The sequence below is a fragment of the Hyla sarda genome, chromosome 2, assembly GCF_029499605.1.
Source record: "Hyla sarda isolate aHylSar1 chromosome 2, aHylSar1.hap1, whole genome shotgun sequence".
Lineage (NCBI taxonomy): Eukaryota > Metazoa > Chordata > Amphibia > Anura > Hylidae > Hyla > Hyla sarda.
Genome location: NC_079190.1, coordinates 117,023,095 through 117,095,183, shown reverse-complemented (window position 1 = coordinate 117,095,183; position 72,089 = coordinate 117,023,095). Strand labels below are relative to the sequence as shown.

Sequence of the window (72,089 nt, the reverse complement as noted above, 5' to 3'; positions counted from 1 at the left end):
AAGGAAGTTAAGTACGGTAATGAGCTTGTGTAATGCTGACATCCATATCATAAATTTCCATAGAGTAAATCCATTATAGCAAACATTTTTTTTTAAACATTTTGTAGACAAATGCGACAAGTAAATTTTTACTCATAGTTCAGATGTTGTCCTCATTCACTTTTTTATTTCATTTTCATAGTAAAATGGAAGAATTCAGGAATAACAATGCTGTGGCTGAAGTTGTAACAGACCCGTCCACTATACAGTCTGGATTAGATGCTTCGTGGGGGGTCCACCTGTTTTAAAGGAGTTCTGTGGTATAGGACAAATTATCCCCTAACCAAAGTATAAGGTAGAAGTGTCTGATCACTGGGGGTCTGATCGTGGGGAGTCCGACCATTAGAACCCCATCCGATCTCCTGCCTGGGGCCCTGGCTTTCCCCATGAACAGAGTTGTGTCAACCACAGCACAAAGGGGTGGCCATCAAGCCCCCTCAATGCATCTCTATAGGACTGCCGGAGATACAGCGTTCGTGTATCTACAGCTCTCCCATAGTAATACATGGAGGGGGCATGTTGACCATCGCTTTGTACTGGGGTTGACAGTCTCCTTGCATGGATATGAGGATGGGATATGAGATCGAGATATGAGGACGGAATAGGAGGACGGAATATGAGGACAGGATAGGAGGTTGGGATAGGAGGTCTGGATAGGAGGTCTAAATATGAGGATGGGATACGAGGACAGGAAATTAGGTTTAGATAGGAGGACGGGATAGGAGGTCGGCATATGAGGACGGGATATGAGGTCGGATATAAGGTCGGGATATGAGGACGGGATACGAGGACAGGATATGAGGTCTTTCCCCACGAACAGAGTTGTGTCAACCACAGCACAAAGGGGTGGCCATCAAGCCCCCTCAATGCATCTCTATAGGACTGCCGGAGATACAGCGTTCGTGTATCTCCAGCTCTCCCATAGTGATACATGGAGGGGGCATGTTGAACATCGCTTTGTACTGGGGGTCGACAGTCTCCTTGCATGGAACACTGTGCACGAGGAGAGCTGATCGCTGGCAAAAGATTGCATGGGTCCCAGTGGTTGGACCCCTGCGATAGAACACAACTTCTATCTTTTGGATAGGGCATAAATTGTCCTACACCATAGTACTCCTTTAAAGCCATCATACACTTTAGACAAAAGTCGGCAGCAGCTTATCCATCCTCTCTCCATAGAGAAAACATGTTTATATATATATGAATTCTGGAGTGATAGCTCAGTCAAGCAAATGTTTGGCCAACATAAGAGTGTATGAGAACTTTTAGACAAAGGCTTTCGCATAAGTGCCAGCATAATACCCTAGCCATATACTCTAAATTATACTAGTCTCCTTTTTATGTACAGATTGTATATTACCATATATTTTTGACAGATGTGTTATTCTGTTCTTTACAGATTTTTCTAAACATTCTGTAATCCTGTATTCAACTAATGCAATTTATAATCTGTGTTTATCTGAAAGCATATTCTCACTTGTAAGTATCTATAAAGTTTCATTACCCTTTTGGCAAAATTACTTCCCATGTCTTCCAAGTGGAACCTTAGTAGCATACACTGTATTCATTGTAAGGTCATTGCTTAATAGCCATAAAACAGAATGTGCTAAAAAATAAATGAAGTCATTTATAAACATACCCATTAATCTCTCCTTCTCACACCGTTAACCTTCCATGTAGCCTCTTGCTCGGTGTGCTATAGAATAAATATTAAGTTTGTCTCCTCCTCTGTAAATAAGAGGGTTGTAAAGTTTGCTCCCCTCTGTTACCGCCAATAGCAACTTTTGATGTGCACTATAAACAATCATTAAAAAGTAACTGTACTTGTTAAATGGTTGAAATGGTTGATTCTTGCCATTGTGGCCTTCAGTGTCAACTGGGACAATGTCATCTATTTAATAATTTTTTTTTGAAATGGAACAATGTCATCTAAAATGTTGTTTTTTATGTTTGTATAATTAGGCAGCAGTTCCCCACATTAGGTGTAGGCAGCAGAGTTCCCACAAAATCAGGTATAGGCAGCAGTTCCCCCTCATTAGGTATAGGCAGCATCCCCCCTTGTTAGGTAGGCAGCAGTTCCCCCAAATTAAGTATAGGCAGCCAGGTATAAGCAGCAGTTTCCCCACATTAGCTATAAGCAGCAGTTTTCCCACATTAGGTAGGCAGCAGACATTAGGTAGGCATCCAATTTCTCATCCCCCAGAACCCTCTCCCCCTCCTGGGTTCACCACTGCCTCCATACACTGCCACCACTGCCTGCTGCAGAATAAAAGTTTGGAGCCAATCAGATGCCTTATGTGTATAGGGGCTACTGTATATATTTAAGAACATGCCTATAAGGAAGGATGGACCATTTAATGTTATAATAAAAAAGGAACAACCAAATTGTACATTTTTAACCCACTAGTTCCCAAAGTTGGCAGGCCCTCTTACCTAAACCTTTGTGTGAGAGGAAAAGCATGTCCTCATATCCTGACCTCATATCCCATCCCCATATCTTTCATATGCTCAAATCTTGTCCTCAAATCTCCACCTCATATCCCTACCTTATATTCCGTCCATATGTGGTCCTCATATCCCATCCTCATATCCCATTTTCATATTTCTATCCTCATATTCTTACCTCATATCCTGTCCTTATATCTCGATCTCATATTCTGTCCTTATATCCCAACCTCATGTTCCAACTGCTTATCCTGTCCTCATATCTCAACTTTATATCCTGTGCTTATATCTCATCCTCATATCTTGTCCTCATATACCATCCTCATATGTCAACCTCATATCTCCACTTCATATCCTGGCCTCATATTTCGTTCTCATATCTCATCTCCTGCACCAACTATTCTCTGCAGCTGCCTGCTGGACAGACAGCAGGATGTTAATAAGTCCCAGGCAATCTCTGCAGCCCAAGAGTAATGTGATCAGGAGCTTTATCGGAAGTCACACAGACTTGCATAAAAAAAAATGTGTAACATTTGTACCATATTTAAATTAAATATCTCCAGCCATTTGGAAGTTATGCTGGAACATACATACATACATGCATTAAGTATAAATATATATATATATATATATATATATATATATATATATATATTACCAAGGATATTCTATGCATGTCTAACAACTAGGGGTCCCATCATTGGGACTCCCATGTATAGGGGGACCCAGATGTGCCAGGTTAGAGAATGCATGGAGAAGTGGTCATATCAAGTCTGTGCTCTCCATTGAAGTCTGTAGAAAGCAACCTGTGGATGCACTGTGGATATGCATGGATGTCTTTTTTGATAAAGTCCGTTTAATTCAGATTGGGCTATTTTGCCTCTGGGTCCCATGGAGGTTGCATAGGCATTGACAGCTATAGTAATGGCATTGTGGCTGATGTAGTAATGTCTTTGTGTATAAGCGATCCACATTTTATAGAGTAATATTTCTGGCCATTTAGGTGTCATGTCGATATAATAATAGCATTTATTTACAATGCTTGATTATTTCAGTTTTATATCAGCGATTTATGTCACTTTCTACTGATATGGCTATAAAAATATCTGGATACAGCAACAAGCACTGGTACTGTGGAATTTGATGGTATATTATATAGTAATGGCATGCTTTATTGCTTTGATTTTATTTAAATAGAGAAACATGAATCAATGGGAGTTATTGCGCCCTGTTGGCTTTCACATTGTACTCTAATATATGGGGTTGGAAGAGGAAAGTTGCTTGGAAAGATTTATGTAAAATGCATTAAGTTTAGCATTTTCTCACTGAATGTGTATTGTTTGTGGGGGAGAGAAAGATCATTTTAAGGGTTATTCCAGCCACCATTTTTATTCCATAAGAAGCATTAGCACAGTGAGGCTAAACAGCCACTCTGCTCCCCCTCTTACCGCATATAATATTTCCCCTGCCTGACACTCCGCTCTGGTCCCAGTGTCTCATTGAGTAACATAGTGAGAAAGTTACTTCTGCTTCACACACAAACCCATGTGTAAAACGACTAGTCACAAGGCAGCACGCCGAGACCAGAGCGAGTGTTTAGCAGGGTAGAGATATGTGCGGTAAGCAGGGTGCTGTTTGACCTCATCGTGCTAATGCTTCTTATGGAATAAAATGGTGGCTGGAGTGTTGCTTGAAGGAAGTTCATGTCTTCCAATGGGTTACAGTTTGATTATTTTTAATTGATTATTATTATTTTCCTAAGACCTAGACTAGGACTCCAGTAGTCACTGTATTCAATGCTATTATGTCTAATATCTATAAAAAACAAAAACATGTGTTCTAATGCTAGTACCCCCATTATCAGCTGTAATCTGTGGGGACATCAACTGTAAAACATTCCTGCATTGCTGCCATAAGGCAAATGAGGACTTACGCAGTTCCTGCTAAAGGCAAGGGTAGACCATGTTATACTTCTATATGCTCTGGCTTGTCAACGTGGGTCCTGAATAGTGGGGACAAGCTCCAAACCCCACACCTGGCGAAAAAAACAGGTGGGGGTGCAGGACCCCTATAATAGTGCACCCTCCCTATAAAAACTTTTTTTTATATACTTTTATTAGTATTGTACCATAAAACTAATGGGGAACAAAAAATAAAAGTTAAAAACACTAGTAAAGTCACCCTATTATGAACGTGCACCTGCTCCCATTTGAGAGTATGTAATCACCCTGTGCCTGCAGTGCTACAGGGATTGGGGTGTGTATATTGCTGCAGTTAAAACTTGAATGCACAGCCTCCCCTACATGTTTCGTGACATCGGTCACGTCATCAGGGGTGAATGAGGCTTATGGCTAAGTTAAGCTAAGTTTTAATAGGGAGGGTGCACTATTATAGGGGTCTTGCACCCCGACCTGTTTTTTTCCCCAGGTGTGGGGTTTGGGGCATTTGTTTCTATATACTGAATAGTGGGGGTCATCTCTATTGTCTAATAGTTTACATTATCATGGGACTTGTAAAACAGCCAACCCCTTTAGAGCGAAATGATCAATGCATTAATCACTGAACTGTTTGTACCATTTTTGTTCATTTGAGTGGTTTTTGAATGTTATTGCCTTACAGCTTTGGATATAAAATAATAAAATATACTATACTCACCTTGCTGAATCCGGCATCAGCCCTCTGATCCGCCTCAGTGCCTTTGTATACTTCCCTTGAAGTTATGCTCTCCTTGTTGTGCTGATGACATTCCAAACACACACTGAGGAGTAATTGGCTGCAGTATGTTCAGAACGTCATCAGCAAAGCAGGGAGAGTGCGTCATCAGCAGAGCAGAGAGAGTGCATCATTAGCAGAGCAGGGAGAGCGCATCATCAGCAGAGCAGGGAGAGCATGTCATCAGCAGAGCAGGGAGAGCGTGTCATCAGCAGAGCAGGGAGAGCACATCATCACTAGAGCAGAGAGAGCAGGTCATCACCAGAACAGGGAGAGTGCATCATCAGCAAAGCAGGAAGACCGCATCATCAGCAGAGCAGGGAGAGCACATCATCACCAGAGCAGGAAGAGCAGGTCATCACCAGAGTAGGGTGAGCACGTCATCACTAGAGCAGAGAGAGCAGGTCATCACCAGAGTAGGGAGAACACATTATCAGCAGAGCAGGGAAAGCAGGTGATCACCAGAGCACGTAGAGTGCGTCATCAGCAGAACAGAGAGAGCAGGTCATCACTAGAGCAGGGAAGGGGCATCATCAGGGAAAGTATAAGGAGTCAGCAAGGCTAAAATAAGGTAAGCATAGTGCTTTGAGTTATATTATACTCATAGCAGACTCTATTTTGGAATGACATGTATTTGCGCTGCTCTTATTGCAATAAAAATCCGTAGTCACGCCATAGCCCTGCACTAATGGAGCTTAGATAAAAAGCAGCCAAGCAGGTAGAGAAAACAATTGTACATAATAACATAGACATAATTTTTGAGCTTGTGACTGGACTGTCAGTTAGTTAGAGTTCCCCGTTGACCTGTTCACACTGCTGAAAAATTCTGGATTCTGGAATGAACATGCTCAATCTTTAGACAGAACACTATGTGGACTTCTTTTCTGCTAGTGATGATGGCTCAGATCCTAACGCCAATGGATTTTGGTAGCGGCCGCTGCTGCCCACATCTCTGCCCAGTCGGAGATTATTTCTCAATTCTATATACTTTATCACATTGCTTTATATAATATCTGTAGACTTCAGTAAGCAGCCATGTTACTTTTTCTTCAGGACAGCTACGATTTTGGGTAGAATCAATAAAAGTTTAAATGAACACAAAATTCCCATTTACATGCTTTAGGCCGCTGGTTCTTTTTGTACAACAGTTCAGATATGACCTACTTTATTTGACAACACAACATTACAGCTTGTGAAACATAATACCAAACTAATAAGAGAATATTTACATATTATGATATTTTCCAAGTTAGTTCCATTTATTTTTCACATCAGTTTAGACACCGCCAACGTATTGAACGTATGGGGCCACATATTGTAATGAAAAGTCAGTGGAAAATAGAGCAATCTGTTGCCAAAAACTGTATAAATCCAACAAAGTCCCCCAGATACAGCAACATTTGTATATACAAACAAAAAGTTTGCGCTATTTCTTATATTCTCTGGTACTGCACTTAAAAAAGTTTACATGTATTTATACTGTATCTTTAACTCCTTATTGCCCAGCTTTCTTTATTTTTTCCTTATTGCATTCTAAGAGTTTTTATAGCCACATGAGGGCTTGTTTTTTTGTGAAACACATGAGGGCTTGTTTTTTTGTGAAACAAGTTGTACTTTTTAATAGCACCATTTTGGAGTTCATGTAATTTTGATAACATTTAATAACAAAAATTATTGGGGACATATTTAAAAAAAAAATAGATTTTGTGTTCATTTTTTACAATTTAAATTTATACCATTAACTGTCTGGTAAAAATCCCTCTATAATTTTATTCTCTGGGTCACTGCAACACTTTTTATTGAGAAACTCTTTTATTGAGAAGAAATGTCCAGAGCAGGAGTATATCCCAATAGTAAACCTCTCCTGCTCTGGACAGTTCCTGACATGGACAGAGGTGTCAGCAGAGAGCACTGTATCAGACAGAAAAGAAATTCAAAAAGAAAAGAACTTCCTGTGGATCATACAGTAGCTGATAAGTACTGGAAGGATTAAGATTATTTAATAGAAGTAATTTACAAATCTATTTAACTTTCTGGCACCAGTTGATTTAAAAAAAAAAATTTCCACCGGAGATAAAAGTTTAGGTACCATAAGAAATTGATCATCACTGAATATTAATGATACAAGTGACATTGTATAACATTCAATTTAAGCTAAATATGCCTAGTAGTTTTGTTCAGTGACAACGCCTCTGCAAGCTTTAATACCTCCAATTACCTGTTGTAATAGTAAGAAACTGTAAAGGAAGAAATAGGTATCAGCAACTTTCCGTAAAGGTGTAATGCAGAGCACTAAATTTACCAGAGTTATAAATTATATGTGTGACTGCTGATATTACTATATATATATATATATATATATATATATATATATATATATATATATCTATCTATCATTATATTGGGGTACAAATGATTCAAATATTTAATATATTGATATAATGGAATAAATGAATGAATGAATGAATAAATATATAATAAACCAGGCATAATAAACATAAAAGTCCGGTGCTTAAAATATAGCACTTAAAGGGAACCAATCAGCAGATTTTAGCATATATAACGCTTGACAATGCGTTATATATATATGCTAAAATCAGTATCCTCACCATCCCTGAGGGATGTTTTTGCCTCCAGGGATGGTGAAGATATTAAGTTATAAAGTCCCCCCCCTACCACCCCGCAAGTAGTCCCCTGGGCGGGGACTTCTACTTACCAGCTCCCGTTGCTCCCCATTGCTCCTGCGGCTCCACCCGGTCGGCTTGATTAATGGCTTGCGTCATCGCTTTGCTCCCTAAGCAGATGGAGCAGAACGGTGATGCGAGCCGTCAATCAAGATGAGGGGACAGGACCACAGCCGGAGCGACGGGTGCTGGTAAGTAGAAGTCTCTGCCCAGGGGACTACTTGCAGGGCGGCCGGGGGGACTTTATAACTTAATATCTTCACCATCCCTGGAGGCAAAAACATCCCTCAGGGATGGTGAGGATAACGCTTTTAGCATATATAACGCGTTGTTAAGCGTTATATATGCTAACATCTACTGATTGGTTCCCTTTAAAAGGAAAGTGTTACTTTTACGAATAAGACACAACTTTATGTTACAATATAGTACCTTCAGATATTTGGCTGCTCAGTTTAGTAGGTTTCCTATTATAAATGGATAAGTCAATCCAATCAGATCCAATCCAATTTGAAAAGAATTCCAATATTTTCATATCAATTAAATTATCTCTTGTGAACATTTTTCTGTTGTAAATGTAACTTTTTTTTGCTGATTGTCAGTTTCCAGTCTTAGAATCTTTTGTCGATAATCGGTGCCGCCTCACTGTCATTTTGACAATTTGGAATTATAAAATGGCATGTCCATTTGGAATTACTGGTGGATGACAGGATGAGATAAGGTGATCACCCAATGTCACATTTTCTTGAATGAGCTTATTTGAAACTTCTTTATAATCTTCCTCCCAATACATTTCACTTGGTCTCCATTGTGCTGAAATTAGAATAGCTCTTACAGTGTAACATCCCAGCTGAGAGCCATGATGACTTGCAGCAGAATGATTGTGATAGCAATGTGCGGCTCCTGGCACATATATTTTAGATTTGAATTAATCTCCTCAATTCTACTGTGGAAGATAGAATAAAATATTTTTGTTTTTTTATCACTCTGGACAACTTTACTGTTACATCTCTCAAAACCATCTATATCATCCCATATTTTTATATACATGTCTAATAAACAGATCAGTGGGATTGAAAGCTAAAAATCCTAGAGCTTAATGCAAAATTTCTATCAGAGGCCTATGAATACCACATGTCATTTACAGTATTAGGGTAGGGTCACAAGTGCCATATTTTGTGTGTATTTGCTTGAAGTTGAAGTCAATTGCTAGCAAAATCAGCTGCAGAAAATATGTAGCAAAATACGGCACGTGTGACCCTACCCTAAATCTTTTCATATTGGAAAAAAGGATCTTTAGCGCCCTCCTTGGCCCCTGTGGTAACTGCTAGCTCTATACCCTCTATAGTTATGTCTCGTTTTAATGTTGACACATAATTAATAATTAATGGTTTATACTAGAAAATGTTGAGTTTCCCTAAATGTAGATCAGGGCATCAACTTACAAAATGTTAACTAAAAGTAAACAACTCTTTGAAAAGTCTTGGCTTGGTTGTCACTAGGTGGAAAAAGTTAGAGAGGTTAGAAAGGGCTAACTGCATAACTGAATTTAAAATAATTTTTATTATTGAAGTTAAAAGGAATTTGTCACCAGTATTTTTTTTTACTGGTTAAAGCCAAATACAAAAACTTTTTTTTAATTATGTTATACGGGGGCTGCTTTTTTGGCTGAGCTGCATTTAACATTAATAGAGATATGCTTTACAAGACCTATGGTCATAAGAAAAATAGACTGGAGGAAACCTTATTGGCTTTAATGGGTGAGTTTTCTAGACACACATTGTGACCTTTGCGGAGGTCATTGTGCAGGCAAGGATGGATGTAAACTGTGTCCATTACCTATTGTGAATGGTAGACCCTTTTGTATCTATCTACTGGTGCCATCTTTTACTGTAATACTGAAATATGTCTACTGAAATATTATCTTTACAGAACACAAATCTTCATGTATCTTTCATTTTTTTTCCATTTCCATATTTCTAGTGTGCTTTCCCTCATATTCTTGAACACCATTTTTTTATGTCAGGAACTTTTGGGGTTTTGGACAAGGACCAAGATGTGCTCAAGTGACTTCTCTCATAGAAATGATAGACCACAGGGCAAAAAGTTGCTAAATACAGGGCAGAAAAATGTATAAATGACTCAGAATGTGTAATGAATCTGGTTCCACAGATCAGGGGCATATCTACAATCAATAACCTGCTACTATTGTAGACTATTTGAGGAACACAATCTGATATCTTCTACACAAAGCTGATTGTCGCGATTATTACAGCAAGGGACCTCCATTAACGTTCCCCAGTTATTGTGCCGCTAAGGGACCTCCAAATATGTGGAGCTTAATAATTGTGCTGCTAATAGCACGAGGGCATGACGCCAATATGACCGATGACCTATGGTCACCGAAATTCAAAATATGTTACCTGATGAATTGCCAAAAATATAAATCATGCAATTCATGTCTTTGGACGTGACTATCTACCCAGAATTGTTTAGTTAATTGGATTAGCGCTTGGCAGTACCTTGGCAATGTCACAAAACAATACACAAGTATTCTAAAATATGCAGATTTATTGGTTATGATTAATAAACACACATGATTAAATTTATATATGATTCACCAATCAATATGATCATATATAATATTAGTAAGCATTATAAGCGAATGCTAGTAACTTACTTCTACATGAAATTCTTGAAGAGATAGGATTATATATGTAGAACATTAATGAAGCATACTAAGCTTTATCTTAGTAGGTACCTCTACACTTTGCAGAAAATAGTTTCATTTTTACAACAATGGTTAGTTTAATGTATCATATGTTATTAGACCAAATGATATAAAGAATGGGCCAATATCTAATCTCTGGATACATTAAATAGAGGGGACTTGTATGAACCCTCCAGCCCTTAACTAACCATACATATCTGGTAGGACATTAATATGCACAGAACACGCCCCGTTCTCTGCAGTAGAAGGGAGAATTTTGCCTATTCTAGAACCTACCATCTCAAACTGGAGATTAGGAAAGATCTTTCGCCATACATACTAATTGATATCATTTCATCCACATTGTAAAAGGATCACAATCAAATAAGAACTAGTACGCTACCAGATATATGTGAGACCTCTAACATTAAGTAATAGGAAAGAGAAGAAGAAGGTGTAATCATAGGACCCTTGTATAGTTACCATATAGTAATATTGCTGCATCTGACAAGACCTCTCTGGCTACTCATGGCCTCTCAGGTAACTTCCAGGAAAATACTTATTGTCCCATGATACCTTTTATGCCTCATGGTGCTTCCATGCAGGCCCCCTTCTCTTGGAACATTATATTATTACATGATAACTATTGCTGTTTCTGACGTATGAACCCTGGGTATGAAACTCTTGTCCAATAGGATCTACAAGGCAAGTTGCAAAGTTGTAAGAAGCAGAAGAAACCGACGAGGATGGGATCCTATCCTCGTCAGTTTCTTCTGCTTCTTACGAATTTGCAACTTGCCTTATAGATTCTTGACCAATTGGGACATATTGGGATTCTTGACCCGGGACAGTGACAATATAATTCATCCTAGGTGTCGCTATAACACCACATATCATGCCCAAGATCATATATGACTAATTAAGTACTTACATTTGTTTTATAACAAAAAAAAATAAAAAAAATAATATATATATATATATATATATATATATATATATATATATATATATATATATATACTGGAAAAGTACACTGTTTTGATGTATGTTTGATACATGGAAACTTATGGCTATGTATGGATACTTTTTGGCTATCCAATTTATCCTTTTCACCTAGCCTATGGAGCTTAACCACAGGCAGTTTCAGGTCCCCATGTTCATGAAAACAGCTCTAAAGCTGGAGCTCCAGTTTTTATGTAGACTTCTGAACTTTCATTCTTGAACTTATTTTTCTCAAAATTAAATAATAAAGCCATTAATGGAAGAAAAACAATTGTACCTCCTGTCTTAACCTTTTATCATAGGGCTTCTATACACTACACAATATGTTAGTGTGCAAAAACAGAACTATGCATTTCCAATGAAAACAAACTTAACCCCTTAAGGACGCAGAACGTACTCAAACGGCCCCTTTTCCGAGTCCTTAAGGACTCAGGACGTTTGAGTACGTCCTGTCAAATCCCGGCCCCCCACCGCTAGCTGGAGGGGAGCCGGTGCCCGATGCCTGCTGAAATCGTTCAGCAGGCATCGGGGCATATCGCCCAGGGGGGTCATTATGCCCCCCCATGTCGGCGATGGCCGCAGATCGGTGGACAATTCAGTCCAGCGATCTGCGGCAGATTCCGGGTCAATCGGGTCTCCAGTGACCCGGTGACCCGGAATTACAGGCTGTTCGGGGCCGTCTCCGACGGCCCCGAACAGCCAGAGCCTGCAGGAGTGAGGTGGCACTGGTGCCACCTCACGATCGCCCTGATTCGTCGGCCAGTTTCCCGGCCGACCAATCAGGGAGCCTGCTGCGGGTGTCACTCCCGCAACCCGCTCCGCCCCTCTTCCGGAGGACGTGAGCAGGTGCGGGACGTGCACCCCAGGTGCTGGGGACCCCGATCCCCGGCGTCAATGTTGGGATCGGGGCCCCAGGAGCGACGGCCGCGGTGGCGATGACGAGGGACTAACCTCATGCGGCTGGATCGTTGTAGGTGAGTGACAGCCTCCTGCTGTTGCTTAGCAACAGCTCCCAGCATACAAAAAGGGCATGCTGGGAGCTGTAGTTATGCAACAGCAGGAGGCAGACAACCACAACTCCCAGCATGCCCTTATGGGCATGCTGGGACTTGTAGTTTGGCAACAGCTGGAGGCACATTTTTTCTATGGAAAAGTGTACCTTCAGCTGTTGTGTAACTACAACTCCCAGCTTGCTCAAACAGCTAAAGTGCATGCTGGGAGTTGTAGTAGTGCATCTGCTGGTTGCATAACTACAACTCCCAGCATGCCCGTTGGCTGTCGGTGACTGCTGGGAGTTGTAGTTTTGCAACAGCTGAAGGCACACTGAGTTATGCAGCAAACCAGTGTGTCTCCAGCTGTTGCATAACTACAGTCCCCAGCATCCCCAGCCAAAGTAGTATGCCTCCAGCTGTTGCATAACTACAAGACCCAGCATGCCCTTCCGCTGTCCGTACATGCTGGGGGTTGTAGCTTTTGCAACAGCTGAAGGCACACTGGTTGCAAAACACTGAGTTTGTTACCAAACTCGGTGTTTCACAACCAGTGTGCCTCCAGCTGTTGCAAAACTACAACTCCCAGCATGTACGGACAGCGGAAGGGCATGCTGGGTCTTGTAGTTATGCAACAGCTGGATGTTTCTCCCCCCCCCCCCCAATGTGAACGTACAGGGTACACTCACATGGGCGGAGGATTACAGTAAGTATCCGGCTGCAAGTTTGAGCTGCAGCAAATTTTCTGCCGCAGCTCAAACTGCCAGCGAGAAACTACTGTGAACCCCCCGCCCATGCGACTGTACCCTAAAAACACTACACTAACACACAATAAAAAGTAAAAAACACTATGTATACACATACCCCTATACAACCCCCCTCCCCTCCCCAATAAAAATGAAAAACGTCTGGTACGCCACTGTTTCCAAAACGGAGCCTCCAGCGGTTGCAAAACTACAACTCCCAGCATGCACTGATAGACTGTACATGCTGGGAGTTGTAGTTTTCCAACAGCTGGATGTTCCACCCCCCCCAATGGGAACGTACAGGGTACACTCACATGGGCGGAGGATTACAGTAAGTATCCGGCTGCAAGTTTGAGCTGCAGCAAATTTTCTGCCGCAGCTCAAACTGCCAGCGAGAAACTACTGTGAACCCCCGCCCGTGCGACTGTACCCTAAAAACACTACACTACACTAACACAATAAAATAAAAAGTAAAAAACACTACATATACACATACCCCTACACAGCCCCCCCCCTCCCCAATAAAAATGAAAAACGTCTGGTACGCCACTTTTTCCAAAACGGAGCCTCCAGCTGTTGCAAAACAACTACTCCCAGTATTGCCAGATGGCCACGGACTGTCTAGGCATGCTGGGAGTTTTACAACAGCTGGAGGCACCCTGTTTGGGAATCACTGGCGTAGAATACCCCTATGTCCACCCCTATGCAAGTCCCTAATTCAGGCCTCAAATGCGCATGGCGCTCTCACTTTGGAGCCCTGTCGTATTTCAAGGCAACAGTTTAGGGCCACATATGGGGTATCGCCGTACTCGGGAGAAATTGTGTTACAAATTTTGGGGGGTATTTTCTGCTTTTACCCTTTTTAAAAATGTAAAATTTTTGGGAAAAGAGGCATTTTAGGTAAAAATTTTTTTTTTTTTTACATATGCAAAAGTCGTGAAACACCTGTGGGGTATTAAGGTTCACTTAACCCCTTGTTACGTTCCCCGAGGGGTCTAGTTTCCAAAATGGTATGCCATGTGTTTTTTTTGCTGTTCTGGCACCATAGGGGCTTCCTAAATGCGGCATGCCCCCAGAGCAAAATTTGTTTTCAAAAAGCAAATGTGACTCCTTCTCTTCTGAGACCTGTAGTGTGCCAGCAGAGCACTTTTCACCCCCATATGGGGTGTTTTCTGAATCGGGAGAAATTGGGCTTCAAATTTTGGGGGGTATTTTCTGCTTTAACCCTTTGTAAAAATGTAAATTTTTTGGGAAACCAAGCATTTTAGGTAAATTTTTTTTTTTTTACATATGCAAAAGTTGTGAAACCCCTGTGGGGTATTAAGGTTCACTTTACCCCTTGTTACGTTCCCCAAGGGGTCTAGTTTCCAAAATGGTATGCCATGTGTTTTTTTTTTTGCTATCCTGGCACCATAGGGGCTTCCTAAATGCAGCATGCCCCCAGAGCAAAATTTCCTTCAAAAAAGCCAAATGTGACTCCTTCTCTTCTGAGACCTGTAGTGCACCAGCAGAGCACTTTTCATCCCCATATGGGGTGTTTTCCGAATCGGGAGAAATTGGGCTTCAAATTTTGTGGGGTATTTTCTGCTTTAACCCTTTGTAAAAATGTAAATTTTTTGGGAAACCAAGCATTTTAGGTAAATTTTTTTTTTTTTACATATGCAAAAGTTGTGAAACCCCTGTGGGGTATTAAGGTTCATATTACCCCTTGTTACGTTCCCTGAGGGGTCTAGTTTCCAAAATGGTATGCCATGTGGTTTTTTTTTTGCTGTCCTGGCACCATAGGGGCTTCCTAAATGCGGCATGCCCACAGAGCAAAATTTCCTTCAAAAAAGCCAAATGTGACTCCTTCTCTTCTGAGACCTGTAGTGCGCCAGAAGAGCACTTTTCAACCCCATATGGGGTGTTTTCTGAATCGGGAGAAATTTGGCTTCAAATTTTGGGGGGTATTTTCTGCTATTACCCTTTTTAAAAATGTAAAACTTTTGGGAAACCAAGCATTTTAGGGAATATTTTTTTTTTTTTACATATGCAAAAGTCGTGAATCACCTGTGGGGTATTAAGTTTCACTTTACCCCTTGTTATGTTCCCCGAGGGGTCTAGTTTCCAAAATGGTATGCCATGTGGTTTTTTTTGCTGTTCTGGCACCATAGGGGCTTCCTAAATGTGACATGCCCCCCAAAAACCATTTGTCGCTCCTTCCCTTCTGAGCCCTCTACTGCGCCCGCCGAACAATTAACATAGACATATGAGGTATATCCTTACTCGAGAGAAATTGGGTTTCAAATACAAGTAAAAATTTTCTCCTTTTTACCCCTTGCAAAAATTCAAAAATTGGGTCTACAAAAACATGCGAGTGTAAAAAATGAAGATTGTGAATTTTCTCCTTCACTTTGCTGCTATTCCTGTGAAACACCTAAAGGGTTAAAACACTGACTGAATGTCATTTTGAATACTTTGGGGGGTGCAGTTTTTATAATGGGGTCTTTTATGGGGTATTTCTAATATGAAGATCCTTCAAATCCACTTCAAACCTCAACTGGTCCCTGAAAAAAAGCGAGTTTCAAAATGTTGTGAAAAATTGGAAAATTGCTGCTGAACTTTGAAGCCCTCTGGTGTCTTCCAAAAGTAAAAACTCATCAATTTTATGATGCAAACATAAAGTAGACATATTGTATATGTGAATAAAAAAAAAAAAATATTTGGAATATCCATTTTCCTTACAAGCAGAGAGCTTCAAAGTTAGAAAAATGCAAAATTTTCAAATTTTTCATCAAATTTGGGGATTTTTCACCAAGAAAGGATGCAAGTTACCACAAAATTTTACCACTATGTTAAAGTAGAATATGTCACGAAAAAACTATCTCGGAATCAGATTGATAACTAAAAGCATTCCAGAGTTATTAATGTTTAAAGTCACAGTGGTCAGAATTGCAAAAAATGGCTGAGTCCTTAAGGTGAAAAAGGGCTCAGTCCTTAAGGGGTTAAACAACAAATATATCGAAAATACCTATGTGTTTAAGAGTTAGATGAAATTCATAAAATACATTAAAAAAAAATTGAAAATAAAATGGCAGGCGCTCCACATAGATGCAGGCACTACTGGGGGTAAGTGAACTGTATATATATACTTACAACTCTGACCCCAATGCCATTTTCCTACAAGAGCGTCATCAGTCCTGATATCGCTCATGTAGTGAAACGGCGTTGGCCGTCCCTGACAAAGCTCTTGTAGCAAATCGGCATTGGGTCAAGCACTAATGAGTTGCATGTTTATATGCATTTTTCTGGTGCACATTTTGATTATCTATGCTATTTGGGCACATGATGGCCCTCATTTACTATTGCAAACCCGACATGTTTTGTCGAATTTTGTGCCAGAATTGAAAAAACCCTGACTAACTCTACATTTTGCTAAGAAAACCCAAAAAATGGCCATCGGGGAAAGGGGCATGTTCCCGAAATTTTCACAAAAAAACAACATATTTACTAAGGTTTCCACAGAAAATGTAGTGGATTTCAGCTGAGAAAACCCTACAGGTCAGAGCATGTGTAAAAAAAGCAAAGTGCAGGAAAAGTGGAAAATGTAGGGAAACCTTAGTAAATACCGTGGGGAAAAAAATTGCAGGGAATTAAAATCCACAAAGAAACCTACACTCCACTCTTAGTAAATAAGGGCCGATGTATTTGTTTCCATTCATGCATTATGTCTTATCTTGTTGCCCCATTTTGAACTGTATGCACAGCTGTTTATGTTTTTGGCTTTATGTACTTACCCTCAGTAGTGCCTGCATCAAGATGGAGCTCCTGCCATTTTTTAAGCTCTTTTCTTTCTTGTATGCATTTTATGAACTTGATTCAATAAATATACATGTATTTTTGGCATATTTGTTGTTTGTGTGCTTTCCTTTGAAATGCATTGTTGGATTCTATGCATAAACTCAAGACTGTTTACTGAGGAATCGGATCTTGTAGAAAAGACTGCTTTGTACAGTCACATAAAACATTTGTTCCCACAGATGAAATGGAAATGTCACAGATAAAACACCTTCTGCCTTAGATGTCTTTAAATACACTGATGAAAAAACATTCCTTCAAAAGTCGGTTCTTTAAATTATTTGCTTAATGGAATGGTTGTCACAGAAGAGCTTAAGAAATGTATTTTATTGAGTGAATGGCTGATGTAAACGCATTATAAATTGTGCTGGAGGCCATTGCATTTACTTTCTGGGGTAGTCAATTTCCTGTGTATAAGAGCAGCTTAAATAATTCTTTGACATATTGTAGGTACCCACACAATAGATGAGTATGAAAAAAAAATGTATAAATATATTTATTTATAAAAAAACACATGTGTGGTGTTCCAGCACCAATAGCTGTCCTGTGGCTTCGGACTACTTTGGGCAGCTTTGCAGCACAAGGTGTTGGGCCCATCAAAAAACGTATTGTATTATTAATTATGTTTGCACTTTATTGAGAAGTAATATATTTTTCTAATTATTTATATGGTTGTTATCTGTATATATATGTTATTCCTATGTTACTACCCTTAAGAGAGGAGCTGTATACACCCCATGTGACCCTGCCTGCCAATGGGAACCCCTAAATTCTCACCCAATTAGTGTAGTGGGGGAGGAGTTGCCCCAGTTCTCAGTGGAGTTTAGTCTGAGCCACAGTCTGGTTAAGGTGTGTTGTGTTGTGTGCTCTAAGGGAAGGCCTAGCTCAAATCTACTTCATCTGGTCATTCTGCAAGGAACAACCATACTGTCGGAGAAGGTTTCAATACCTTGACAGAACCCTACCTACCAGGATTCATCTACCCGTCTTACAAGTCAGTATTAATCCATTTGGTGAAAGCATCACAAGTCCCAGAAAGGCAACAGGGCTCCCAAGGGGTTACGCTGCATCCTCTCACCCAAAACCAACTGTCGGTGTAATACCATCTGTAGCTTGTTCAGTAAAGACAGTTATCCTTAACATGATGTCGGTGTTCATTTACTCCCCATGTCTGGCCCAGTAGAAGCTGTCTCCAACCTTAGACCGTGTATCGGATAATGGTGCCCTGGTGTCACAAAGTGATAAGGTATTTTTCCTAACATCCAGTGGTACCACACATGTGTACACAGTGTGAGACAGTAACAGGAATGGTGTGAGATCACTTTATTAACCCAAGGTACCTGCCACATGTAGCTACCAGGGTTTAGGAAGTGCACAGCTAATCCATGGAAAGATAGGTGAGATATGAGAAATTCAAAAATCAATGTAGATGCCCTTCAACCTTATTATTGTCTCAAAGACCCTGTCATACAAGTGCAGCATGATTTATTTGTACAGGTTCCCAGGCAGCTCATGAAAAAACTTGCTCAGAACCTAAATAAACAACTGTAGAGTAGATTTTACCTTAATTTTGACCCCCCCCCCCACAATCCATAGTAACTTGTATATTTATAACTTTTTTGTACATACTTTTATTCCTCACATCCTCAAAAGGAAAAGCTCAATAAGCTTACATTTGTAAGTTGCACAATGTACAGAGGATTAGGCTCTAAAAGAAGACACAAACCTAAGAATTATTTGTCATAAACCAATGAACACAAATGAGATTATAGCGTTAGGGGCAAAATAATGTGAAAATGCAACTTTATCGAAAATTATTCTTACTGCTCGAGAAACTGTAAGGTCTCCAGGGGTTGACAAGATGCTTCTTTGTACCTTAATGTAATCCTTACTACAATTATCTGTCCTGAAATACATTAGTCCTGACACACAATGCCTCTTGGGGCAAAATATATTAAGTATCTAAAGGTATAACACTTTCCAATGTACAAATGTCCCAGTAAACTGCAACATACAAACAAGAAACACATTGTGCTGCAAAAAATTTTGTTATGTTTCCTCTTTGTTTCTTCAGTTTAGTTTTGTTTATTTTGTTGAAATAAGACGGCCTAATTCAACAACATGGGATGTGACACTGATTTTTCATTTAGGGCCCGTATAGTAAAACAAACAACATAGTGAAATGTGTCAGCGGAACTGTTAAAGAATTCTTGCAGTTCAGTTTATAACACTTGTGCTAGAACAAGAAAACTTTCTGAAATCTGTCAGAGATTTGGTGTCCAACCATAGAACCTGTCCATTTGTAACATTACTTGAACTATTGGGGAAAGCAGAATGGTGCATGCTGCTGACTAGAGTATACCCACACTTCCAGCAAGGTTACACCACAACAACCACTGGATTACTTATTCCTAAAATGTAAACATGCAAATGAGGTGGTTTGGCACGCCCTGGGGTGCACTGCTATGGTCTGCCCGCTTGTTACTGTGGAACATCTAATAAATATCCATTTGCCTTCCCCTAAGAACTAAGATCCTCCATGCTTGGAGATTTTGAGAATGTATAGTAAAATCTCCAGCACTGCCGACCCAGAGCATCATGGCACAAGCGAGCAGAGCAGCAAGCAGAGAGGCTTCACAATGGTGGCCATCTTTGCAGCAACTGCTGTATTCTGAAACTACATTTCAGGTGTTATTTTTTATTCTCTCATAATCTGAAAACTTTTGGGCTAGTTAGTATGAGATAATAAACAATAACATGTGTGGGTGAGGCTCATCTATACTTTGATGTGAGGCGTCCTATATCAGACATTCTTTAGCATACCCAGGGGACCCCTGATTTTTGTTTACTATTTTCCTAGTCATTACCTATTGAGCCTGTGCTATATATAAGAAATTAAACTAACTGCAACCTAAGAAACCTATTTTCTGTATAAATATCTTTTCTTGATAGGAAAAACTGAGATAGATGATTAGTGAATGGCAGTCATCTGGAATTGAGTTATTTTTAGATTTCGGAACACACGGAGGCTACATAATAAAGGGGGATCCCACCCTTACTAAGCAAACAATCTTTATCTTATTTCCTTTTTGACAAATCACCTGATGGCCATTTGGTTGCATTGACCAATTGATATACCATCCTACATGTGCTTGATTAACCATCCTACATCCGAACCCCTTACTCCCATTTTTGAAGACTTTCCTTGTGCTGCACCAGCTCTGTGGAATGCAATACTTCGATCCCTCAGACGTATACCCAATATCCACAGTTTTAAAAATGCCCTTAAGCAGGCCTATGGCATCCTGTAATTTGATCTCCCCTACATTCACTTTGCCCCATTTTAAAAATGTGGGTTTTGCAAGCATCAAAAGTGCCAGACTTGGCAGCCCCCCCTACTCTCTATGCACTTTAGACATCTGTAGATTAGCTAGTGACTGGTTCACCAGCCGTTATGTAACCTCTCCTATTTATAAAACACGGCTGGACCATCAATAAAGCAACTTCTGCCTTTTGTCTTAAAGGGGTACTCCACTGCTCAGCATTTGGAACAAACTGTTCCAAACGCTGGAGCCAGCGATGGGAGCTCGTCACATCACAGCCCCACCCCCTCATGATGTCACGCCCCACCCCCTCAATGCAAGTCTATGGGAGGGGGCGTGATGGCTGTCATGCCCTCTCCCATAGACTTGCATTGAGGGGGCGGGGCGTGATATCATGAGGGGGTGAGGCTATGACGTCGTGAGCTCCCAGTGCCAGCACGAGCATTCGGAACAGTTTGTTCCAAACGTTGAGCAGCGGAGTACCCCTTTAACCCCATTCCTCATAGTTTGTGAACTCTTGCGAGCAGGGCCCTCTCTCCTGTATGAATATTTAGTGTGTAAATATTTCTATCCCCAGAATTGTAAAGTGCTTCAGAATCTGTTTGTGCAATATAAATAAATCAATTTATCATTTTAGCTATTGGAAGATTTGAGAAGACATGCCGTTCTTCGATTCAGAGTTACAAATGGATAGAAATGCAAACAGTTAAATAAAATTCTTTATTTACATATACAGTATAATCTTTACATATGTGAATACAATTCAACAGAAATAGTGGTTATTCAACCATTACCTATATGACCAAAAGCCTATGTACACCTGAACATTACTTTCATTGAGATGGTTCCTCCATCACAACCATGACACAGGGGACTACAACAATTCTACAAAGGCATCATGTGACACTTCTCCATTCAATAGGGCCCATTCAAACATTTATTATAGATTTTGCATGGGCGTTCAGCGTTAGTGTGGCTGAAAAATCGGAAACCACTAGCTAGAACAGGTGTCTAAAGTCTTTTGGCCAGCAGAGTAGTTCAGTGCTTTCTATATTAGAGACCTGTTATATTTTCTGCAGGATTATTTATATTTCAAAAGTCAGAAACGGAATAAAAGTTATAAATAGTATAACCTTCTTAGATCCACCATTATTTTAAGTGTAGGATCACCTTTAAACACCATTTTACCATATGTATATAGATGTGGAGTATTAAAATATTTGAGTAATTTGTTTATTTATCTTGTTCTTATCTTGTTATAAAGTCAGTACTTTAAGCCTAAAGTTTAATTGATTAACAATGGAAGTAGTTATTGACCTGTCGACAGACAATCCTACAACAACTTAGTTCCTATAATTTAGTGACCTCTGCTGCCCGGTATTGTAAGATAATTGGGTTTGTACCATGCCTTGTGAAAATACTACATCTCCCAGAATACAAATTAGAGAATGTGAGTTCAGTCGTATTAGAATTTATTTACAAAATTTACTGTAACATCAAATAAAAACTGGAACAGGATGTTCAAAGGTGACCTCACTATTTAATGGTTATAAATCACAATACTCAATGGTTATAAATCACAAGGTTGTTAGAATTTGACTATGGGTATTCTAAATATCCTAATATATACACTATAATACACAAGACCACCTGACTGTTACCTTATATTTCTTTATAAACAAATATGTGCACTGAAAATGCTACTGTCACATTAACTGGGAGTCATCTTTAAGAATACATCTATGTTCCGAAAATTGCTATATGATTATGATACCAATGTGACACGTGTTGGCATGTAAAAAATAATAATAATAAAAAAAAAAAACTATGTAATTGTAATTGGCCATATTGTTACTAGTTATGAGGCTTGATGTTATCTCTTGAGCATTGCTTAGATACATTTTTGTCAGTATACGAGTAAGAACTTTCAGTCACCTTAATGCCTGCTAAAATATCAGAAAAAACTTACCAAATATGTAACAGCAAATACGCAGCAAAATACAGCACATGTAAAGGTAGGATCACACAAGCCATATTTTTCTGCGCATTTGCTACAGTTGATTTTGCTACACATTGACATCAATGGGTAGGAAGACATGCAGCAGCAAATACGCAGCGAAGTATGGCAGGAGTAACCCTACCTATATGGTTAGTTTGTTCAATATTAGAAAAACATGGCTGCTTTCTATCAGAAAAAAAATATTTTTTGCGGTTAGTCTGTTGTGATACTGCTGCTTTGCCTGATTTAGTTGAATGGCGCTGATCTGCAATACCACACATGGCCAAATGACAAGTGTGGCGCTGTTTCTAGCAAAAAAAAAAATTATACAAATCTTTAATAGTGTCACAAAATCAATACAAAAATATACATTATGTGAAAATTCTTCTTCTATTAAAATGTTATCAACATCAAACTTTTTAGGACATCATACACATGTACATACATACATTGTGCTTCGTATAGAATGAGACTTAGCCTAATAGTAGTTAGCTTAACCCTTCTTCATAAAAAAACAACTGTCATGGTCTGATGTATGTATGAGTTTGATAGCAGTACAATGATCAGGTTCGAAAACCCATAGAACCAGTAACCAATCTATTTGACCATTCATAACATCTCTGTACAATATTCATTGCAACACAAAAAAAATAAAATATTGAATTTCACATTTTTTCTTTGTTATTTGTTTGACTGTAAACGGAATTGAGGCCTACAGATTGTTTTCGCCTCTCTTCTTTTTCATTCTCCTGCAAAATGTTGCCACGAAGGATTTCAAGTCTCTCGCTTGGGCTTATGAATTGAGGTGCAAAGATATAGTCATAAATCAAGCATGCCAAGATTGCTCCGGTTATTGGCGCCACCCAGAAAATCTGTTTGGAGGATAAAAGACCAGATTAGTTTTCATGGGAACAAACCAGTCATACTGGGGTTTAAAAGAAACTGAGTAAAGAGGGCAAGGTTCCTGTAAGGGTTGGATGTAAGTTGCCCTTTTCAAGACATCACCCCCATTTTTATTGTCAAGGCCGGCTGTAGTAACTGATAAAGTATCCCAAAGCTACTCAGGTCCTACTATTCTTGGCCCTACTATCCTAGTTGGTGTAAATATAATTATTATTTTTAATTAAAAACATTTTTATAAAAAAAATAAAATAATCTATTCCCCCCATGGCTGTATTAGCTATTAATGTATGTTTAACAAATTATGTCACCAGTTTCTTCTTGTGAAATAAAGTAAAATTCTACTTTTATGGAATCTCTGCAGTGCTGAAATGTCTTGCCATTCTACTACATTTGTCACTGAACTGCTTATCCTCACTGCACAGAGCCCTGCTTGTCCTCAGTGCACTGATAGTACTCCTCTGTGCTCTCTCCTGTCCGAAAGCACTCCTCTGTGCTCTCTCCTGTCTGATAGTACTCCTCTGTGCTCTCTCCTGTCTGATAGTACTCCTCTGTGCTCTCTCCTGTCTGATAGTACTCCTCTGTTCTCTCTCCTGTCTGATAGTTCTCCTCTGTGCTCCCTCCTGTCTGATAGCACTCCTCTGTGTTCTCTTGTGTCTGACAATACTCCTCTGTGCTCTCTCCTGTCTTATAGTACTCCTCTGTGCTCTCCCTTTTCTGATAGCACTCCTCTGTGCTCTCTCCTGTCTGATAGTACTCCTCTGTGCTCCCTCCTGTCTGATAGCACTCCTCTGTGTTCTCTTGTGTCTGACAATACTCCTCTGTGCTCTCTCCGGTCTGATAGGACTCCTCTGTGCTCTCTCCTGTCTGATATCACTCCTCTGTGCTCTCTCCTGTCTTATAGGACTCCTCTGTGCTCTTTCCTGTCTGATAGAACTTCTCTGTGCTCTCTTCTGTCTGATAGTACTCCTCTGTGCTATCTCCTGTCTTATAGGACTCCTCTGTGCTCTTTCCTGTCTGATAGTACTCATCTGTGCTCTCTCCTGTCTGATAGTACTCCTCTGTGCTCTCCCCTGTCTGATAGTACTCCTCTGTGCTCTCTCCTGTCTGACATTACTCCTCTGTACTCTCTCCTGTCTGATAGTACTCCTCTGTGCTCTCTCCTGTCTGATAGTACTCCTCTGTGCTCTCTCCTGTCTGATAGTACTCCTCTGTGCTCTCCCCTGTCTGATAGTACTCCTCTGTGCTCTCTCCTGTCTGATAGTACTCCTCTGTGCTCTCTCCTGTCTGATAGTACTCCTCTGTGCTCTCTCCTGTCTGATAATACTCCTCTGTGCTCTCTCCTGTCTGATAGCACCCCTCTGTGCTCTCTCCTGTCTGATAGTACTCCTCTGTGCTCTCTCCTCTCTGATAGTACTCCTCTGTGCTCTTTCCTGTCTGATAGTACTTCTCTGTGCTCTCTCCTTTCCTATCAGACAGCACAGATGAGTGCTATCAGACAGGAGAGAGCACAGAGGAGTGTTAGCCCACCCTCACTTACTGGACTTTGTCCATGCCTTTGCTTCAGCTTGGACAAAGCATGATTTTATAAGCCATGATTTCTATAAAAAAAAAATAACTTTTTCGCACTAGTTTTTAATTCCTGAATTAACTCATAGTAGCATTCTTGAGACCATTATATCTATTCTATACTACCTGTTCATGCCAATAGTATTTTGGGACAAACCACATTGAGGATCATACATCAAAAGTGTCATTCATTTTACTATTGATACCCTGGATCTGCAACATGTCTATTATCCTGTCAGAAGACATATTTCCAATTCACTGCAGCATGACATGTCTTGCTTGTCCTGCACTACGATTTAGCTTTGCCATGTTGGGGACTTTAGAAATTCATATAAAATACTGACAATTATGACTTACTTTCTGCAATATTCTAAATTTTTGTGTTGTATGTGAAATGGTACATTGATTTGGATACAGGTAGTGGAAGATACTCACCCAGTGGTATTCGAAATTTCCTGTTATCAAAGCTGGACCAAAGGACCGTGCAGGATTCATTGAACATCCAGTGTAGTAAATCTAGAAATTGAACAAAGTGTTATGGATTAGAAATGAATTGGTAAAATAATGTCATAACTGAATGGTAGTAGTCTAAATCTCTTCACCCTATCTCAGCTATGAAACCAATATCAATACAGTGTCACTATGGGTTAATTATACAGTAAATGGATTTCCTCCATTATGAGAACGTGTTCATTCATTCCTCCAAGCCAGTGTTTTCCAACCAGGTTGCCCCCAGCTGTTGCAAATCTAAAACTTCCATCATGCCCGGACAGCCAGTGGCTGTCCGGGCATGGTGGAAGTTGTAGTTTTGCCACAGCTAGAATCAACCTGTTTGGGAAACCTTTCTCTAAGCTATCCACTAAGATAGTCCACTCTACTGTAGACTTCACTGTACCCATAGTTAGTATGAATTTTGGATTGGTTTTACACAGGTAAGGGTAAGATAACATTTGGATATTCATTTTAAGGGTGCGTTCCCACAGGGCGTATACGCAACGTATTTGACGCTGCGCAAATTTTACGGCAGCAGCGGGAAATACGCTGCGTATCCCTTGCTCACTATACACACAGGGCTTTCCGGCGGCAGCCCTATGTGTGTAGTGAGTTTTCGAGGCGGGGCCATGTGCCGGCGTGTCTGTGACACACGGCTCCGCCTCCAAAACTCACTACACACATAGGGCTGCCGCCGGAAAGCCCTGTGTGTATAGTGAGCAAGGGATACACAGCGTATTTCCCGCTGCTGCCGTAAAATTTGCGCAGCGTCAAATACGCTGCGTATACGCCCTGTGGGAACGCACCCTAAATACTATATAATCTATTGGCATCATGTTACAGAGCAGCAAGAGCTGAGCAGATTGATACAGTATATATCTTTGTGGGAAAATATTTAATATAATTTGCAAATTACTGATTTATATCCCAGTTTTTTCTATTCTTAGGAGCCCAGTGGGCAGTGCTACTTAATGATAAAACCACCCCCTGGACTCCTAAGTGTGGAAACATCAGAGATTTCAAACAATAAATAAGTTCTACTGAATTTTTGCCTACAAAGATTAAAAACTCAATCTGCTCAGTTCTTCCTACTCTATCACATGATGTGGATAGATTAGATGGCATGTACATGGTCATCAAGAATATGCTTGTGAAACTGCACACACAGTGCACTTGGGCTTCACAAGAATATTCTCGGCATACCTTTATCCATTAATTAGGGTGTTTACATATTTATTATGTCTCACAGTTAGTTGACTGACAGCTGGCATGCGTGCAGTGACACACAGGGCTGCCGCATGCAGACGAGCCCTGTGTGTCAATCAATTGCGTGACGTTGCCAGAGAGAGGCGGTGCAGCCCCGCAGCGGACATGGGGCTCCGCCTCTCCGACAGTTTACCTGACTCCCAAAGAGATTATGATGTTTTTTGGTAAGTATTAAACAGCTTAATTTATTTATAAAGATATGCCAAGAATATGCTTGTGAAGACCTAGAGCACTGTGTGCAGCTTTACTAACATATTCTTGGTGACAGTTGTGCATTAAATTACTGTGTGTAATACATGTTAATACTGTATAAGTGCATGATTTGGAATTATGTTTATATCAACAGTACCTACCCCAAGTAAGTGGCCCAATACCACTGACAGTCCTATAGATATGGCTGGAGACCCGATGTTGTCTGTCCTCCGGCTGTCCGTTGTAGCAAAGATGCAGAGGACCAGTTGCATTGTAAGAATAATTTCTACCGCAACTGCTTGTCCAGGACTTGTGTTGTTGCTCGGCTAGTTCATGTTACATACAACAGAGTATTAATTACGAGGAAAACATAATTATGATTTAATAACAGGCAATAGCAGAGAAGAAAGCCATATACTAGTGGCATTTAATTAACTATTTAGCATCCAAAAGTAATGTACTAAGAATTTAAATTGGTTGTACTACTTGGGGATATACAGATTTAGCAGGCTGAATAAGTTTAAAACTTCTTGACTTATTCATCACCAACAGTAAGTATACATGCAGTCACATGTAAAACACATTTTGGAATCATGTGTTGACCCAAAAGTCAGCTTTGCCACATTTGACATCTGGCAACCTCAGCTCTGCAAGTAGGGCTCATACAGTTTTGTTTTTTTTAAATCTTCTAACACTGTTTTGATATTTGTAATAAAACAGCTTTAAGTATCAGTAGGCAACCAATAAGAAACAAATGCAATATGTATATAGTTAAAAAAACAAACTAAAAATACAATAATAATAATAATACTAATACTAATATATATATATATATATATATATATATATATATATATAATATTTTTTTTCAAAATATATAAAACAGTGCTTTACTTACCTGGTTCACTCCAAAACCTCCCCGGATGTCAGATGGCGAAAACTCAAACAGCAAAGCAGCTCCTATCACTGCTCCCAGCATCTGAGCGATCACATAGAATATTGTCTGGGCCAGAGAAATTCGGGCCCCAACAAGCAGTGCTATAGTTACAGCAGGGTTGATATGGGCCCCACTGATGTGACCTACAGCTTGTACCATTGTACCGATTCCCAAGCCAAAAGTGAAGGCTATTTGTAAGACAGTTGGGAGAGCCCCCGTCCATGATAGCGTTGAGCCCAGGCCAACAAATACAAAGATAAGGGTTGCTACCAGCTCAGCTAGAAATGCCTTAAAATTAAATCCTGCGCATAGCTCCTTAAGCATGATTACAGTCTATAAAAGTTAAGGAGACTCAATACAAATCCCTGCTGATGTTAAGCCTTGTGCTACTGTTTACAGGACGATGGAAGCACATGTTTGGGATGAAGTTATATATTGCCTTGAAAAATAGGAACCATGCCAGGTTGTCCCAGTGAGAGGTGTGGCGCAGTTACCAGTCAGAGAAAATGGAAAATTTACTATGCCTCATGACACATGCTATCAGCAATGCCAATAAGCAATTTAGAAATATAATTTGATGATGTGATCCACCTACCTCAGTACTAAGTCCTGGTAATTGGTGTACAGGAGTTAACTATTGTTTGCTATGTGTTAAAAAAAATGTTGGCTACAGTTCAAGGGAAATGCTAAAGATGTGTATTTTAAGCAACAGGTAATTTCGTTTTTGCAAAATTGCTTTTGTAAGTCACTTCCTATCAGTTGTTATTCAACAAATGCTTGTAGACATTTTTAAAACGTTGGGTTTGTAACAAATAAGTTCTATGCAAACCAGCAATGCAATAACTTAAAAAAAAATGTATAACGCTAAGAACTCTAAAACTCTGTATAACACTGCTAGGTCACTGTTAGGAATGTATTCAATTAGTTATAAAGTGGTTTTAAGACTAAATTAATGTCATAGTTATGGTGACATACCATAACCCATGGTAACTAACAGCTTGTGTAAAAACACTGCACTAGCGCATTTCTTATGCTTTTTAACAATAAAATAAAGATGAGTAACGTATCAAAATAGTCAAGAGTAAATAGCTTTTGCAATCATTGAAAAAATCATCAAAATTCTCTTCTCCCTTTTTGGGAGCTGCAACAGGATTGGTTGTATTAAAAATAGTAAGGAAGAAATTGCTTTTTAAAACATTGAAAAGTTGTAAAAATTATCAAAATTTCTCCCGTTTTGGGATCAGCAACAGGTTTTAAGGCTGGCAAGTGAAAAACACACAATGGCTTTTTCAAAACATTACAAAAACTCTCCCTTTTGGAAGTTGCAGCAGGATTGGTGTCCTAAAAATTGCTTTTGTATGAAAATCTGAAAAAATTATCCCTTTTTTGGGGTCATGGATTGTGTATATGTAAACCTGGTTAGTAATAGCAGCACTTGTGTAAGTTGTAGCCAGCAGACAACAGGCTGAGGTGGAGTAGTGACAAGTGCCCAGTGAACAGCAGACTAGTGGTAGTTGTAGTAGCCAGCAGACAACAAGGGTGTTAGACTAGTGAAAGTTGTAACCAGGAGAGAGCAGAAAATGGTGAACTAGAAATAATTGTAGCCAGGCCTTGTGATGCCACTCCATGTGCTTATGTAGAGCTTATGTTTAGATTCCTAAACTCGGACCCTTGCTATACCTTACTTTTTTTGCAGAGATGGCACTGTGCCTGGTTTTCTGCATCAGGAAAGAATTTCCACGTAGCAGAATGCTGTATAGAGACAGGTACACCCCCCACCACCCGACTGTGCCCCTTCTCTGGGAGGCTTTTTTCTTGATCCTGCATATGCAGCAGCAACGCTGTTGCTCACTCCTTTTGGTAAGTTTGGCATCTGTTCTGGCCCTACCTCGGCTCCGCTCTTCATCACTGACATCATCATCATCTAACTCCTCCTCATAGTCCCCAACACTCCATTCAGTATGAAGAACAAAATAAAAGAATTATAGAACGTCTTGCTATATTGGTACATTTTTCAGATACAGTATGTACTAGTAAGAAAAAATTTATTTTTCTCAATCCTGTTGCTTACATAATATTCTTTCCTTTGCACCACCAATATTTTCACCCTTGCACTAAATTGTTGAATGTTTAGGTAATTTTAAATTCCTTTTATTTCACCTCCACACATGCTTTATGGGCAAGTTTCAACAATTATCTAAGCAAATTCTGCAACAAAGGCCATACAGGTAGTTTGTATAGCATGTTAAGGTAGAGCATATAGCATAATAAAAGATTGGCCCCTACGAAACCAATGAATAGTAAGAGACTGGTTAACACTACTAAGCTCCACAAACATCAAGTCTACTGTGCCTTTGCTTGTTTTGCAACCATCAGGTGTGTCATGCCTCTGTTGTGAAGAAAATAAAAGTTATTTGTTCTTTCAATGGAATTGAAACAGAATATATTTAGGCTCTGGAAAATCAGGAAAAGGAGACCTTGATGCCAGGCGCTTTTCCGTGCTTGTGTACCAAACAAACAAATGGAGGTAGGTAGTATTAATAGTACCAAGAGGTACTGTATATTTATTAAATAGTACCAATGACGCGTTTCGGAGGAGCACCCTCCTTCCTCAGATTGGCATACATGCAAGATAACAAACAGCTTATTTATAGGAAAAATACATGGATGCCCATTTCCTGTGGGCGGGGTTGACATAGGCTCTGGCAGACACAAAAGATCACTAATGGCAACCAAATCATGAAGCTTGGGAAGGTTTGATGGAAAAACTGTTCTAAAGAAATAGATGTAGCAGATGCAGAAATCACTATACACATAGCTATATGCAGAGCCAGAAACCATAGTAGTGCCAGCTGACAGGCACTGTAAGTCAATATCACCGTCTACAAGGAATCAGGCAGTAGTCAGCAAGCAGAAGCAAGGACAGATATAAAAGCTTGGCAGGGGCAGGGTCAGTCATTCGAGAAAAAGGGAAGAATCCAAAATAGATTAAGACAACCATGCCAAGTTTTAAAAGCTCTCTATACTTCTGACCTCATAATCTCATAAGAAAGGAAATTCTGTGCCAAGAATCCACAAACATTTATTTATATGAATCTTCATAGCCATGTCTGCAAGACTACAGGACTAGATGCCATACTGCAGACTGTAGCAAACTACACACAGGATGATTGTTCAAAAGATAATAACCAACACAATAATACCACATGACATCATCTTTTAGAAAAACCCTTCGAAAGGGAAAGACATTTTTATAATTGACCCAAAGACGTACTCTTACATTTGTTTATATCCCCAGTGGGACAAAATGAAATTTTCATAGTCCAGATATACATGGAATAGGCATAAGGCTATCCTTCATACGAGATAAGGCCAGGGACTATTCATAGTATTTAGAATATTGGGCAGACTCGGTGGGCCAATGGTTCTTATATGCAGAAACATTCTGGGGGAGATTTATCAAAACCTGTCCAGAGGAAAAATTGCTGAGTTGCCCATAGCAACCAATCAGTTCGCTTCTTTCATTTTTGAAAAGGCTTCTGAACAATGAAAGAAGCAATCTGATTGGTTGCTATGGGCAACTGGGCAACTTTTCCTCTTGACACGTTTTGATAAATCTCCCCCTCTATGTTTTGATGCTGCTGCTAAGTTCCTAGGAAGCCAATAAATGTTGAAAAGTGCAAAGAATTAAAAAAAAACCTGCTACTTTTATCCAGAATCAGTGACATCCGTCTCCACAGTTTATGTGTGATGTTGCAGCTTTTTCACTCTGTGGAGCTTAGTGGCAGTATCACAGTATCAGACCCAGTTCACAGTGGACATTCTGTAGTTCTGTATTTTAAAAAACACAGCCATGTTTTTATAGTCCTGGATAGAGATGAGCAAACTCTAGAAAAATTTGATTCGGCCGATTTGCGGAATTTTCCGAACAAATTAGTTTCAGGTCGAATTTATTTGCTGCAAATCTTTATAAAACATGGCTATTTCTGGCCTACAGAGAGCCTCAATAGGGGTGTAGAACACTTTGCTTTGTTCTACAACGCATATGGAGTGTGCTGGGGTAGTGAAATAATACTGTTATTCAGAATGACATGCAGAATATCGGCATCGCTATTAGAATCATTGCCACAGAGCGGCACAATGACGGAGCCTGGAGGAGACCATATAGTGGCTGAATGACAGAGCGTGGAGGTGTTGGCAGCATGAGGAGACCATATAGTGGCTGAATGACACAGCGTGGAGGTGTTGGCAGCATGAGGAGACCATATAGTGGCTGAATGACACAGCCTGGAGGTGTTGGCAGCAGGAGGAGACCATATAGTGGCTGAATGACACAGCTTGGATGTGGCTGAAGCATGAGGAGACAATAGGGCCTCACAATCCCTAAGATTAAAAGATGAATTTTGAAATTTAAATTGAAGATGTATGGTAGCTAGCACTACTATAAATCTTTTAAGGTAATGTCCCAGGCCCAGCAGCATCACTAAACCATATAGTTGCTGAATGACACAGCCTTGAGCTGGCAGCAGCATGAGTAGCCACTAGGGCTTCACAATCCCTAAGATTAAAAGATTAATTTTGCTACCATAAAAATTCTTAGGCCCAGGCCCATCAACAAACCATATATTGGCTTAATGACAAAGCCTGGAGGTGGCTGAATCATGAGGAGACCATATAGTGTCTAAATGGCACAGTCTGGAGTTGGCAGAAGCATGAGGAGACCATTGAAATTTAAGATTTTTAAATTTAAGATTTTGAAATTGAAATTGAGGATTTTGAAATTGAAATTTGAAGTCCCAAGTTATAGTGTCCCGGGCCAGGCGTGTGCGTACATAGGACCAAATTTAACAAGGAGTCACATGTCACATGGCGGCACAATGACAGAGCCTGGAGGTGGCATCAGTAGGAGGAGACCATATAGTGGCTGAATGACTGCCTGGAGTTTGTGGCAGCATGGGGAGACCATATAGTGTTTGAATGGCACAGCCTGGAGTTGGCAGCAGCAAGAGTAAACACTAGGGCTTCACAATCCCTAAGATTAAAAGATGAATTTTGAAATTTAAATTGAAGATTTATGGTAGCTAGTGCTACCATAAAATTTTTTAGGGCCTGCTCCAGGCCCAGCAGCATCAGTAAACCATATTTTGGCTGAATGACACAGCCTGGAGGTGGCTGAATCATGAGGAGACCCTATAGTGTCTGAATGGCACAGCCTGGAGGTGGCTGAAGCATGATGGGAACATATAGTAACTGAATGGCACAGCCTGAAGTTGGCAGAAGCATGAGGAGACCATTGAAATTTAAGATTTTTAAATACATTTTGTAAATTAAGGATTTTGAAATTAAAATTTCACTACTCTTCCTGACATACTTATTGCGTATATGAGGGGAGTACAACACGCTTCACTACGCTTACAATATTCGTCTAGAACAGCAGTAGGTGTGTACTATTGGCTGTCCTTTCACAGTATATAGGCCCTTGACAGATTAACAGGTACAAAACAGTACACTACTTAGATGTAGGTATGTGGTATGCACTTATGAGGGCAGAAAAATGTCCTACAGTATGCTTAAAAATATGTATTTTTACCTGTGTAAAAAGATTTTGTGATTTAAATATTTGTTATGTGTTTGCTGTCTTGCATTAGAAAACTGAATTGACACTTTTCAGCTCTTAAGTGAAAAAGGAAGTCAGCACCCTTATCATCTGTTGAGCAGCTATTAAAAAGTGAAATAGTTAGTTTAAGAAAACATGCCCTTTGAAAAAGTTTGGGGGTTTTGGTGTTCCCCAACAAAGAAAAAAAAAAATGTATTTTTGCACAACAACAGCAGTACACAACAGTGCTGCAGCACACAGTTGCTGTGTAATAAACCCAATATTACACTCTCTCACAGACTATTAGGAATGGACTGCTGGGTATGTATTATACAGTTTGCAGACTAGTATAACCAGCAGACCATTTGTTGTTGAACAAAGAGGGCAGAAAAATGCGCTACAGTACGCTTAAAAAAACTTATTTTAGTAAAACACCAGCTGGTGATTACTTTTGCCTGGACTTTCACAGTATCTAGGCCCTTGACAGATTAACAGGTACAAAATAGTACGCTACTTAGATGTAGGTATGTGGTATGCACTTATGAGGGCAGAAAAATGCGCTACAGTATGTTTAAAAAAGTATCTGAGTAAAAACACCAACCAGTGAGTACTTTTTCCTGGACTTTCACAGTATCTAGGCCCTTGACAGATTAACAGGTACAAAATAGTACACTACTTAGATGTACGTATGTGGTGTGCACTTATGAGGGCAGAATAATGCGATACAGTACACATAAAAAAGTATCTGACTTAAAACACCAGCCAGTGAATACTTTTGCCTGGATTTTCACAGTATCTAGGCCCTTGACAGATTAACAGGTACACTTATGAGGGCAGAAAAATGCACTACAGTATGCTTAAAAAAGTATCTGAGTAAAAACACCAACCAGTGAGTACTTTTTCCTGGACTTTCACAGTATCTAGGCCCTTGACAGATTAACAGGTACAAAATAGTACACTACTTAGATGTAGATATGTGGTATGCACTTATGAGAGCAGGAAATTGCGCTACAGTATGCCTAATAAACGTATTGGAGTAAAACACCAGCCGGTGATTACTTTCGGCTGTCCTTTCAATGTATGTAGGCCCTTTACAGATTAACAGGTACAAAATAGTACACTACTTGGATGTAGGTATGTGGTATGCACTTATGAGGGCAGAAAAATGCGCTACAGTACGCTTAAAAAACTTATTTTTGCACAACACCAGCAGTTTACAACAGTGTTGCAGCACACTGTCGCTGTGTACTAAACACAAAATTGCACTCTTTCACAGACTATTAGGAATGGACTGTTGGATATGTATTATACCATCTATAGACTAGTATAACCAGCAGACCATTTGTGGTGCAACAAACAGGGCAGAAATATGCACTACAGTACACTTTAAAAAACGTATTGGAGTAAAACACCAGCCAGTGATTACTTTCACCTGTCCTTTCATAGTCTGTAGGCCCTTGACAGATTAACAGGTACAAAATAGTACACTACTTAGATGTAGGTATGTGGTATGCACTTATGAGGGCAGAAAAATGCGCTACTGTACGCTTCAAAAATTATTTGAGTAAAACACCAGCCGGTGATTACTTTTGGCTGTCCTTTCACAGTGTATAGGCCCTTGACAGATTAACATTACAAAATAGTACACTACTTAGATGTAGGTATGTGGTATGCACTTATGAGGGCAGAAAAATGCGCTACAGTACGCTTAATAAACGTATTGGAGTAAAACACCAGCGGGTGATTACTTTTGGCTGTCCTTTCACAGTATGTAGGCCCTTGACAGATTAACAGGTACAAAATAGTACACCACTTAGATGTAGGTATGTGGCAGAAAAATGTGTTACAGTATGCAAAAAAATTTTTTAAATAAATTTGCCCATAGCAGTGTACTCAAAATTGCAAAAATACTCTCTCTCAAATACTATTAGGAATGGACTTGTTACGCCAAGCGCTCCGGGTCCCCGCTCCCCCCCGGAGCGCTCGCTACACTCTCCTCACTGCAGCGCTCCGGTCAGATCCACTGACCCGGGGCGCTGCGATACCGCCTCCAGCCGGGATGCGATTCGCGATGCGGGTAGCGCCCGCTCGCGATGCGCACCCCGGCTCCCGTACCTGACTCGCTCTCCGTCAGTCCTGTCCCGGCGCGCGCGGCCCCGCTCCCTAGGGCGCGCGCGCGCCGGGTCTTTGCGATTTAAAGGGCCACTGCGCCGCTGATTGGCGCAGTGGTTCCAATTAGTGTTATCACCTGTGCACTTCCCTATATCACCTCACTTCCCCTGCACTTCCTTGCCGGATCTTGTTGCCATCGTGCCAGTGAAAGCGTTTCCTTGTATGTTCCTAGCCTGTGTTCCAGACCTCCTGCCGTTGCCCCTGACTACGATCCTTGCTGCCTGCCCCGACCTTCTGCTACGTCCGACCTTGCTTCTGTCTACTCCCTTGTACCGCGCCTATCTTCAGCAGCCAGAGAGGTTGAGCCGTTGCTAGTGGATACGACCTGGTCACTACCGCCGCAGCAAGACCATCCCGCTTTGCGGCGGGCTCTGGTGAAAACCAGTAGTGACTTAGAACCGATCCACTAGCACGGTCCACGCCAATCCCTCTCTGGCACAGAGGATCCACTACCTGCCAGCCGGCATCGTGACAGTAGATCCGGCCATGGATCCCGCTGAAGTTCCTCTGCCAGTTGTCGCTGACCTCACCACGGTGGTCGCCCAGCAGTCGCAACAGATAGCGCAACAAGGCCAACAGCTGTCTCAACTGACCGTTATGCTTCAGCAGTTACTACCACAGCTTCAGCAATCATCTCCTCCGCCAGCTCCTGCATCTCCTCCGCAGCGAGTGGCCGCTTCTGGTCTACGACTATCCTTGCCGGATAAATTTGATGGGGACTCTAAGTTTTGCCGTGGCTTTCTTTCCCAATGTTCCCTGCACCTGGAGATGATGTCGGACCAGTTTCCCACTGAAAGGTCTAAGGTGGCTTTCGTAGTCAGCCTTCTGTCTGGAAAAGCCCTGTCTTGGGCCACACCGCTCTGGGACCGCAATGACCCCGTCACTGCCTCTGTACACTCCTTCTTCTCGGAAATTCGAAGTGTCTTTGAGGAACCTGCCCGAGCCTCTTCTGCTGAGACTGCCCTGTTGAACCTGGTCCAGGGTAATTCTTCCGTTGGCGAGTATGCCGTACAATTCCGTACTCTTGCTTCAGAATTATCCTGGAATAATGAGGCCCTCTGCGCGACCTTTAAAAAAGGCCTATCCAGCAACATTAAAGATGCTCTGGCCGCACGAGAAATCCCTGCTAATCTACATGAACTCATTCACCTAGCCACTCGCATTGACATGCGTTTTTCCGAAAGGCGTCAGGAGCTCCGCCAGGATATGGACTCTGTTCGCACGAGGCGTTTCTTCTCCCCGGCTCCTCTCTCCTCTGGTCCCCTGCAATCTGTTCCTGTGCCTCCCGCCGTGGAGGCTATGCAGGTCGACCGGTCTCGCCTGACACCTCAAGAGAGGACACGACGCCGCATGGAGAATCTCTGCCTGTACTGTGCTAGTACCGAACACTTCCTGAAGGATTGTCCTATCCGTCCTCCCCGCCTGGAAAGACGTACGCTGACTCCGCACAAAGGTGAGACAGTCCTTGATGTCTACTCTGCTTCTCCACGTCTTACTGTGCCTGTGCGGATGTCTGCATCTGCCTTCTCCTTCTCTGCTGTGGCCTTCTTGGACTCCGGATCTGCAGGAAATTTTATTTTGGCCTCTCTCGTCAACAGGTTCAACATCCCGGTGACCAGTCTCGCCAGACCCCTCTACATCAATTGTGTAAACAATGAAAGATTGGACTGTACCATACGTTTCCGCACGGAGCCCCTTCTAATGCACATCGGACCTCATCACGAGAGGATTGAACTTTTGGTCCTTCCCAATTGCACTTCTGAAATTCTCCTTGGACTTCCCTGGCTTCAACTTCACTCCCCAACCCTGGATTGGTCCACTGGGGAGATCAAGAGTTGGGGGCCCTCTTGTTCCAAGGACTGCCTAAAACCGGTTCCCAGTAACCCTTGCCGTGACTCTGTGGTTCCTCCCGTAACCGGTCTCCCTAAGGCCTATATGGACTTTGCGGATGTTTTTTGCAAAAAACAAGCTGAGACTCTACCTCCTCACAGGCCTTATGATTGTCCTATCGACCTCCTCCCGGGCACTACTCCACCCCGGGGCAGAATTTATCCTCTGTCCGCCCCAGAGACTCTTGCCATGTCTGAATACGTCCAGGAAAATTTAAAAAAGGGCTTTATCCGTAAATCCTCCTCTCCTGCCGGAGCCGGATTTTTCTTTGTGTCCAAAAAAGATGGCTCTCTACGCCCTTGCATTGACTACCGCGGTCTTAATAAAATCACGGTTAAGAACCGCTACCCCCTACCTCTCATCTCTGAACTCTTTGATCGCCTCCAAGGTGCCCACATCTTTACCAAACTGGACTTAAGAGGTGCTTATAATCTCATCCGCATCAGAGAGGGGGATGAATGGAAAACGGCATTTAACACCAGAGATGGACACTTTGAGTATCTGGTCATGCCCTTTGGCCTGTGCAACGCCCCTGCCGTCTTCCAAGACTTTGTTAATGAAATTTTTCGTGATCTTTTATACTCCTGTGTTGTTGTATATCTGGACGATATCCTGATTTTTTCTGCCAATCTAGAAGAACACCGCCAGCATGTCCGTATGGTTCTTCAGAGACTTCGTGACAATCAACTCTATGCCAAAATAGAGAAATGTCTGTTTGAATGCCAATCTCTTCCTTTCCTAGGATACTTGGTCTCTGGCCAGGGACTACAAATGGATCCAGACAAACTCTCTGCCGTCTTAGATTGGCCACGCCCCTCCGGACTCCGTGCTATCCAACGTTTTTTGGGGTTCGCCAATTATTACAGACAATTTATTCCACATTTTTCTACCGTTGTGGCTCCTATCGTGGCTTTAACCAAAAAAAATGCCGATCCCAAGTCTTGGCCTCCTCAAGCGGAAGACGCCTTTAAACGGCTCAAGTCTGCCTTTTCTTCGGCTCCCGTGCTCTCCAGACCTGACCCATCTAAACCCTTCCTATTGGAGGTTGATGCCTCCTCTGTGGGAGCTGGAGCTGTCCTTCTACAAAAAAATTCTTCCGGGCATGCTGTTACTTGTGGTTTTTTTTCTAGGACCTTCTCTCCGGCGGAGAGAAACTACTCCATCGGGGATCGAGAGCTTCTAGCCATTAAATTAGCACTTGAGGAATGGAGGCATCTGCTGGAGGGATCAAGATTTCCAGTTATTATTTACACCGATCACAAGAACCTCTCCTACCTCCAGTCTGCCCAACGGCTGAATCCTCGCCAGGCCAGGTGGTCTCTGTTCTTTGCCCGATTTAATTTTGAAATTCACTTTCGGCCTGCCGATAAGAACATTAGGGCCGATGCTCTCTCTCGTTCCTCGGATGCTTCTGAAGTTGAACTCTCTCCGCAACACATCATTCCTCCTGACTGCCTGATTTCCACTTCTCCAGCCTCCATCAGGCAAACCCCTCCAGGAAAGACCTTTGTTTCTCCACGCCAACGCCTCGGAATCCTCAAATGGGGCCACTCTTCCCATCTCGCAGGTCATGCGGGCATCAAGAAATCTGTGCAACTCATCTCTCGCTACTATTGGTGGCCGACTCTGGAGACGGATGTTGTGGACTTTGTGCGAGCCTGCACTATCTGTGCCCGGGATAAGACTCCTCGCCAGAAGCCCGCTGGTTTTCTTCATCCTCTGCCTGTCCCCGAACAGCCTTGGTCTCTGATTGGTATGGATTTTATTACTGACTTACCCCCATCCCATGGCAACACTGTTATTTGGGTGGTCGTTGATCGATTCTCCAAAATGGCACATTTCATCCCTCTTCCTGGTCTTCCTTCAGCGCCTCAGTTGGCTAAACAATTTTTTGTACACATTTTTCGTCTTCACGGGTTGCCCACGCAGATCGTCTCGGATAGAGGCGTCCAATTCGTGTCTAAATTCTGGAGGGCTCTCTGTAAACAACTCAAGATTAAATTAAATTTTTCTTCTGCATATCATCCTCAATCCAATGGACAAGTAGAAAGAATTAACCAGGTCTTGGGTGATTATTTACGACATTTTGTTTCCTCCCGCCAGGATGACTGGGCAGATCTTCTACCATGGGCCGAATTCTCGTATAACTTCAGAGTCTCTGAATCTTCCTCCAAATCCCCATTTTTCGTGGTGTACGGCCGTCACCCTCTTCCCCCCCTCCCTACCCCCTTGCCCTCTGGTCTGCCCGCTGTGGATGAAATTTCTCGTGATCTTTCCATCATATGGAGAGAGACCCAAAATTCTCTCTTACAGGCTTCATCACGCATGAAGAAGTTCGCGGATAAGAAAAGAAGAGCTCCTCCCATTTTTTCCCCTGGAGACAAGGTATGGCTCTCCGCTAAATATGTCCGCTTCCGTGTCCCTAGCTATAAGTTGGGACCACGCTATCTTGGTCCTTTCAAAATTTTGTGCCAGATTAATCCTGTCTCTTACAAACTTCTTCTTCCTCCTTCTCTTCGTATTCCTAATGCCTTTCACGTTTCTCTTCTTAAACCACTTATCATTAACCGTTTCTCTCCCAAATCTGTTCCTCCCACTCCTGTTTCCGGCTCCTCGGACATCTTCTCCGTCAAAGAGATTCTGGCATCTAAAAAGGTCAGAGGGAAAACCTTTTTTTTAGTGGATTGGGAGGGTTGTGGTCCAGAAGAGAGATCCTGGGAACCTGAGGACAACATCCTAGACAAAAGTCTGCTCCTCAGGTTCTCAGGCTCTAAGAAGAGGGGGAGACCCAAGGGGGGGGGTACTGTTACGCCAAGCGCTCCGGGTCCCCGCTCCTCCCCGGAGCGCTCGCTACACTCTCCTCACTGCAGCGCTCTGGTCAGATCCACTGACCCGGGGCGCTGCGATACCGCCTCCAGCCGGGATGCGATTCGCGATGCGGGTAGCGCCCGCTCGCGATGCGCACCCCGGCTCCCGTACCTGACTCGCTCTCCGTCAGTCCTGTCCCGGCGCGCGCGGCCCCGCTCCCTAGGGCGCGCGCGCGCCGGGTCTTTGCGATTTAAAGGGCCACTGCGCCGCTGATTGGCGCAGTGGTTCCAATTAGTGTTATCACCTGTGCACTTCCCTATATCACCTCACTTCCCCTGCACTTCCTTGCCGGATCTTGTTGCCATCGTGCCAGTGAAAGCGTTTCCTTGTATGTTCCTAGCCTGTGTTCCAGACCTCCTGCCGTTGCCCCTGACTACGATCCTTGCTGCCTGCCCCGACCTTCTGCTACGTCCGACCTTGCTTCTGTCTACTCCCTTGTACCGCGCCTATCTTCAGCAGCCAGAGAGGTTGAGCCGTTGCTAGTGGATACGACCTGGTTACTACCGCCGCAGCAAGACCATCCCGCTTTGCGGCGGGCTCTGGTGAAAACCAGTAGTGACTTAGAACCGATCCACTAGCACGGTCCACGCCAATCCCTCTCTGGCACAGAGGATCCACTACCTGCCAGCCGGCATCGTGACAGGACTGCTGGGTATGGATTATACCGTCTACAGACTAGTATAATCAGCAGACCAGTTGTTGTGGAACAAAGACATAGATTTGCCCTAAAAAATAATTTCTCCCTCCTGTGAAAACGTTTCTGCAGCTGAGGCAGCACACAGCTCTCTGCCCCTCTCTATAATACAATGCTGTTCACAGTGACTGAGGGGTTAATCGCTGCAGTAAGAATTAATTTCTGTGCAAAAACGCTGTGCTCTGTATCCTACAGAAGGCTGAGGTGACTAAGAGGTGAAACGCTGCTGCAACAAGCTTTTCTGTGTTACACATACACAGCGATGTCCGACCTATCTCTCTGCAGTGTAATGAATGATATGACGAGCCGCAAAATGGCTGCCGAATATATAGGGCTGTGACATCACAGGGGTAACTGGCTGCTGATAGGCTGCATCCTGCATGTGATTCAGGGTCATCCTTGCCTTCACGGTGTTCCTTGCCCCATGTACTGACATGTAGATCCACCATTTTAGATGGCCTGGATCCTGGACTGCAGGAAATTGAGTCTAATGAAGCGATTCTTGCGATAGAATCGCGGCGATATTCGCATTCGTTGCAAATCAAATATTTCATGAAATTCGTAACGAATTCGGGTTCGTCAGCTTCGATTCGCTCATCTCTAGTCCTGGACAAGCTTTATGTTTTTTCTTTTATTATTTATTTTATATATAAATGCAGTCACTGAAGTTTGGGCTTAGTATGCACATGTAGTCTTTAGCTCTTAAAATGAAAAACTGGACTGAGTTCCTGTAGCAAATTTCATGATCATTTTGTTTACACATTAGTATACCCTATCATCAAGTACATTGCCTGGGTGTATGATATGTTTCTGTGCATTGAGTTTTACTATGTGTTGCAGACCAAGAATTTCACTGTATACAAAAACATATTTTGTTGCAAAAAATGTATACGTTGCAATGTTTTATAATGTGAGTCAATGAAGAATGGATTCTGTTGTATTTCATACAGCAGCATCTCTTTTTAGCATCCGTTAATGTATAATTATTTTTTTTTTACTTTTTAACATGTATAAAACATATGCATTAAACGGAAACAAAAGATCACTGTAAACCCAGCCTTACTAGAAAATGTATTGCTAGCTCCATTGGGCTTCCCTTTCTGAGTGGGCGTAACACTTAAAGGGGTACTCTGGGGGAAAGAACATTTGAAAATATGAACTCTTCCAGTACTTATCAGCTGCTGTATGGTCCAGAGGAAGTTGAGTTGTTCCTTTCAGTCTGACCACAGAGCTCTCTGCTGACACCTCTGTCCATGTCAGGAACTGTCCAGAGTAGGAGCAAGCCTCTCCTGCTCTGGACAGTTCCTGACACAGACAGAGGTGTCAGCAGAGAGCACATCCTGTGAACACAGCAGTCCAGAGCACTTTCAGTGTGAGCAGCGTACGGGTGTGTCCCTTGTTGAGCTCCACAAACTTCCAGCAGATCAGACCAGAGCAGGTGATCCATCAGCCTTCCCAGGAGTGTGTCAGGCTCCTTTGGAGAGCCTCCCTGCATGGAGCCCATGGCCTCCATTCCTCGTTCTTACAGGCTGGCCTTGGATGGAGAGAAAACAGCAACAGCCATTTTTCCAGCCGGAGGAAGAAGATCTAGCAGAGTCTGCAGCAATACAGGCTCTGCTCCTCCGGCAATGGGTGCAAGTCAGAGATCCAGTGGAAGGAAGGCGAGGAAAAAGAGTCTGGAGATGTGGGCTGAAAGAGGAGCCAAGGAGTCCAGTGCAACATACTGCTCCCGCATGACCGCGCGGTTTGCGGAGTATGAGCAGTGTGGTAAAGAGCTCAGGCTGGCCAGAGATGACCTGCGTGGGGCTCAGAATCTGGCAAACACGGCGACCAAAAAGAACCGGCCTGAGCTGAAGAAAAGAATCAGGGCGCTGAAAAGTAAAATTGTGAAGCTGGAGGAGCGGAGGGCAGAAATCCTGGAAGGGAGCGGTCTCTTCTGGGAAAAGCTGATGAATAAGGACCGGTTTGCCGCCATGAAATCCCCAGGTAAGGTGGAGGTGGATGGTGGGGAGAATAGTGGCGGTGAAGAAAGTGAGGATGGTGGTGATGGTACAAAGTAGGAGGAGGAGAAGTGTGAGGAAAGTTTACAGGTGGTGGAGGAAGATGCATTGCCTGTCCCTACTCCCTGTAACACCCAGACCAAGGACAGTTATATTGAGCCGGCACAGGTAGCGCTACCGCTTAGTGATAGCGAAGAGGAGGATGTGGAGAGTGAGGCTGGGGGCTCATTGAGGGCTATAGTCATGCAGAAGTCCCCAGCCCACCTCCAGAATTTCACCTTTGGTGATGATCTCTGTGAAGATGTGGCAGTTAAGAGGAAAGCTAAAAAGCAAAAGACACAGGAATCCATACAATATGTGTTTGTTCCTTTCCAGCAGTCGGGGCCAGCTGAAAAGCTGGTTCAGGCTGCTGGGCCCCTCAGACTACCAGACCCCGTTTCTGTGGTGGAACGAAGCCAGTATGGGGGGTACAGCATGGCGTCAGTAAAGGCTGTGGACGCAATAGAAGTGAAGCCCACCCATCCTGCCGGTAGGGAGGGGCAGGATGGGCTCATCGTGGGCAGCCCTGGCACTACAGGACCACCCCAGGGTGGCGGGGCGTGTGTCCAAGTGCCAGAGGCGAGCTATGCCGCCGTGTGCTCGGGGGAGGTTCCCTGAGTGCTGTGGGCACTACTGGCACTGCAGGGCGCTCCCATGTGAGAGGGGGGAGTGTCCAGGCGCCGGTGGCAGAGAGTGTTGGATCTGTGTGCTCGGGGGGCGGTCCTCCGAGTCCAGTGTGTTCTGCGGGCACTCCACTGTGAGGAGGAGAGTGTCCGGGTTCCGATATCATCTGCAGAGCCCATGCAGTCGGGAAAATCAGGTGCAGGCACTGTGGGAGGAGCTGGGGTGCGCCCGGTGGGGCAGCCCCAGACTCAGGAGGAGACAACAGCCATGGAGGAGGAGCCATCAGCGCCGACCCAGCAGCAGCTAGGCCAGCACAGAAGAGCATACTAAGACCAGCAACACTACAAGCCCCAGCCAGCTCAGAGTTTGTTAGTAAGGTCAAGAGTGCAGGGTGTGTGAATGCTGAGTGTAGTAGTGTATGTGGGAGTGTCAGTGGAATGAATGTTGGTGGGAGTGGTGGTATGAATGGGAAGTCTAGTATGGATGGAAATAGAGAGGATGAGAGTAGTGGTGTGAATGGTGGTATAGGTGGTTCTGGGTCTGGTCTGGCTGCCCCTCAGGTAGTGACTGCTCTTAGGAGCTATGCCAATGTCACTGCCGGGGGTTCAGGGGGGTCCCCGTCTCCGTCCAGCTCCGGAGGCCACTTGCAACAGCGCCTCCTGGAGGCTCTACGCAGGGGCGACAGGTCAATCCAGGTAGAGGGAAGGGGTGAGGTCGACCTGTCTTTCTGGATAGAGAGGCACGGTTTGGGCGCTTTCCGAGAGTGGAATGGGGAGGTGGTCTGGTTCCTCCCGACAACCGGTCAGGACAATAAACGTAGGAATGGGGTCCGTCTGATTTGGAGGGGCGAGGATGCGTGCCCACCCCACGCAAAAGTGGTTGAGCTCCTCCTTCAAATTAAATTCAGGGCGAGTGACATCTTTGCCCTCATTCACCCCTACGGTTCGTCTGAGTTTGACGTCAGTTTCGTTCGACCAGAGGGTCTTGAACTCTTCTGGTCAAACTACGAAGTGGCGAAGAACGAGCCTGGCTGGCGGGATTTCGCCGTAAGGCGATTTCCCGTCAGAACGCTGTCAAGAAAGTGACCGTTTTGACCCATAACGAGTCGCTTTCTTTTTATGACATCATGACCTGACTCGGATGGTATGGGGATGTGACGGACATGCCCAAGAAAAACTTGGATGAGCACGGGATCTGGTCCGGGGCCTGGACGTTTTCCGTCAAACTCAAGCGTTCAGGGAGTACGGTTGCCCACATTCCGTCAGCCGCCTTCCTTGGACGTGATAGGATCCAGGTCTTCTACCAGGGGCAGCCTAAGGTCTGTCACAGGTGTGGCAGCCCCACCCACTTTAGCGCAGCCTGTACTGTGCAGGTCTGCGCTTTGTGCGGTGGGGTGGGTCATCTGGCCGCATCCTGTAGGCAGATCCGGTGTCACCTGTGTGGTGTCCTCAGACACCCTTTCAGCCGTTGTCCTAGCACCTTCGCCCGTGCAGCGGCTGCTCCGGCTGAGGAGAGCTGTGAAGTTGCCTCGGCTGGGGAGGGTACGGGCAGGGATGGGGGCGCAACAGGGCTTGTGAGGAGGAAAAAGGGCCCTGCCAAACTAAGGCGGGAGGAAAATTGTAGAAGGAGTAAGGAGCTGGAGAGTGCCCAAGTGGCGGGGGTAGCTTCAGCCCCTGCTCCTGAAGCTGGCCCTGTAACTGCTGAAGCCCTGGAGGAGAACGTGCTGGATGAGGAGATCAGGAGGCTGCGCAAAGAGGAAGGCAATATTGCCGACCCTTCTGATTCCTCCCATTATGGAAGTGTGGATGAGGAGAGTGGGGAGAGGCCTAAAAAGAAAGAAAAGGGCAAAAGGTAAGGGAGAAAGAAGAGGTCAGAGCCCTCTGTTTCTTGTACTGCGGGCCAGGTCCAAAGCGGAAGCCTGGCTGCCCCCCCTCTGATTGACCTGTCAAACCTGTACCCCGTCCTTGATACCATCTCCTCCCCCTCCTTGGAGGGGGAAGGTGAGGGCGAGGTGCTTAGGGAGAAAGTACCTCTGGGGGGAACTGGGCCCTGTCCTGTCGAGGCACCTTCCTCAGAGGGCAGGGCTAGACCGGGGCCGGACGGAGACGGGGATAACATGGATCTATCAGAACCATCTTCTTCGGGGGATGATGGGGCGAAAAAGAAGGGTAAACAAAAGTAGTGGCCGTCTAATTTAATCACCCTTTATGGCGACACTCACCCCATTGACGCTGGCATCTATTAATTGTGCCTGCATGAAGTCTGATACGGCTAGATTTGCAGCCTTTGATTTTCTCGGCCACATTGAAGCCAACATTTTCTTTTTACAGGAGACCAGGTTGTCAGATCTAGCCTCTCTGGTAAAAGCCAGAAGAGAGTGGAGGCGCGGTCCCTCCCACTGGTCTCTTGCGGCTGAGCCGTATAGTGGGGTGGCAGTCCTTTTTACCGCTCCTGTTGAATGCTGACGGGTTATTGAATTAGAAATGGGGAGGTGCCTGATCTTAGATGTCTTCATGAAGGGACAAGAGCTCCGGCTCATTAACATCTACGTGCCGCAAACTAAGCGGGGCCGCAAAGATTTCTTTATGAGGATTAAGCCCTTTCTTTTTACAAGTCGGCAGGTGATCTTTGGAGGGGACTTCAATAATGTCACAAGGTCCCAGGATAGGAGAGGCTCCAATGGTCCGCTGACTTGCGATAGTGTGGCGCTGATTAGCATAGCTAGAGAAGCTCGCCTAGCGGACGCCCACATCCGGAGCCCCTCAGGCCACGCGGGTTTCACCTATCATCAAGGTAGTCGCAGGTCTAGAATAGGTTTTATTTAAAGGAGGAAGCCGTCTCTTCCGCAGTGTCCGTGGTTGAGGTGGAGTTCTCCGATCAATGTATGATTTTGTTTCCCTGAATGTTTCAGAGACCCCCCAGATGGGAAAAGGTTATTGGAAGCTGAATTCGTCCCTCCTGGAGGAAGCGGAGATAAGACAGTCCTTTGAGGATTTTCTTCAGAGTCAGGTACCTTTACTAGACATATGTAGTAGTAAGTCAGAGTGGTGTGAGATATTCAAGAAGCGGGTTACGGGGTTCTTCCGCCAGCTGTCGAGCCTCAGGTCCCTGAACAGGTACCGCTTGTATCAGGGTCTGAGGAGGAAACTCGAGCTTCTCGTTTCGACTGGAGGTAGCCGAGAGGATATCTCCAGAGTGAAATCCTTGCTGATGAGGTGTCAGTACGATAGACACGCATCTTTGGTTGCGTGTCTTTGAGAGGGATTTCGGGAAATTTTGGTTGCGTGTCTTTGAGAGGGATTTCGGGAAATAGCGCTTGCCCGACCCTTACAGAAACTGTAAGATGTCAGTGAGTAGTAAAGTAATTTCAGGACGGATTTATAGTACAGGATCTCTGAATCAGTCCAGATCAGGGATCTTGGAGGTCGTCAGATCCTTCTACTCGCACCTCTTGGGGAGGAAGGATCTAGATCTAGACAGGATGCCGGTTTTCCTGACTGAAACCATTCCTGAGCCAGGGGTAGACCCCTCTCTTGATGTTTTGGCAGAAGAAATCAGGGAAGAGGAAGTGAGACTGGCGATCGAGCGGCTTGCCCCTAAGAAGTCGCCAGGTCCGGATGGCTTAACATCCGAGTGGTACAGGACCTTTAAAGAGTCTTTAGCTCCCCTTTTGACTGAGGTATTCAATGAGTGTCTCTCCTCGGGCACTCTGCCGAAGTCAATGAGGAGGTCAGCCCTGATTCTGCTGTCAAAGAGTAAAGATCCCAGCCGTATTGAGAATTGGAGGCCCATAGCTCTTCTCAATACGGACAGGAAGCTTCTGGCTAAGATACTGTTTAATCGGTTGGTGAAGTTTGCACCTCGGTTCCTTTCGGAGGTCCAGCACTGCACTGTTCCAGGCCGAAGCACCTTAAGTGCTGTCCTTAGTGTCAGGGAGGCAGTGGAGCGGAGTAGTGCAGGTCTCTGGAAGGGGTACTTGTTGTCCTTGGATCAGGCTAAAGCATTTGATCGGGTGAACCATGAGTACCTCTGGTCCGTCCTCCTGAGATATGGCTTACCGACTACTTTTGTTAATTGGCTTGTTACGCCGAGCGCTCCGGGTCCCCGCTCCTCCCCGGAGCGCTCGCAACATTCTCGCTACGGCAGCGCCCCGGTCAGATCCACTGACCGGGTGCGCTGCGATACCGCCTCCAGCCGGGATGCGATTCGCGATGCGGGTGGCGCCCGCTCGCGATGCGCACCCCGGCTTCCGTACCTGACTCGCTCTCCGTCGGTCCTGTCCCGGCGCGCGCGGCCCCGCTCCCTAGGGCGCGCGCGCGCCGGGTCTCTGCGATTTAAAGGGCCACTGCACCGCTGATTGGCGCAGTGGTTCCAATTAGTGTGTTCACCTGTGCACTCCCTATGTATACCTCACTTCCCCTGCACTCCCTCGCCGGATCTTGTTGCCCTTGTGCCTAGTGAAAGCGTTCCCTTGTGTGTTCCTAGCCTGTGTTCCAGACCTCCTGCCGTTGCCCCTGACTACGATCCTTGCTGCCTGCCCCGACCTTCTGCTACGTCCGACCTTGCTTTTGTCTACTCCCTTGTACCGCGCCTATCTTCAGCAGTCAGAGAGGTTGAGCCGTTGCTAGTGGATACGACCTGGTTACTACCGCCGCAGCAAGACCATCCCGCTTTGCGGCGGGCTCTGGTGAACACCAGTAGTAACTTAGAACCGGTCCACGCCAATCCCTCTCTGGAACAGAGGATCCACCTCCTGCCAGCCGGCATCGTGACAGTAGATCCGGGCATGGATCCCGCTGAAGTTCCTCTGCCAGTTGTCGCCGACCTCACCTCGGTGGTCGCCCAGCAGTCACAACAGATAGCCCAACAAGGCCATCAGCTGTCTCAACTAACCGTGATGCTTCAGCAGCTACTACCACAGCTTCAGCAATCATCTCCTCCGCCAGCTCCTGCACCTCCTCCGCAGCGAGTGGCCGCTTCCAGCCTACGACTATCCTTGCCGGATAAATTTGATGGGGACTCTAAGTTTTGCCGTGGCTTTCTTTCACAATGTTCCCTGCACTTGGAGAAGATGTCGGACCAGTTTCCTACTGAAAGGTCTAAGGTGGCTTTCGTAGTCAGCCTTCTGTCTGGAAAAGCTCTGTCATGGGCCACACCGCTCTGGGACCGCAATGACCCCGTCACTGCCTCTGTACACTCCTTCTTCTCGGAAATTCGAAGTGTCTTTGAGGAACCTGCCCGAGCCTCTTCTGCTGAGACTGCCCTGCTGAACCTGGTCCAGGGTAATTCTTCCGTTGGCGAGTACGCCATACAGTTCCGTACTCTTGCTTCCGAATTGTCCTGGAATGATGAGGCCCTCTGCGCGACCTTTAAAAAAGGCCTATCCAGCAACATTAAAGATGTTCTGGCCGCACGAGAAATTCCTGCTAACCTACATGAACTCATTCATCTAGCCACTCGCATTGACATGCGTTTTTCCGAAAGGCGTCAGGAGCTCCGCCAGGATATGGACTTTGTTCGCACGAGGCGTTTTTTCTCCCCGGCTCCTCTCTCCTCTGGTCCTCTGCAATCCGTTCCTGTGCCTCCCGCCGTGGAGGCTATGCAAGTTGACCGGTCTCACCTGTCACCTCAAGAGAGGACACGACGCCGCATGGAGAATCTCTGCCTGTACTGTGCCGGTACCGAACACTTCCTGAAGGATTGTCCTATCCGTCCTCCCCGCCTGGAAAGACGTACGCTGACTTCGCACAAAGGTGAAACAGTCCTTGATGTCAACTCTGCTTCTCCACGTCTTACTGTGCCTGTGCGGATATCTGCCTCTACCTTCTCCCTCTCCACTAAGGCCTTCTTGGATTCCGGATCTGCAGGAAACTTTATTTTGGCCTCTCTCATCAACAGGTTCAACATCCCAGTGACCAGTCTCGCCAGACCCCTCTACATCAATTGCGTTAACAATGAAAGATTGGACTGTGCCGTGCGTTACCGCACGGAACCCCTCCTAATGTGCATCGGACCTCATCACGAAAAAATTGAGTTTTTGGTCCTCTCCAATTGCACTTCCGAAATTCTCCTTGGACTACCATGGCTTCAACGCCATTCCCCAACCCTTGATTGGTCCACAGGAGAGATCAAGAGCTGGGGTACCTCTTGTTTCAAAGACTGCCTTAAACCGGTTCCCAATACTCCCTGCCGTGACCCTGTGGTTCCCCCTGTAACCGGTCTCCCTAAGGCCTATATGGACTATGCTGACGTATTTTGCAAAAAACAAGCTGAGACTTTACCTCCTCACAGGCCTTATGACTGTCCTATTGACCTCCTCCCGGGCACTACTCCACCCCGGGGCAGAATTTATCCTCTGTCCGCCCCTGAGACTCTTGCTATGTCTGAGTACATCCAGGAAAATTTAAAAAAGGGGTTTATCCGCAAATCCTCCTCTCCTGCCGGAGCTGGATTCTTCTTTGTGTCCAAAAAAGATGGCTCCCTACGTCCTTGCATTGACTACCGCGGACTTAATAAAATCACGGTAAAGAACCGCTACCCCCTACCTCTTATCTCTGAACTCTTTGATCGCCTCCAAGGGGCCCACATCTTTACCAAACTGGACTTAAGAGGTGCTTATAATCTCATCCGCATCAGGGAGGGGGACGAATGGAAAACGGCATTTAACACTAGAGATGGACACTTTGAGTATTTGGTTATGCCCTTTGGCCTGTGCAACGCCCCTGCCGTTTTCCAAGACTTTGTTAATGACATTTTTCGTGATCTCTTATATTCCTGTGTTGTTGTGTATCTGGACGATATTCTGATTTTTTCTGCAAACCTAGAAGAACACCACCAGCATGTCCGCATGGTTCTTCAGAGACTTCGTGACAATCAACTTTATGCCAAAATGGAGAAATGTCTGTTTGAATGTCAATCTCTTCCTTTCCTAGGATACTTGGTCTCTGGCCAGGGACTACAAATGGACCCAGACAAACTCTCTGCCGTCTTAGATTGGCCACGACCCTCCGGACTCCGTGCTATCCAACGTTTTTTGGGGTTCGCCAATTATTACAGACAATTTATTCCACATTTTTCCACCATTGTGGCTCCTATCGTGGCTTTAACCAAGAAGAATGCCAATCCTAAGTCATGGCCTCCTCAAGCGGAAGACGCCTTTAAACGGCTCAAGTCTGCCTTTTCTTCTGCTCCCGTGCTCTCCAGACCTGACCCATCTAAACCCTTCCTATTGGAGGTTGATGCCTCCTCAGTGGGAGCTGGAGCGGTTCTTCTACAAAAAAATTCTTCTGGGCATGCTGTTACTTGTGGTTTTTTTTCTAGGACCTTCTCTCCGGTGGAGAGGAACTACTCCATCAGGGATCGAGAGCTACTGGCCATTAAATTAGCACTTGAGGAATGGAGGCATCTGCTGGAGGGATCAAAATTTCCGGTTATTATTTACACCGATCACAAGAATCTCTCCTATCTCCAGTCTGCCCAACGGCTGAACCCTCGCCAGGCCAGGTGGTCTCTGTTCTTTGCCCGGTTTAATTTTGAAATTCACTTTCGCCCTGCCGACAAGAACATTAGGGCCGATGCTCTCTCTCGTTCCTCGGATGCCTCGGAAGTAGAGCTCTCTCCGCGACACATCATTCCTCCTGACTGCCTGATCTCCACCTCTCCAGCCTCCATCAGGCAAACTCCTCCAGGGAAGACCTTCGTCTCTCCACGCCAACACCTCGGAATCCTCAAATGGGGTCACTCCTCCCATCTCGCAGGCCATGCGGGCGTCAAGAAATCCTTGCAACTCATCTCTCGTTTCTATTGGTGGCCGACTCTGGAGACGGATGTTGTTGATTTTGTGCGGGCCTGCACTATCTGTGCCCGGGATAAGACTCCTCGCCAGAAGCCTGCTGGTCTCCTTCATCCTCTGCCTGTCCCCGAACAACCTTGGTCTCTGATTGGTATGGACTTTATTACAGACTTACCCCCATCGCGTGGCAACACTGTTGTTTGGGTGGTCGTTGATCGATTTTCTAAGATGGCACATTTTATTCCTCTTCCTGGACTTCCTTCAGCGCCTCAGTTGGCAAAACAATTTTTTGTACACATTTTTCGTCTTCACGGGTTGCCCACGCAGATCGTTTCGGATAGAGGCGTCCAATTCGTGTCAAAATTCTGGAGGGCTCTCTGTAAACAACTAAAGATTAAATTAAACTTTTCTTCTGCTTATCATCCTCAATCCAATGGGCAAGTAGAAAGAATTAACCAGGTCCTGGGTGATTATTTACGGCATTTTGTTTCCTCCCGCCAGGATGACTGGGCAGATCTTCTACCATGGGCCGAATTCTCGTACAACTTCAGAGTCTCTGAATCTTCTTCGATATCCCCATTTTTCGTGGTGTACGGCCGTCACCCTCTTCCCCCCCTCCCTACTCCCTTGCCCTCTGGTTTGCCCGCTGTGGATGAAATAACTCGTGATCTTTCCACCATATGGAAAGAGACCCAAAATTCTCTCTTACAGGCTTCTTCGCGCATGAAAAAGTTTGCCGATAAGAAAAGAAGAGCTCCCCCCATTTTTTCTCCCGGAGATAAGGTATGGCTCTCCGCTAAATATGTCCGCTTCCGTGTTCCCAGCTACAAATTGGGACCACGCTATCTTGGTCCTTTCAAAATCTTGTGCCAAATTAATCCTGTCTCTTACAAACTTCTTCTTCCTCCTTCTCTTCGTATTCCTAATGCCTTCCATGTCTCTCTTCTTAAACCACTCATCATCAACCGTTTCTCTCCTAAACTTATTTCTCCCACTCCTGTCTCCGGTTCTTCGGACATCTTTCCCGTAAAGGAGATACTGGCCTCCAAAAAGGTCAGAGGAAAAACCTTTTTTTTGGTTGACTGGGAGGGCTGTGGTCCTGAAGAGAGATCCTGGGAACCTGAGGACAATATCCTAGATAAAAGTCTGGTCCTCAGGTTCTCAGGCTCCAAGAAGAGGGGGAGACCCAAGGGGGGGGGGGTACTGTTACGCCGAGCGCTCCGGGTCCCCGCTCCTCCCCGGAGCGCTCGCAACATTCTCGCTATGGCAGCGCCCCGGTCAGATCCACTGACCGGGTGCGCTGCGATACCGCCTCCAGCCGGGATGCGATTCGCGATGCGGGTGGCGCCCGCTCGCGATGCGCACCCCGGCTTCCGTACCTGACTCGCTCTCCGTCGGTCCTGTCCCGGCGCGCGTGGCCCCGCTCCCTAGGGCGCGCGCGCGCCGGGTCTCTGCGATTTAAAGGGCCACTGCGCCGCTGATTGGCGCAGTGGTTCCAATTAGTGTGTTCACCTGTGCACTCCCTATGTATACCTCACTTCCCCTGCACTCCCTCGCCGGATCTTGTTGCCCTTGTGCCTAGTGAAAGCGTTCCCTTGTGTGTTCCTAGCCTGTGTTCCAGACCTCCTGCCGTTGCCCCTGACTATGATCCTTGCTGCCTGCCCCGACCTTCTGCTACGTCCGACCTTGCTTTTGTCTACTCCCTTGTACCGCGCCTATCTTCAGCAGTCAGAGAGGTTGAGCCGTTGCTAGTGGATACGACCTGGTTACTACCGCCGCAGCAAGACCATCCCGCTTTGCGGCGGGCTCTGGTGAACACCAGTAGTAACTTAGAACCGGTCCACTAGCACGGTCCACGCCAATCCCTCTCTGGCACAGAGGATCCACCTCCTGCCAGCCGGCATCGTGACATGGCTTAAGATTTTGTATGCAGGGGCAGAGAGTTTCCCGCTGGTGAACGGGTGGTCTGGCCGCTCTTTTGAGGTGGGGTCTGGAGCCCGTCAGGGTTGTCCTTTGAGCCAGCTCTTATATGTGTTCGCGATCGATCCCTTCCTTAGGAGGGTGAGTCGCGGACCATTGGCGGGAATCGGGATGAGTCTGGTGGAGCCGGCTGTCACCCAGAGAGTGGTGGCGTATGCTGACGATGTCACTATTTTCGTCTCTTCGAGAGAAGAGGTCGATGTGGTGATGTCGGAGGTGGTCCTCTACTCGGAGGCATCTGGGTCTAAGATCAACCGGAATAAGTGTGAGAGTCTCTGGCTGGGAGGGGGGGATCCTACGTTTGATCTCCCGGACACCCTTCCAGGGCACCAAGAATCAGCAAATGTCTTAGGCATCACATTCGGCCAGGATAATTATCCCACCAAAAACTGGGACGGTAAGCTCCAGGATGCCACTCAGAAGATGGACCAGTGGAAGGGTTGGTCTATGACCCTCAGGGAAAGGGTACACCTGATCAAATCGTACTTGCTTCCCTTGTTTATCTATCTGGGCAGCGTATGTATCTTGCCAGAGGCTTACTATACTAGGATCTACAGCCTGTCTTTCCAACTGTTATGGGGGAACAGGATGAACCTAGTCAAGAGGGAGGTTACGTAGCGCACGAGGAGACTAGGGGGTTTATCTATGGTAAACCCTGTGGTGTTCTTAACGAACGCGTTCTTGAAAGCCAACATCTCAAACCTCTGGTCAGAGAGGGCTCCTCCGTGGGTAATCTCCTGCAGGGAATGGTTTCGGCCCTTCTTGGGAGAGAGGAGCGCGAGTGAAGGACCTCCGTACACCCCATGGATATCTTCTGGCTTACGCTACCCCGACTCTGAAGGCGATACGTCGGTGGGGTCTGGGAGTGTGGGAGATCAGGACCCAGTCAAGGCAGTTCCTTGACAAACGGGTTCTGTTGACCCACTTCCAGAAGCCTCTGGCGCTCAGGGACTGCCCAGGTCGGGATCTGAGGGTGGGGTTGTATCTTTTAAACATGAAAAGGATCCCCCAGAAGTTTTGGGACTTGGCCTGGCGCTGCTTTCAGGGGAAGCTATATGTAAGGGACAACCTGAAGTGCAGGAGCTCTGATGACCGGGGATGTCCCCGAGAAGAGTGTGAGGACACGCTGGAAAGCGTGGACCACTTCCTGCTTCATTGTCCCTTTAATATAGGGGTTTACAACCAGGTGGGCGCTTCCATCGGCTGGAGTCAACTTGCCGGCCTTACCTACCCGGAGTTGGCTTATGGGGCATTTAGGAACCTGGGTGGCTGAGACCAGGGCACTTTATTCTTAGTTAGCTTAGTGGCTAGGTACTACACATGGAATGCACGATGTCTAGTGTCGACCCAGCAGGGTTTTCTTTTGATGTGCCCTAGGTACTAGACCTTTTGGGTAGAGTACCTTTATTTTGGATAGGCGAAGTGTTATAGGGTGAGAGTAGGGTTAGTTTTAATGGAGGGATAGAATTAGGGAGAATTGTAGGGGGGGGTTAGGGAAAGAGTTTAAAATTATTTTTGATGTATCAAGTCTGCCATCCTTCTTCCTGGTGGTGGGCTAATGCATGTGCACGCTAGCTTTTTTTTTTTTTTTAAGCTAATACGTTATGGAGGGCTTACAGGCAACCAAACTTGGGCCTAAAGTGGGTTGTGGTTCAGTGTGTAAAAGTTTGTGTATAAGTTGGCTGGGAGGTGTGTTAGGTGGGGAGGGTGTATTTGTGGGTGGTGGTGTTTTCTTCTTTGGGGGACCTGACATGGGTCAGTTAAGGACTGGACTTTGAACTGTACGAACGGTATGGACTCTGACCCATGTACAGGAGGGGTGGTGTGGGTGAGGGTACAGTGTTAGTGTAGGGATTTTCTTAGGGTTTTCTATTGATTTTGATTTCTGTAGTGCATATATTGTATATTTTATTTATATATTATATTTTCTATTTTATTTATATACTATTTTTAGTGATTTTGTAAATATATTGTGTTTTATATCTATATTGTTTCATATTATAGTTGTTGTGGCAGTTGGACCAGTAGTTGTGTTGGCATGTGGCTTATGTGGTTTATTTGGAGTAATTCTGGTTCTTTTTATTTTTTTATTTTTTTAAACACCAACTTGTGCTATTTTTGTTAGTTTTCATTATGTATGTGTGAGTGTGCTGATTTGTTAGTTGTATGGTTTTGGTATTTTCATTAGTCCCAGATGAGGATTCAGTTAAGTAATTTGGTCTAGTTTGTAAGTGAATGTGTTTGTTATATGATTATTTTTATTATTATATTTATTTTATAAAGGAAAAAAAAAGATGGAAAAAAGGATAAGATAATTAAAAAAGAAAAAGAAAAAAAAAGAGAAAAGAAGGGGAAAAAAAAGGATTTTTTTTTGTGTGTGTGCTTGTTATGTTTCTGTTTTGTTTTCTTGTTGTGTGTTCCCAAGTATGGATGCTTTTGAGTTATAGCCGGGTAATGCTAAATATTATGTTTTTTTAAGCCAAGTTGTGCTATTTTTATGTTCATTTTTGGAATGTGTGTCAGTGTGTTAGATATGGGCATATTTTAGATTTGGGCATATTTTAGTAAAGCTAGGCTGGCCGGTTAGGCAGGGTTTTGTTTTTGTTCAAGAGTATTTTGTATTTATGTTATAGCTGGTTAAGCTTGTTTTGTTTTGTGTTTTGCATTGGATATGTTTTCTATTTTTCTAATAAAAAAGAGTGTCAGCAGAGAGCACTGTCGTCATACAGAAAAGAACAACGCAACTTCCTCTGTAATGTACAGCAGCTGATAAGTACTGGAAGGATTAAGATTTTTTTAATAGAAGTAATTTAATCTGTTTAACTTTCTGGAGCCAGTTCATATGAAAAAAATTGTTTTCCACTGGAGTACCCCTTTAACCCCTTCATGACCCAGCCCATTTTCACCTTCATGACCTGGGCATTTTTTGAAAATCTGACCACTGTCACTTTAAACATTAATAACTTTGGAATGCTTTTACTTATCATTCTGATTCCGAGATTGTTTTTTCGTGACATATTCTACTTTATGTTATCGGTAAAATTTCACTGATATTTGTATCCTTTCTTGGTAAAAAATCAAAAAATTTCATGAAAATTTTGAAAATTTTGCATTTTTCTAACTTTGAAAGTCTCTGCTTGAAAGGAAAATGGATATTCCAAATAAATTACATATTGATTCACATATACAATATGTCTACTTTGTGTTTGCATTAAAAAAATGACAAGTTTTTACTTTTGGAGGGCACCAGAGGGCTTCAAAGTTCCGCAGCAATTTTCCAATTTTTCTCAAGATTTTCAAAATCGTAATTTTTCAGGGCCCAGTTCAGGTTGAAAGTGGATTTTAAGGATCTTCATATTAGAAATACCCCATAAATGACCCCATTATAAAAACTGCACCCCCCAAAGTATTCAAAATGACATTCAGTAAGTGTTTTAACCCTTTAGGTGTTTCACAGGAATAGCAGCAAAGTGAAGGAGAAAATTCTAAATCTTCATTTTTTACACTCGCATTTTCTTGTAGACCCAATTTTTGAATTTTTACAAGGGGTAAAAGGAGAGAAATCACCCTAAAATTGGTAACCCAATTTCTCTCGAGTAAGGAAATACCTCATATGCGTATGTAAAGTGTTCGGCGGGCGCAGTAGAGGGCTCAGAAGGGAAGGAGCGACAATGGGATTTTGGAGAGTGAGTTTTTCTGAAAGGGTTTTTGGGGGGCATGTCCCATTTAGGAAGCCCCTATGGTGCCAGAACAGTGGACCCCCCCCACATGTGACCCCATTTTGGAAACTATACCCCTCATGGAATGTAATAAGGGGTACAGTGAGCATTTACACCTCACTGGCGTTTGACAGATATTTGAACAGTGGACTGTGCAAATCAAAAATTTTATTTTTCATTTTCACAGACCACTGTTCCAAAAATCTGTCATACACCAGTGGGGTGTAAATGCTCACTGCACCCCTTATTACATTCCGTGAGGGGTGTCGTTTCCAAAATGGGGTCACATATGGATATTTATTGTTTTGCGTTTGTCAGAACTGCTGTAACAATCAGCCACCCCTGTGCAAATCGCCTCAAATGTACATGGTGCACTCTCCCTTCTGGGCCTTGTTGTGCGCCCCCAGAGCACTTTGCGTCCACATATGGGGTATCTCCGTACTCAGGAGAAATTGCGTTACAAATTTAGAGGGTCTTTTTTCCCTTTTACCTCTTGTGAAAATGAAAAGTATAGGGCAACACCAGCATGTCAGTGTAAAAAATTTATTTTTTTACACTAACATGCTGGTGTAGACCCCAACTTCACCTTTTCATAAGGGGTTAAAGAAGAAAAAGCCCCCCAAAATTTGTAAGGCAATTTCTCCCGAGTACAGCGATACCCCATATGTGTCCCAAAACTGTTGCCCTGAAATACGACAGTGCTCCAAAGTGAGAGAGCGCCATGCGCATTTGAGGCCTGAATTAGGGATTTGCATAGGGGTGGACATAGGGGTATTCTACGCCAGTGATTCCCAAACAGGGTGCCTCCAGCTGTTGCAAAACTCCCAGCATGCCTGGACAGTCAATGGCTGTCCGGCAATACTGGGAGTTATTATTTTGCAACAGCTGGAGGCTCCGTTTTGGAAACAGTAGCGTACCAGACGTTTTTAATTTTTTGGGGGGAGGGGGGCTGTGTAGGGGTATGTGTATATGTAGTGTTTTTTACTTTTTATTTTAGGTTAGTGTCAGTGTATTGTAGTGTTTTTAGGGTACAGTCACATGGGCAGAGGTTCACAGCAAGTTTGCCGCTGGAAGTTTGAGCTGCAGCGCAAAATTTGCGCCATCTCAAACTTGCAGCACTCACTGTAAACCTCCGCCCATGTGAGTGTACCCTGTACATTCACATTGGGGGGGAGGGGGCAAACATCCAGCTGTTGCAAACTCCGAGCATGCCCTTTGGCTGTCCGTGCATGCTGGGAGTTGTAGTTTTGCAACAGCTGGAGGAACACTGGTTTGGAAACACTAAGTTAAGTAATAAACTTTCAAGTGTTTTGCAACCAAACTTAGTGTTTCCAAACCAGTGTGCCTCCAGCTGTTGCAAAACTACAACTCCCAGCATGCATGGTCTGTCAGTGCATGCTGGGAGTTATAGTTTTGCAACAATTGCAACAGCTGGAGGCACTGAGGTAGGAAACAGACAATGTTTCCCAACTAGTGTGCCTCCAGTTGTTGCAAAACTACAACTCCCAGCATGCCCAGACTGCCAAGGCATGCTGGAAGTTGTAGTTCGGCAATATCTGAAGGATCAGATGTTGCCGAACTACAACTTCCAGCATGCTTGGGCAGTCTGGGCATGCTGGGAGTTGTAGTTTTGCAACATCTGGAGGTCCACAGTTTGGAGACCACTGTATAATGGTCTCCAATCTGTGCTCTTCCAGATGTTAGAGAACTACAACTCCCAGCATGCCTGGACAGACTGAGCATGCTGAGATTTGTAGTTTTGCAACATCTGGAAGAGCACAGATTGGAGACCATTATACAGTGGTCTCCAAACTGTGGACCTCCAGATGTTGCAAAACTACAACTCCCAGCATGCCCAGAAAGCCAAAGGCTGTCTGGGCATGCTGGGAGTTTCAGTTTTGAAACTCTCAGAGGCAGCAGTGAGATCGCTTTACGGCGATCTCACTGCTGCCAATGAAGATGCCGCACTGCAGCCGGAAACTCACCTCCGGGACGCAGCGCAGCCGGGACCGCATGGAGGACGCCGGGACCGCTCGGGACACCGCTCCGATGGGTAAGTGACGCCGGGGGACGGGTCAGGGACACTTAGCAGAGCGGTGTGTGTCCCGATCCCCGTGATCGGAACTCACACACCGCGCTGCTAAGTATTCTGATAGCGAAACGCTGCTATCAGCTAGTCAGATTTGACCAGCTGATAGCAGCGATCGCTGGGGGGGGTGGGGGACGAAACCCCCCGTGGTCGCACGGTAAGATGGCTGGCTATCAGTGATAGCCACCATCTTTCCGGGCGCTGCGGGATGCCGCGAGTAGCGGCAGTAATGTCCATGACGTACCTGTATGTCATGGGTCGGGAACACCTTGCCACCCATGACGTACAGGTATGTCATAGGTCGGGAAGGGGTTAATAAAGGTTTAAAAAAACATACATGAACCCCTTCTATGTTGAAAGTTAAAATCATCCCCCCCTTTTTTAAATTTTCCATATAAAAAACATCTAAACATAATAACATATTTGGTATCACTGCGTGCGCAATTGTTCGTACCATTAAAATATATTGTTAATGATCCCATACAATGAGTGAAGTTGATGTAAAACAAAGTCTAAAATTGCTGCTTTTTGTCACATCACATCCTAGCAAAAAGAAAACAAAAAATGATAAAAAATATATGCAGAAAAGTGGTACCAATACACTACAGATCACAGCTCGAAAAAGAAGCCCTCACACAGCCCTGTATACAGAAAAATTAAATCTACCTGTGTGGTCTGCCAAAAAGGCAGATCGTACAAGAGAATTGCTGGAGCAGCCCTGGAGCAGGTGATGGGACTTCAGGCTGTCATCTTGTTCCATTGGACCCCCCGTGATCACGCTACAGGTGGTCCAATGAGTCTGACAAAGTCCCAATAATGCGTTAGATGCTGACCGCCAACTTGACTCGTTGGACTCTGGCGATCATGCAGCGGGTGGTCTGACGCATCACGATAACAAATTAGAAGCTATGATTAGTATTGATCAAGGCATCTGAAGTGTTCAGAGCGGGCATCAGCTTGATTTTCGATATCCGCAATTAGCGCCAGGTCTCCGACTGCGCATAAAAACCCGCATAGCTGGAGACCCGCTGTATATGAAGCAATTCAGCTCCTGTGCTTGCTTCATGTATGGGAGGTAAATTTACACTCTGGTGTGTTAACCCCTTAAGGACCAAGGATGTACCGGTAAGTCCTGAGTCCTCTCCCTTACTATAACCCAGGGGCCATGGCGTGGCCCCGCATCATAGCAGGTCGGGCCCAGCACCTAGCAACGGCCGGGACCCGTGGCTAATAGTGCATGGCACTGATCACGGTGCCGTGTGCTATTAACCCTTTAGACGTGGTGTTCAAAGTTGATCGCCGCGTCTAAAGTGAAACTACACTGCTGCCGGTTAGCTCAGGGGGCTGTTCGGCATCGCGGCATCCCGAACAGCTGTAGGACACGAGGAGGGTCCCCGTACCCTTGGCACCAGGATGTCCAATGTCCTTAAAGGGGTACTCCACTGGCCAGTGGAAGTAAATGTTCCGGACACTGTTTTTCACGTTGCGGGGTTCGGCCACTTCCGAACACTGGCCAGCGGAGTACCCCTTGAAGGGGTGAATGTGCAGTTAGTGGTGTAATATACAGTATATAAGGTGTCATAGAAACTTTGCACAGCCCCATTATAAGTTTTATTATAGAGCCTTAAGGCAGCCCCTGTTGTGTGTATTAAAGATGGGCTACAAAAATGGTATAAGGTCTGTATAAGATGTGTATAGTTTGGAGGAAAGAAGGCTAAGGTGGAACATGTATTTTCATAATAAACTGAACATAAGAACAAGAGGGCAGAATCAGAGATTAGTCAGGGAAAACATCATAAAAATATATTATTTCGTAGTAGTAGATGCTTGGAACAAACCTCCAGTAGATATGTTTGGTAAATCCACAGTGAGTGAATGTAAACCTGCCTGGGATGAACTGCCGGATTTTACTGCTAACAAACGTCTATGTTTCTATGAATTATCTCTTCTCTGTGGCATACATTTTTACATTATACCTGTATTGTGACTTTACTACATTATTCTTACAGTATGACATCACTGTTTTATAATTCCTGTGTTGTCCTATCACTGGGTAGATTATCCCTGCACTGTGACATCACTATGTTTATTACTTCTGTAACATGACAGAACTGAGCATAATATTCTTGTACTGTGACATCACTGTGTGCACTATGGTGGACATTTATCATTGTTGCTTTGGTAAGTGAGTTCTGTAGTCATTTTTTTTTTGCTCTGGTTTTGCTTATTTGTCACGTATTTATCATACTATCACAGGGGGTTTATAAATTTGGCTCACATAAGAAAAAAACAATAAATCACTTTTGAATACCATTTTTTTTTGCATAAATAAGCAAAAAACAATAAATTACTTTAGAACAGCACTTTGTAATATATTACATATATATTTTTACCACTCTTTTCCCCCTAAATGTACTAACCCATTTTTCCTTCTCATTTTAGATCCATGTATCCTGTGGACTACTTCGGATTCAGTGGATTACGTCGATTACCAGCGTTTTTTGGTTTCATATTAATAAAATGGTAAATGAGGGCTTGTGGGGGAGTGTTTTTTGGAATAAAAGTTTTTTAAACATGTTGTGTTATTTTTTTTTTTACTTTACAGGCTTAGTAAGGGCAGCTGTCTTATAGATGGAGTCCATTACTAAGCCCGGGCTTAGTGTTAGCCCCAAAAACAGCTAGCGCTAACCCCACAATTATTATCCTGGTACCCACCGCCACAGGGGTGCCGGGAAGAGCCTGTACCAACAGGCACAAAGTGTCAAAAATGGCGCTCCTGTGTCTAGGCAGTAACAGGCTGGTGTTATTTAGGTAAGGGAGGGCCAGAAACAATGGTCTTCACCCACCCTGGTAACGTCAGGCTGTTGTTGCTTGGCAGGTATCTGACTGAGAATGAAAACATTGGGAACCACATAAGTTTTTTCATAAATAATTAAATATTTATAAAAAAAAAGAAAAATTATTAAAAACACATAGGGTTCCCCGTAATTTTATTCTCAGCTAGATACCAAACAAGCAGCAACAGCCTGACAATACCAGGGTGGGTCGAGGACCATTGTTACTGGCCCTCCCCAGGATAAATAACCCCAGCCTGTTACCGCCCAGGTGCCCCATTTTTGACGCTGCCGGCCTGTTGGTACCGGCTCTTCCCAGCACCCCTGTGGCGGTGGGTACCGGGGTAATTATTGGGGGTTAGCACTAGCTGTTTTGCGGCTAATGCTAAGCCCAGGCTTAGTAATGGACTCTAATGGCCTATAAGACAGCTTCCATTACTAAGCCTATAAAGTAAAAAAAACAAAACAAAAAAAAACAACAACACATTTAATAAAACTTTTATTCCAAAAAACACTCCCCCACAAGCCATCATTAACAATTTTATTATTAATCATAAAAATAAATAAATAAAACGCTGGTCATCGAATCCGAAGTAGTCCACAGGATATACGGATCTGATATGAGAAGAAAAAAAACACGGAAAATAGGTTGGTACACTGCTCACAAAAAATAAAGGGAACACTTAAACAACACAATGTAACTACAAGTCAATCACACTTCTGTGAAATCACACTGTCCACTCAGGAAGCAACACTAATTGACAATCAATTTCACATGCTTTTATGCAAATGGAATAGACAACAGGTGGAAATTATAGACAATTAGCAAGACACCCCCAATAAAGGAATGGTTCTGCAGATGGGGACCACAGACCACTTCTCAGTTCCTATGCTTCCTGGCTGATGTTTTGGTCACTTTTGAATGCTGGCGGTGCTTTCCCTCCAGTGGTAGCATGAGACGGAGTCTATAACCCACACAAGTGGCTCAGGTAATGCAGCTCAGCCAGGATGGCACATTAATGCCAGGTGTGGCAAGAAGGTTTGTGGTGTCTGTCATTGTCCAGAGCATGGAGGCGCTACCAGGAGACAGGCCAGTACATCAGAATACATGGAGGAGGCCATAGGAGAGCAACAACCCAGCAGCAGGACTGCCCGCCCATGTGCAAGGAAGATCAGGAGGAAAACTGCCAGAGCCCTGCAAAATGACTTCCAGCAGGCCACATGGACGGTGGGTCAATAATGGTGTGGGGTGGCCTTTCTTTGGGGGGCCACACAGCCAGGGCCGGCGTTAGGGCGGGGAAAACCAGGCAAATGTCTAGGGCCCCCATCCCCCAGGGGGCCCCCTACCGGCTGCTCAGTAAGGGGGGGGCAACTGTTTTAAAGTGGCTGCAGCGTTGGCTGCTTGTTTAAGATTAGCAACCCGGCCGTGGCCACTTTAAAACATTGACCAGCTCCAGGCCCCGTGCCCGCAGGGGGCCCCCGTCACATTCAGGACATCCCTGTGTCCCGAAAAATCTTTTCAGGACACAAGGATCCTCCGTTTACCTCATAGCGGCCCCGCGCTAACTTTAAAAACGCAGGGCCCCTGCTGGTAGGAAGCGCACGCAGTGACGTCACTGACGTCACGTGCATGCGCCCATAGCAACAGTACAGCAGAGCGGAGCGGAGCAGTGAGGAGGACGCGTGGGTATGGTAAGTGACCTGCGGTCATCTTTAGTGTTCCGACCGCCGCTCTAACAGTAGATCATGACTCCGGAGTGGCGGTCGGAACACTGAAGTGGGGCAGTAAACAGGCATACACTGTATATGGCTGAAGGCTGTATGTCTGTGGAGGAACATACTGCACCTAATGTGGGGGACTACTGTATACTGCACCTAATGTGGGGAACTACTGTATACTGCACCTAATGTGGGGAACTACTTTATACTGCACCTAATGTGGGGGACTACTGTATACTGCACCTAATGTGGGGAACTACTGTATAGTGCACCTAATGTGGGGGACTACTGTATACTGCACCTAATGTGGGGGGGGGGACTACTGTATACAGCACCTAATGTGGCGGAACTACTGTATACTGCACCTAATGTGGGGAATTACTGTATACTGCACCTAATTTGGGGGAACTACTGTATATTGCACCTAATGTGGGGGACTACTGTATACTGCACCTAATGTGGGGAACTACTTTATACTGTACCGGGACTACTGTATACTGCACCTAATGTGGGGAACTACAGTATACTGCACCTAATGTGGGGGACTACTGTATACTTCACCTAATGTGGGGGGACTACTGTATACTGCACCTAATGTGGGGGGAATACTGTATACTGCACCTAATGTGGGGGGACTACTGTATACTGCACCTAATGTGGGGAACTACTTTATACTGCACCTAATGTGGGGGGGACTACTTTATACTGCACCTAATGTGGGGGGGGGGGCTACTTTACACTGCATCTAATGTGGGGAACTACTTTATACTGCACCTAATGTGGGGGACTACTTTATACTGCACCTAATGTGGGGGACTACTGTATGTATACTGAACCTAATGTGAAGGACTACTGTATGCTGCACCTAATGTGGGGGAACTACTGTATACTGAACCTAATGTGGGGGAACTACTGTATACTGCACCTAATGTGGGGAACTACTTTATACTGCACCTAATGTGGGGAACTACTGTATACTGCACCTAATGGGAGGGGACTACTGTGTAATGCACTTAATGTGGGGGGACTACTGTATACTGCACCTAATGTGGGGAACTACTGTATACTACACCTAATGTGGGGAACTACTGTATACTGCACCTAATGTGGGGAACTACTGTATACTGCACCTAATGTGGGGAACTACTGTTTACTGCACCTAATGTGGGGAACTTCTTTATACTGCACCTAATGTGGGGAACTACTGTATGTATACTGCACCTAATGTTGGGGACTACTGTGTACTGCACCTAATGTGGGGGACTACTGTATACTGCACCTAATGTGGGGGAACTACTGTATACTGCACTTAATGTGGGGGGACTACTGTATACTGCACCTAATGTGGGGGACTACTGTATGTATACTGAACCTAATGTGAAGGACTACTGTATACTGCACCTAATGTGGGGGAACTACTGTATACTGAACCTAATGTGGGGGAACTACTGTATACTGCACCTAATGTGGGAAACTACTTTATACTGCACCTAATGTGGGGAACTACTGTATACTGCACCTAATGGGGAGGGGACTACTGTGTAATGCACTTAATGTGGGGGGACTACTGTATACTGCACCTAATGTGGGGAACTACTGTATACTGCACCTAATGTGGGGAACTACTGTATACTGCACCTAATGTGGGGAACTACTGTATACTGCACCTAATGTGGGGAACTACTGTATACTGCACCTAATGTGGGGAACTTCTTTATACTGCACCTAATGTGGGGAACTACTGTATGTATACTGCACCTAATGTTGGGAACTACTGTATACTGCACCTAATGTGGGGGAACTACTGTATACTGCACTTAATGTGGGGGGACTACTGTATACTGCACCTAATGTGGGGGAACTACTGTATACTGCACCTAATGTGGTGTAACTACTGTATACTGCACCTAATGTGGGGGGACTACTGTATACTGCACCTAATGTGGGGGAACTACTGTATACTGCACCTAATGTGGGGGAACTATACTGCATCTAATGTAGGGGACTATACTGCCATCCTAATGTGGATGACTATACTGCACCTTATATGGGGGAACTATACTGCCAACCTAATGTGGGGGAGCTATACTGCACCCAATGTGGGGAACTATACTGCCAACCTAATGTGGGGAAACTATACTGCCAACCTAATGTGGGGGACTATACTGCACCTAATATGGGGGAACTATACTGCCAACCTAATGTGGGGGAGCTATACTGCACCTAATGTGGGGGAGCTATACTCTTTACCTAATGTGGGGGTACTTTACTGCACCTAATGTGCGGGATCATACTGCCTACCTAATGTGGGGGGACTATTAAAAAATATAAAATTGTACTATTCTGATCCCTATAACTCTTATTTTTCTATATATGGGGATGTGAGGGTCATTTTTTGCGCTGTGATTTGTAGTTTTTATTTATTGGTACCATTTTTGTTTTGATGGGACTTTTCAATTGCTTTTTAGATATTTTTTATAGTATTTGAAGTGACCAAAAATGTTCAAATCTGGTTAGTGCACTATGACGACTTTTGATTTTGCCTAGGGCCACGCTAAGCCTAAAACTGGCCCTGCGCACAGCCCTTCATGTGCTTGCCTTGTCACGATGCCGGCTGGCGGGTAGTGGATCCTCTGTGCCAGAGAGGGATTGGCGTGGACCGTGCTAGTGGATCGGTTCTAAGTCACTACTGGTTTTCACCAGAGCCCGCCGCAAAGCGGGATGGTCTTGCTGCGGCGGTAGTGACCAGGTCGTATCCACTAGCAACGGCTCAACCTCTCTGGCTGCTGAAGATAGGCGCGGTACAAGGGAGTAGACAGAAGCAAGGTCGGACGTAGCAGAAGGTCGGGGCAGGCAGCAAGGATCGTAGTCAGGGGCAACGGCAGGAGGTCTGGAACACAGGCTAGGAACATACAAGGAACGCTTTCACTGGCACAATGGCAACAAGATCCGGCAGGGAAGTGCAGGGGAAGTGAGGTGATATAGGGAAGTGCACAGGTGAAGACACTAATTGGAATCACTGCGCCAATCAGCGGCGCAGTGGCCCTTTAAATCGCAAAGACCCGGCGCGCGCGCGCCCTAGGGAGCGGGGCCGCGCGCGCCGGGACAGGACCGAGGGAGAGCGAGTCAGGTACGGGAGCCGGGGTGCGCATCGCGAGCGGGCGCTACCCGCATCGCGAATCGCATCCCGGCTGGAAGCAGAATCGCAGCGCCCCGGGTCAGTGGATCTGACCGGAGCGCTGCAGCGGAGAGAGTGTAGCGAGCGCTCCGGGGAGGAGCGGGGACCCGGAGCGCTCGGCGTAACAGTACCCCCCCCCTTGGGTCTCCCCCTCTTTTTAGGGCCTGAGAACCTGAGGAGCAGACTTTTATCTAGGATGTTGTCCTCAGGTTCCCAGGATCTCTCTTCAGGACCACAACCCTCCCAGTCCACTAGAAAAAAAGTTTTCCCTCTGACCTTTTTAGAGGCTAAGATCTCTTTGACAGAGAAGATGTCCGAGGAGCCGGAAACAGGAGTGGGAGGAACAGATTTGGGAGAAAAACGGTTGAGGATGAGTGGTTTAAGAAGAGAGACGTGAAAGGCATTAGGGATACGAAGAGAAGGAGGAAGAAGAAGTTTGTAAGAGACAGGATTAATTTGACACAAAATTTTGAAAGGACCAAGATAGCGTGGTCCCAACTTGTAGCTAGGGACACGGAAGCGGACATATTTAGCGGAGAGCCATACCTTGTCTCCAGGGGAAAAAACGGGAGGAGCTCTTCTTTTCTTATCCGCGAACCTCTTCATGCGTGATGAAGCCTGTAGGAGAGAATTTTGGGTCTCTCTCCATATAATGGAAAGGTCACGAGAAATTTCATCCACAGCGGGCAGACCAGAGGGCAAGGGGGTAGGGAGGGGGGGAAGAGGGTGACGGCCGTACACCACGAAAAATGGGGATTTGGAGGAAGATTCAGAGACTCTGAAGTTATACGAGAATTCGGCCCATGGAAGGAGATCTGCCCAGTCATCCTGGCGGGAGGAAACAAAATGTCGCAAATAATCACCCAAGACTTGGTTAATTCTTTCTACTTGTCCATTGGACTGGGGATGATATGCAGAAGAAAAATTTAATTTAATCTTGAGTTGTTTACAGAGAGCCCTCCAGAATTTAGACACGAATTGGACGCCTCTATCCGAGACGATCTGCGTAGGCAATCCGTGAAGACGAAAAATGTGTACAAAAAATTGTTTAGCCAACTGAGGCGCTGAAGGAAGACCAGGAAGAGGGATGAAATGTGCCATTTTGGAGAATCGATCAACGACCACCCAAATAACAGTGTTGCCACGGGAAGGGGGTAAATCAGTAATAAAATCCATACCAATCAGAGACCAAGGCTGTTCGGGGACAGGCAGGGGATGAAGAAAACCAGCGGGCTTCTGGCGAGGAGTCTTATCCCGGGCACAGATAGTGCAGGCTCGCACAAAGTCCACAACATCCGTCTCCAGAGTCGGCCACCAATAGAAGCGGGAGATGAGTTGCACAGATTTCTTGATGCCCACATGACCAGCGAGATGGGAGGAGTGACCCCATTTGAGGATTCCGAGGCGTTGGCGTGGAGAAACAAAGGTCTTTCCTGGAGGAGTTTGCCTGATGGAGGCTGGAGAAGTGGAGATCAGGCAGTCAGGTGGAATGATGTGTTGCGGAGAGAGTTCAACTTCTGAGGCATCCGAGGAACGAGAGAGAGCATCGGCCCTAATGTTCTTATCGGCAGGACGAAAGTGAATCTCAAAATTAAATCGGGCAAAGAACAGAGACCACCGGGCCTGGCGAGGATTCAGCCGTTGGGCAGACTGGAGGTAGGAGAGGTTCTTGTGGTCGGTGTAAATAATAACTGGAAATCTTGATCCCTCCAGCAGATGCCTCCATTCCTCAAGTGCTAATTTAATGGCTAGAAGCTCTCGATCCCCGATGGAGTAGTTCCTCTCCGCCGGAGAGAAGGTCCTAGAAAAAAAACCACAAGTGACAGCATGCCCGGAAGAATTTTTTTGTAAAAGAACAGCTCCAGCTCCCACTGAGGAGGCATCAACCTCCAATAGGAAGGGTTTGGAAGGGTCAGGTCTGGAGAGCACGGGAGCCGAAGAAAAGGCAGACTTGAGTCGTTTAAAGGCGTCTTCCGCTTGAGGAGGCCACGACTTGGGATCGGCATTTTTTTTGGTTAAAGCCACGATAGGAGCCACAACGGTAGAAAAATGTGGAATAAATTGCCTGTAATAATTGGCGAACCCCAAAAAGCGTTGGATAGCACGGAGTCCGGAGGGGCGTGGCCAATCTAAGACGGCAGAGAGTTTGTCTGGATCCATTTGTAGTCCCTGGCCAGAGACCAAATATCCTAGAAAAGGAAGAGATTGGCATTCAAACAGACATTTCTCAATTTTGGCATAGAGTTGATTGTCACGAAGTCTCTGAAGAACCATACGGACATGCTGGCGGTGTTCTTCTAGATTGGCAGAGAAAATTAGGATATCGTCCAGATATACAACAACACAGGAGTATAGCAGATCACGAAAAATTTCATTGACAAAGTCTTGGAAGACAGCAGGGGCGTTGCACAGGCCAAAGGGCATGACCAGATACTCAAAGTGTCCATCTCTGGTGTTAAACGCCGTTTTCCACTCATCCCCCTCTCTGATGCGGATGAGGTTATAGGCGCCTCTTAAGTCCAATTTAGTAAAGATGTGGGCACCTTGGAGGCGATCAAAGAGTTCAGAGATGAGGGGTAGGGGGTAGCGGTTCTTAACCGTGATTTTATTAAGACCGCGGTAGTCAATGCAAGGACGTAGGGAGCCATCTTTTTTGGACACAAAGAAAAATCCAGCTCCGGCAGGAGAGGAGGATTTACGGATAAAGCCCTTTTTTAAATTTTCCTGGACATACTCAGACATGGCAAGAGTCTCTGGGGCAGAGAGAGGATAAATTCTGCCCCGGGGTGGAGTAGTACCCGGGAGGAGGTCGATAGGGCAATCATAAGGCCTGTGAGGAGGTAGAGTCTCAGCTTGTTTTTTGCAGAAAACATCCGCGAAGTCCATATAGGCCTTAGGGAGACCGGTTACTGAGGGAACCACAGAGTCACGGCAAGGGTTACTGGGAACCGGTCTTAGACAGTCCTTGGAACAAGAGGGCCCCCAACTCTTGATCTCCCCAGTGGACCAATCCAGGGTTGGGGAATGAAGTTGAAGCCAGGGAAGTCCAAGGAGAATTTCTGAGGTGCAATTGGGGAGGACCAAAAGTTCAATCCTCTCGTGATGAGATCCGATGCTCATTAGAAGGGGCTCCGTGCGGAAGCGTATGGTACAGTCCAATCTTTCATTGTTTACACAATTGATGTAAAGGGGTCTGGCGAGACTGGTCACTGGGATGTTGAACCTGTTGACGAGAGAGGCCAAAATAAAATTTCCTGCAGATCCAGAGTCCAAGAAGGCCACGGTAGAGAAGGAGAAGGCAGAGGCAGACATCCGCACAGGCACAGTAAGACGTGGAGAAGCAGAGTAGACATCAAGGACTGTCTCACCTTTGTGCGGAGTCAGCGTACGTCTTTCCAGGCGGGGAGGACGGATAGGACAATCCCTCAGGAAGTGTTCGGTACTAGCACAGTACAGGCAGAGGTTCTCCATGCGGCGTCGTGTCCTCTCTTGAGGTGTCAGGCGAGACCGGTCGACCTGCATAGCCTCCACGGCGGGAGGCACAGGAACAGATTGCAGGGGACCAGAGGAGAGAGGAGCCGAGGAGAAGAAACGCCTCGTGCGAACAGAGTCCATATCTTGGCGGAGCTCCTGACGCCTTTCGGAAAAACGCATGTCAATGCGAGTGGCTAGGTGAATAAGTTCATGAAGATTAGCAGGAATTTCTCGTGCGGCCAGAACATCTTTAATGTTGCTGGATAGGCCTTTTTTAAAGGTCGCGCAGAGGGCCTCATTATTCCAGGACAATTCTGAAGCAAGAGTACGGAATTGTACGGCATACTCGCCAACGGAAGAATTACCCTGGACCAGGTTCAACAGGGCAGTCTCAGCAGAAGAGGCTCGGGCAGGTTCCTCAAAGACACTTCGGATTTCCGAGAAGAAGGAGTGTACAGAGGCAGTGACGGGGTCATTGCGGTCCCAGAGCGGTGTGGCCCATGACAGGGCTTTTCCGGACAGAAGGCTGACTACGAAAGCCACCTTAGACCTTTCAGTGGGAAACAGGTCCGACATCATCTCCAGATGCAGGGAACATTGGGAAAGAAAGCCACGGCAAAACTTAGAGTCCCCATCAAATTTATCCGGCAAGGATAGGCGTAGCCCAGGAGCGGCCACTCGCTGCGGAGGAGGTGCAGGAGCTGGCGGAGGAGATGACTGCTGAAGCTGTGGTAGTAACTGTTGTAGCATAACGGTCAGTTGAGACAGCTGTTGGCCTTGTTGCGCTATCTGTTGTGACTGCTGGGCGACCACCGTGGTGAGGTCAGCGACAACTGGCAGAGGAACTTCAGCGGGATCCATGGCCGGATCTACTGTCACGATGCCGGCTGGCGGGTAGTGGATCCTCTGTGCCAGAGAGGGATTGGCGTGGACCGTGCTAGTGGATCGGTTCTAAGTCACTACTGGTTTTCACCAGAGCCCGCCGCAAAGCGGGATGGTCTTGCTGCGGCGGTAGTGACCAGGTCGTATCCACTAGCAACGGCTCAACCTCTCTGGCTGCTGAAGATAGGCGCGGTACAAGGGAGTAGACAGAAGCAAGGTCGGACGTAGCAGAAGGTCGGGGCAGGCAGCAAGGATCGTAGTCAGGGGCAACGGCAGGAGGTCTGGAACACAGGCTAGGAACATACAAGGAACGCTTTCACTGGCACAATGGCAACAAGATCCGGCAGGGAAGTGCAGGGGAAGTGAGGTGATATAGGGAAGTGCACAGGTGAAGACACTAATTGGAATCACTGCGCCAATCAGCGGCGCAGTGGCCCTTTAAATCGCAAAGACCCGGCGCGCGCGCGCCCTAGGGAGCGGGGCCGCGCGCGCCGGGACAGGACCGAGGGAGAGCGAGTCAGGTACGGGATCCGGGGTGCGCATCGCGAGCGGGCGCTACCCGCATCGCGAATCGCATCCCGGCTGGAAGCAGAATCGCAGTGCCCCGGGTCAGTGGATCTGACCGGAGCGCTGCAGCGGAGAGAGTGTAGCGAGCGCTCCGGGGAGGAGCGGGGACCCGGAGCGCTCGGCGTAACATGCC

At 44.9% G+C, this 72,089-nt stretch overlaps 1 protein-coding gene across 1 annotated transcript; it reads right to left on the bottom strand.

Annotated features, from left to right (window-relative positions):
• Positions 1–23,148: 23,148 nt before the first annotated feature.
• LOC130357711 (aquaporin-5-like) lies at positions 23,149–28,273 on the bottom strand. The gene is made up of 4 exons (XM_056560439.1): positions 27,801–28,273; positions 27,064–27,228; positions 25,388–25,468; positions 23,149–23,355 (listed from the first exon to the last, which is right to left on the bottom strand). The coding sequence occupies exons 1-4, from the start codon at positions 28,161–28,163 to the stop codon at positions 23,149–23,151; spliced, it is 816 nt and encodes a 271-aa protein (XP_056416414.1). The 5' UTR covers positions 28,164–28,273.
• Positions 28,274–72,089: the final 43,816 nt, after the last annotated feature.

What these genes read in the sequence shown, in the direction of transcription:
- LOC130357711 (XM_056560439.1), bottom strand. Translation starts at nt 28,163, where the DNA reads ATGCTTAAGGAGCTATGCGCAGGATTTAATTTTAAGGCATTTCTAGCT. An exon ending in GAGGTTTTGGAGTGAACCAG is followed by an intron (nt 27,229 to 27,800) that starts GTAAGTAAAGCA and finishes AACATGAACTAG; the next exon opens with CCGAGCAACAACACAAGTCC. An exon ending in TATTGGGCCACTTACTTGGG is followed by an intron (nt 25,469 to 27,063) that starts GTAGGTACTGTT and finishes TTCAATTTCTAG; the next exon opens with ATTTACTACACTGGATGTTC.